The following is a 72,089-nucleotide window of genomic DNA, read 5'->3' on the forward strand; positions in this document are numbered from 1 at the left end:
GACCACATATTGAATATGCTGTGCAATTTTGGGCACCTGTTCTAAAGAAGGATATCATGGCACTAGAAAAAGTGCAGAGGCGGGCTACAAAATTAATAAAAGGATTGGAACATATCGGCTATGAAGAAAGGTTAACAAATTTAAACCTATTTAGTTTAGAAAAACGTCGCCTGAGAGGGGATATGATAACATTATACAAATATATTCGGGGCCAATACAAACCATTGTGTGGAAATCTATTCACAAACCGGACTTTACATAGGACACGAGGCCATGCGTTTAGACTGGAAGAAAGAAGATTTCGTCTAAGGCAAAGGAAAGGTTTTTTTACTGTAAGAACAATCAGGATGTGGAATTCTCTGCCTGAAGAAGTGGTTTTATCAGAGTCCATACAGATGTTCAAACAGCTACTAGATGCATACTTGCAAAGACAGAATATTCAAGGATATAATCTTTCAATGTAGGGTAATAACTGCTTGATTCAAGGATAAATCTGACTGCCATTCTGGGGTCAATAAGGAATTTTTTGTCCTAGCTTGTTGCAAAATTGTGCTTCAAACTGGGTTTTTTTTTTTTTCTCTCTTTTGGATCAACAGCAAAAAACAGGTGTGAGGAAGGCTGAACTTGATGGACGCAAGTCTCTTTTCAGCTATCTAACTATGTAACTATGTAACTTGGGAGACTTCACTGAACACAAACATAAGTGTTTCAAAACAGTAAAACATATTACAACAATAACATCATCAGTAAAAGTGACGTTCGTGTGTGAAAAATGCAAAACATTTAACTTTTACTGAAAATACCATCATTGTAATACAATTTATCCTTTTGAAACACTAATATTTGTGTTCGGCGAAGCCTCCTGAGTACAACAGTACCCCCCATATACAGGTTTTATGGTTCTTGGAAAGTTGTTGGGTTATAGTGCTTGTGAATTAAATTCTCTGCACTTTCTCCCTGTGTTGTCAGGCATGTCAATCAAATTTTAATTAATTAAATCACACAATTATGTTAAATGATTACTTAAATATACACCTAGAATTATAATATATATATATACATATATATGTATTTAAATTCTACGTTTATACTTATTTAATCATTTATGTAATTATTTATATTTATCTATATAACTATATTTGCGGTTATTTGTATATTATATATAGATAGATATATATCTATATAGAATGTCATTCTAAGTGTATTTTGTTACATATATATATATATATATATATATATATATATATATATATATTAATAGCAAAATACAGTTAGAATTAAATTACATATGTATATATAATTTATTTAAAAAAATGTAAATACATTTTTATTATTTTATTTATTATTGTAAATATACGTATGTATGTAATTTCATTCTAACTGTAATTTGCTTTGCCAGGGTAAGCTGCCTGGGCTATGAGAGGTAAGTTTCTCCTGGCTTCTGGGGTAGAAAGCCGTCACAGCATTCTATGCCATCGCAACGGCTTTAAAGCCCATTACAATGGGGACGGCATAGAATGCCGTAACTGCGTTAAGGGGTTAATTTGTGATGTTACATCTGGATCAATGTGAGATATAAAAACAGACAACAGCGACAAAATAAGAATCTCAATAGCCATGATGATTTGTTGTGTAAACAGAAAATATACTAGACTGTCTCAAATTTCAGGCTCTGGCACTCAACCCTCATCAAAAAAATACAAAAAATACCCAGATGCCTTTAAGTGAAATATAAACAAAGTGAAGAAAGGAGCAAAGTGTATTGCAACAACATTTCAATACAATTTCTGAAAACCGAGAGAGTGCTCTTTTCTTCACTTTGTATATATATATAGTTGCATATGTTTTGCTACATACCTGTGTCTGGCTTTTTTCTACTATTTTTTTGTACTAAAAAAAAAAAAAAAAACACAAGGAAAGTACAACTGTAAAAAAAGAAGCTTAGAAATGTCTCTAGTGTCTCCAAAATATTATGTTTTGAAAAGCTAGAACGACAAAATACAAATAGTTTCTATGGGTAATTTTAATAGGAAAAAAAGGCACACATGACTTGTCCACATTAAACATCGTTGTGTCTTTTTTTGTAGACTTGGAGACTAAACATTATGTGGGAAAATGAGTCTACTTCACACGAATTCACTGTGAAAGGTTTTTCAGACTTACCAAAACTACAGTTTCTTCTTTTTATAACATTTTTATCAATATACCTCATCATTATCTTCAGTAATCTTATCATTTTTGTATCTATAGTTTTGTACTCTAATTTACACACACCCATGTACATCCTTTTGTGTAACCTAGCAGTCATTGATATCTCATACACCTCAACCATTCTACCCAAACTGTTGGCCATGCTCCTCACTCAGTGTAAGACCATATCCTTTCTAGAATGCTTTATTCAGCTGCATTTTTTCATATCTTTTGCTGGCATAGAAATCTTATTATTGGCTGCCATGGCTTATGATCGCTATGTAGCAATCTGTCGCCCTCTTCATTACTCAATACTTATGAGTCCCAAGCACTGTGCTCAAATAGTACTTGCAGTGTGGGTCATAGGTTTATTCGATCCTGTTGCCCATACAATTTTAATTGCTAACTTTTCATACTGTCGGTCTCACCACATTGATCACTTTTTCTGTGATGTAACCCCATTGCTTAAACTTACCTGTACTGATACATTTACTGTTGAATTATGGACCTACATTGATGGGACTCTCATGACTGTCAGTGCATTTATACTTACATTGATATCTTATGTGTTTATCATTGCCAATATTCTAAAAATACAATCAACAAGTGGTCGACATAAAGCTTTTTCTACCTGTAGCTCTCACATAACTTGCGTTATTATATTTTATGGAACAATTATCAGTTTGTATATGAGACCAACATCTATGTATTCACCAGAACAAAACAAGTTTTTTTCTCTTTTATATATCATACTTATTCCAATGTTGAATCCTCTTCTTTACACCCTGAAGAATGAGGACTTTAAAGGTGTTTTTAAAAGATTAGTAAAAAAAATTTTTTAAATCCGAGCTCTGCATTAATGTAGTCCTATAATTTATACCGGAACGAATTATGAAGTACAATATAACAGATCTATGTGTGGACTCAAGGATTGGATTGAGAAACTAACTGGATTTTGAAAAATCAACATTTGGACACATGATTTGTGATGTAATTCCACATTGTTGAATGCATAATTCATAAATCTACAGATGTTTAATGTCTCTAGTCTTGAAAGAGTACCTGTTGTGTAAACATGTCATTGTGATATTGTATAGACTTCTACTTTACACTTTAGAAATGTCTTTAAAAGGTTGAATAGAGAAGTTGTTCAAATATTCTTTTAACACTCAACTGAAGGCATGTTGAAGTACAAAAAAATACAAAACAGGAAGGATATTTAAGCACCAGTCAATACATAATTGCATACATATCGAGAGGGCATTGCCTAAGAGGGTCTCAGAAGTGTGCCAAATATGAACTGAGATCAAACACATGTCATGGAACTCCATACATTAATATTGGCTATTTATTAGTAAACTTTGTTATAGCTCTTATGTCAGAAACGTTTTACAAGATTGTATTTTTTTTTACTTTACTATTTTCAAAGTGCATCTATAATGTAACTATGTCATGGAAGTACTTTGCCAAATCTAATATTTCTTATAAACATTCTGCAGGCCAATATATGTATTTTACACTAATTCACCTGAATTATACACTTTATTTTCTTTGTCCCAATTTTTTCATCCATCTTGCTTTTTCTGAGCTACTTAAGTCCACCTGTTTAAATTCATCAGTACAAACAGTGCAATTTTATCACCACTTGGTCTCCCTCTTCTTTTCTTTGACCATGTTGCTGCCTTGCTACCTCAGTAGCCTCAGTGTGCTAATTCTCCCAAGCAATAGCCTCTATCTTTTTTTTTTCCCATTTCCTCTCTCAGGTCACCACCTCTTATTTTTTTGTTCTTGAAGGCCCCCTCAACCAACATTCTTCTGAGCCTAACCGCCCCCTCAACTCATAATGATTCTGAATTATCTTGACCTCCAGCTGATGTCCATTCCCAACTCTCATCCATACCTACTTTCTCCTGTACCTTTCTGGCTATCTCTACGTATAACGCTACCCTCACCTCTGCACTGGATGCCGAAGCCCCACTCGAAACATTTACCTCAAGAAGGATGCAACTCCAAATTTGAGACACTAACTTGACCCACTACCTGCAGAGATGCTGCTGAAGGAAGTCATGTACCTTTCTCCATACATTAATCTTTCATTTGTGCAGTGCAGCCCTCATCCTTGCAAAACAATCATACTTTTCCTCTCTCATTCGTTCATGCTCCCACGAGGCCAAGTGTCACTTTGATACATTTTGTCTTCACCCTGTTGAAGCCCCCTTCCCGAACTAACCTGTCAGCAAACAATTTTGCATGCTACTATACTGACAAGATTAAACATTTAAGAAAATAATCACCCCCCCCCCCCCTTTGTTCTTCTCTCTCTCAACCAGACTTGGACAATTCCTTCCCTAACCCTTCTCCCTGGCTACTGAACATGAGATGTCTTTCCTTTTTTTTTCTGCTTGCCCTACCACTTGTTTACTTAATTCTGTCCCATTTCCCCTGATCAGATTTCTTTCCCTTTGTCCTCTGCCATCCTTAATGCATATTTTCAACTGCTCATTTTCTTCTGGCAAACTCACTGCCTTCCTTGAATATGCTACTGTTATACCAATCCAAAAAAAGCCATATTTTGACCCGTCTTCCCTTTTCAACTATCATCTCATATTCCTGCTCCCTTTTTCCTCAAAATGTTAAGAAACACTCGTCTTTACCATTTACCTTGTTTCCTTAATTCAAACTCTCTCCTTGATCCTCTTCAAACTAACTTCCACCTCCTCTACTCTATTGAGACCGCTCTGATTAGTAACAAATTATCTAACCAACGCTAAATCGAAAGGCCACTACCCTATACTTTTGCTTCTTGACCTCTTTTCTACCTTTTACACTGGTTTACACTCCTTCCTGAAACTCTTCAAACCCTTAGTCTCTGTGGGTTTACTAAATGGCAGTAGGCATGTTAGAGGAAAAAAGAAAAGCCTAATTTTTACTGCGATAATGAGTTTATGGGCCACACATCAGTAGATTATTAAGTACCATGATAAGTAATTAGTTCCACTGGTCCTATAAAACATAGCAAAAAGAGCCCAACATATTGAATTTCAGTTACTGCATGGCTGTGGAGAATGCAACTTAAAATAAAACAGATAATACATTGAGATTTCTCTCGTTTTCAAATATGTACTGGGTCCACAAAACATTGCATTGACACAAGAGGGTACAATAAAATATAAAAACAATATTACATAATATATACAAATATTACACAAACTATACAACATTTAACATAGAGCAGGTAAGAAATATATAATCAACCATGACAGGTGCATTCTGTTTTGAGATAAGTAGAGAGGGAAATCTTAAAGTATTTTAGGCATGGGGAAGATTTGAAAGTGTGCGGGAGGTCGTTCCATAATTGCAGTGCTCTGTAAAAAAAAGAGGATTGAGCCATTTTCTTTTTGTAGTGAGGTAGACTAAATAAAGTGTTGATACTGGATCACAGGTTATAGGAGGTGGGAACAGCCGAGGAGAGCATTCTGCTCAGGTAGGGTGGGAGCTTCCCAGAAAAGCTCTTAAACACAAAGCTGGAAAGATGAAGGGTGCATCTGGATTCCAGCAACAGCCAGTTTAGTTATTTTAGCATGTCACAATGAATGGTGGGTCCTGTAATTACATTGTAGCACAAAGCAGCAGAACGAGTTATACAATGTATTAAGTTTATTAAGGTGGGTTTGAGGTACAGGTGCATATACTACATCCACATAATCAATGATTAGCATCAGCATTTGCTGTACAATCCTTTCCTTTACTGTAGGGCTTAGGCAGGATTTTTTTCTGTACAGGGCACCTTTTTTGTTGATAAAGTTTAGATGCACGTTTTTCTATGTGGAGGCCAAAAGATAGATTGGGGTCTAACAACATACTCAGGTATTTGAAAGATTGGACTGCGGTCAGTGTGCTATTTGATTTCGATTTGATGCATAGATGGGAATTTAGTAATTTGTGTAAATGTTCCAAAGATCATTGTGACAGTGTTGTCATTGTTTAGGAAGAGGTTGTTTTTTGCGATCCACTTTTCTACTTCTGTGAACTGGTCTTGGAGCACAGCCTCAAGCTGCGGTAGATCGGATTTGCTTGCATAGATTACTGTGTCATCTGCATACATGTGTACATTTGAGGATTTGCAAACATTAGGCAGATCATTTATAAATAATGTGAATAGTAGGGGGCCGAGAATGGAACCTTCAGGAACACCACATGTGACTGAGAGAGGGAGGGAGTCACTGTCAGAAATGGACACATATTGCAAGCGATCTGATACATACGATCAAAACCAGGTTAGCGGACGATCACCAATACCTGAGTTTTTTAGTTTGTGCAGTAGAATGTTGTGGTCTACTGTGTCAAAGGCAAAATAATAGAAGGAACGTAGAGAGAAAGGACAGGAAAAATAGGTAGAAATAATCCTGATAGAGTGGGTTTCCCTCAATCTGGAGGGAAACTAAAGTGGGAAAAAGTGGGTAGTTAATTCCCAACAATAAAACTTAGCTTTTAATTATAACTAAAAATAAAAGTAGCGGTTGGTATAGTGACCCACCAAAACACAAATATAAATATATATATATATATATATAAAAAATGTGGCAACACCAGGAGACAGTGGAACAAAACAGTGAGCCACTGTGACTTACAAAGTCGAAGGGGTTATACTGTTAATGATACAAAGCCACCAAAGTGTATACAGCGGTGTAAGCTGCTAACTAAATTCCTGCTACTGAGTATATATAGCAGAGCATCTGTTCAAGCGGTATGCTCATTAAATAGATGAGCTTGCCGTTTTCAAAACACTATTTAGAGACATTATAGCGGTAAAGTAGCTGTATGGGTATAATTGACAGTTTAACCAAAACACTTTTGTCAGATATTTTGTAGAGCGTCGTGCAAGCGGTCTGTAATGAAATAAGCTTGCCGTTTATAATGCGCATATATACAGACGTTTAGGTAGTAAGTAGCTGAGTCGGTATATTAGCCAAATTGACCAAACAACTTTTGGCAGATTCTCAGACTGCTAAACCAAGGTTCTGAGAGAGACCGGTAAATTTGCAGTATTTAAATCGCTAATACTGGTAAAGCGTGAAAGGAAGACTGAGCTCCTGAAAAGCTCAAATACAAAACTGATACTCAAAAGGGGAGGGGGAGAGAAAACTGCAGATAATATGGTGTATAGTAAAGGAGACTGCCTGTCACTAGTGACCTTAGCAAGTCGTGCCTTCGAGGGCACCCCTTAGCAAAAAGCCTGATTTCTCCTGATCGCTAGTGCAGTGGTATAAAGTCCCAACCTCCCAGCAGAAAGCCAAAACAGGCTAGAGAGAAATTTAGCTGAACTTGCTTCTAGATAGAGCAGATGAGTCAGTGTTGCCGTGTGTCTAACCCTGTTAGAAAATCTTGGCAGGGATAGAATGTGACACTGATGATGCAGTGTGCTGGATAACGCCAGGTGAGATCCCCTGACGTACGTTTCGCCACCCTGGCTCTTCAGACTGTGTCAAAGGCCTTTGCAGAATCAAGGAAAACAACTCCAGTTAGGTCTCCTTGTTCCATGCCAGTTTGGATGTCATTGCTGACAGCTTTAGTGGAGTGATTTGGGCGAAAACCTGATTGATCAGGGGTCAGATACTTAGATTTGTTGTAATACTCACATAGTTGCGTATGGATGGATTTTTCTAATATTTTTGACATAACTAGGAGCAATGATATTGGACGATAATTAGAAACCAAAGTAATGTCACCACTTTTATGGATAGGCACTACTCGCACAGTCTTCCAAAGTTTGGGTATGTACCCAGACACCAAGGATTTGTTAATTAGGTTTGTGACATGTTTAGCAATTGCTGGCGCAATAAGTTTCAACAGCATTGCTGGGATTGGATCAGGTCCAGACTGTTTTTTCATTTTTAGATTATTAAAGTGTTTCTTAATAGGCACAGGTCTAATATTGAACTTGTCTATATTGGTTCTTTGCAAATTTAGTGGCTTGATTGACACTTGTAATTTCAGGATGAGTTTAATTTATTAGCTTGGCAATCAAGGTGGTGGAGCATCCAACAAAATATTTTTTAAAGGCATATGCTACATCTAAGGGAAGGTGCAGGGTTTGATTGACCACTTTGACAGTGGAAGGTTGGGAGTGGATTAGATAGTTTGTAAGTTATTTATGACTTTCCAAAAGACTATATATCATATGACTCTCGTTTCATTAGCCAATGATTTTTCCATATTTTGAAATATTTTTCCTTATTATTTTCTGCTCCCCAGTGTAGTTCCTCCATTACTCTGGTATTTTCTACCCGGTCCACCCAATTTTCTACTGTCGGTATAGTAGTTTCTTTCCAAAAAATTGGGATTAATGCATTATCCTTGTTAACTAGAAACCACAATAGTTTTTGTTGATTTACATCAGTAAAGACATTATGCCACCCAAGTAAAATCTGCGAGGGAGTTAGACTATAAAATAAAGGTAAAGTTTGTTTACCTTAAAGTGAGATATTGTTCTAAACTTTTCTATTTCAATATTTACTTGCGTCACAGTTTGTATAGGATCTCTTAACGAGAGCAGAATGTCATCTGCAAAGGCAGAGACCTTCAGTTCTCCTCCTTGTAATAAATAATAGATTTTTCCTAATAGCTTGTAAAAAAGGGTTCCATGGCTAAAACAAAAAGAAGGAGGGATAGATGGCATCTCTGCCTTGATCCATTTCCAATAGAGAAAAAAATGAAAACTGTCCATTTACTTTTACACTGCAAGTAGTACCATTATTAAGAGCCTCAACCCACTGTCTGAATCTGCACCCAAACCCCTGTACCTCTAATACAGTGAATAGATAAGACCAGTCCACCCTGTCAAAGGCTTTATCTGCATCTATGGCCAGAAGCACTACAGATTTCTTGGAAGATTTTGCACCATGTATGACACTTAATATTTTAGTAGTATTATCGTGTGCTTCTCTTCATGGCACAAAGCCTGCCTGATCAGGGTGGACCAGTCCATGCAAAAGGGGTTTAAGACGGAGCACCAATATTTTCACATAGTTTTAAATCCATATTTATCAGAGAAATTGGTCTATAACTCGCACACAAGAGAGGGTCTTTTCCTGGTTTTGGAATAAGTGTCATCTAGGTTTGTAACATTGGTGGAGGAAGTGTTATCCCAGGAGTAATTGACTTAAAGGTCTTTAAAAATATTTCACTAAATAAGTCTGTAACAACTTATAATAACAAATCGTAAGAACATCTGGGCCTGGGCTCTTTCCTAATTTCCCTTTCAAACTTTATACCAGTAATAGGGGCATCTAAAGATTCCAACGATTTAGACGATATTTTCTCTATTATATTTGAGCTAATAAATGTAAGTATAGAACCCAATGGTCTAGGAAGGTTGTACAACGCCTTATAGTATAAATAAAATGCCTGCACAATTGATTCTGTTGTTGAATGTTGATTCCCCATTTCATCTTAGATTTTTGCTATATATGAAGGCTGGAGCCTATTTTTCAGGGCCCTTGCTAAAGACTTTCCACACTTATTACCATGTGATTAAAAAGATTTACGTGTGAGCTGAATCGTGTGAGCTGAATCGCTGTACCTGTAAATTAAGCAAACTTTTCAGCTCCATTCTATATGCTACTAAGCGTTCATAAATCTCAAAAGATGGGTTTAACTTTTAGGCCAACTTTTCCGTTTCTATTTTATGAGTTAATGCCACTATATTAACCATGGGCTCCTTTTTTTTTTTATACGCGTTCCCCACTTAATTAAAGTCCTTCTAAGTACACACTTATGTACTTCCCAGATCCAAAAATCCTGAATATCAGTTGATTTATTATCATCAAAGTAAGAAACTATATTTTTTTTAATTCATCCTGTACTCTTTGATCTTCTAATAATGACTCATTCAGGCGTCATCTTGATTTTGGGAAATTATTACCTGGGAGTCTTAGAGTTAAATAAATGAAGGCATGGTCCGACCATGAAATGCTCACAATGGACACATTTTGAGTCAAATAAAGATGGTTATAAAGTATAATCTCTCTCAGTCGGGTTGACAGTTCGCCAACTATCTACCAACTGGTGGGCATGTAAGGTCTTTGTAGTAGGGCTCTCTGATGCTTAAGAGAATCCTTCCCCTTAAATGTACTATCTAGTGATTGATCTAATACTATATTCCAATCCCCTCCTATCACCAAAATACCTTCTATAAAATATTCTAATTTATTCAGAGTGCGCCTAATAAATGTTACTTCTCCATTGGGAGCATAAACATTGGCAAACGTAAATTTTGCATTATTAATTGTGCCCTTAACAAAAACAAACCTACCCTGAGGGTCTGTGACTGAACCAATCAAATTAAAAACAATCTTATTTGAAAAAAGAAATGCCAGTCCTCTTGATATCCCTCCGTAATAATTGCTATAAAATCTCCCCTGAAGTGTGTTTCTTGGATAAAGCACACCTCAGCAGAGCTTTTGTGTATCTCATTCGCAAAAAAATATATATGTTTTTCTGGGGTATTCAGCCCTTAAACATTCAATGTCATAATTTTAAATTGTGTCATTTATATAACGAAATAAAAGAAATCGAAAAAACTAAAAACTGATAATCTCCACCAACATGCTGCAACCTCATCATATCCAAACCTAGTGGAAACTCATTTAGTTGAGTTTCAAGAAAAACATTATTACTGTATGCAATACACTTACTAAACAACAAGAAAAAAACACAAAAAAACAAAAAGGATGGGAAAAATTTGATTTGAGATGGTGCAAGACTTGTCAGGAGCAAAAAAGGGCCTGCAAGAAAATCTGAGCACCTCTCGAGGGTTTAGTGGCATTTAGTAGAGATTAGATAACCAACTGAGCCTTGTAATAATAATACAAAAATAAAAGATAACAGCTAAACAGAAAGCAATGCTACATAGATACAATGAATGCTTTGCTAATCCATGGTGTATTCTCCAATATCAAGGTCTCAAAGTAAAAAAAAATAAAAATAGGCAATTAACTATTCTACACTCGATCCTCCTCTCCCTACCCCTCCACTTAAAATGTGTGGGGAAAAAAGTGAGGGAAGGAGGACCCGAGAATCAAAATGAGAAAAACTCAACAAAAAGGCATTGAGGAAGATCATACAAGCAAGCTGAAAGAGAAAAAGAAATATAAGCACAATCCTTCTTTTAGAATTAACATTTAAGATTAATATCAATAACTGGTTTCCCCTCTTCCTATTAACTCTTTGCTCTTCTGTGATACTGTTATTCAATTTCCAGAATGACCTAAGCCTGTTCAGTCATCAATTTCTGTTATTGGTAATTCTAGAGTCCGTTGGAAGAGATGGACATCTGAAGGTGATACAATTGTCGCTGAAATGCTTTGATGGGCCACAGTTAGACTAAAGGGAAAGGTCCCCCTATATCGTATATTTCTTTCGTTGAGCATTGTAGGGATTGGTCTTAATGCTCTACGTGCTCGTAAAGTTGTTTAAGAAATAACTTGGACATTTTTTACAGAAAAGTCCTCAAATACCCAATCTTTTTGTGATCTTGTCAATCGAAAAATATTTTCTTTCTGGGAAAAATTATGAAAACAACATATAACATCACGTGGATTTGCTAGAGATAAATTTCTGTGTCAAGATAATCTACCCTATCAAATTTAATTGAATTCTCAGTCGGGCACTTTAAAATCTGATTGAATAAGCGTTGCAGTATCTTTTTTTCTCTCCCAGATGGTTCAGGGATTCCTCTTACTCTAAGATTATTTCTCATTCCCTTGTTCTCTAGATCATCTATTTTCTTATGTAAGTACATAAGAGCTTCATTACGAGACTTCAGTGTGATGCTCCATATCTTGTGGCCATTTCTTCACCCTCCTCTTCCAGGGTCTGAACTCTGTATTATTATTATTATTATTATTATTATTATTATTATTATTATATTTATTTAGCGCCAACAGATTCCATAGTGCTTTACAATGGGTGGACTAACAAACATGTAATTGTAACCAGACAAGTTTGACGCACAGAAACAGTGTGGTTGAGGGCCCTGCTCAATGAGCTTACATGCTAGAGGGAGTAGGGTAAAGTGACACAAAAGGTAAGATCATTATGGAGGGATTGTATCTTATCAGGGAAGCTTGCCTCTAGTTTCCCCATCATATTTTCCCTATATGTTCTAGATGGTAATTGAAGCAACAGGGCACAGACTCCTGCCTCCTCCAGGGGTATATCTGCTATTGTGGGGTTCTCAGGGGGACTTTCTTGACTGCCCTGTGAGCTCTCCAGGGGAGTATTATTATTATTGTGAGATCCCCTTACCCCCCTGTTCTGCACAATATTGACCTACCCCAGTTCTCCCACACGTGTTCCCACATATGAACCTCATAATAGGGGACTTCAAATGAGGATTTGAAGCTGTCAGAAAGTTTTCAGCACCAACCTGAGGTGCAATGGCAGCAGCAATGTGTGCAGTGGAGGGGACATAAGTACCTCCAGGTAAATTTGTTCCTTGGACTACAGCCGTGGCCACAGCTGCACGGGAATTCTTCCCTGGCATATCAGATTTCCATTGTGTTTCTTGCAGCCTTTCCGGGGTCAAGGGTCCTTCCAAGGTCCTCTGTTATTTTAGGTGTCCTGGCACCCCCTGTTGCACATCTGTGTCGGCTTGATCGGCTTCTGGCGGCTCGAACAGCGTGTGCGCCTCACATGGCCATCACATCTCTACAATTATTTTTCCTTCTCATAGTATTGAATCTCTTTTTTTGCTCTCTGTGCAAGTTCTGCATCAACCAGCCCTTGCAAGCTGGCTGTCTTAGTATTATCTTTGATTCTGTACGCTCTTTGCACCTCACGTCCAGTCTGTTGTTAAAAACCCTTTCTTAAGATGCTGCTAAGGAGCTTGTTCATGGTCTAGTAATTTCTCTCATTGATTACTGTAACTCTCTCCTAATAGGTCTCCCCAGAAACCATACTGCCATGCTGCAGTTTGCAATGAATGCTGCCGTCAGGCTGATTTCTCTCTCATGTCGCTCCTCTTACTCCTCAACATTCTGTAAATAATTACATTAGCGTCCTGTATCTCAAATGAGTCAATTCAAAATACTAACTCTTACCCATAAAGCTCTAAACAACTCTAGCTTCTGTTATATTTCTTCCCTAATTCATAGGTACTTGGTCTCTCCACTCTGCCAGTGGCCTTCTCCTGTCCACTGTTCGTACCCTTACTGCTAACTCACTCCTGCAGGACTTAGAGTGGATGGCTCCTTACCTTTGGAACAGCCTGTCTACCCCCTTCAGACTCTACTCTAGTCTTCAATCATCTCTTGGTCTCTCCTAATAAGCCACACTCCACTCTTACCTCTAGTTCTGCTTTCTGCTTCTACCCCATCTTATTGTTTGGTTGCTATCTCCCTTTGTGGCATTCTTATTTTGTTTTTATAATCCACATCCTCTTGATTGTAAGCTTGTTTGAGCAGAATACTCATCAACCTATTGTTCTATTTTGCAATTGTCTTATTTACTTGTAAATCCCCCCACCCTCCTTTTATAATATTGCAATGCACTGCTCAATAGATTGGCACTATATAAATGCTAATAATAATAATAATGAATAAATGACAAAAATGTGCTAATCATGTACTTTATTTAACCTGTTTTACTGTTTATTGACTGGCCTTGGGATAATTGACTCTGTCAATGTGTGATTCTCACAGGAGTGTGAGTCTTCAGTAAGTATTGGAAATCAGGATATTTACCTTTTTATTTCTTCAACAATCAATGCTTCTGCTCAGTGACTTTATTTTTTTTCAGGAATCTATGCCACTGAGCTCTATTTAACTATATAACAACATAGGTAAGGTGCAACTTACTGTATTAGATAAGAAAACAATTCTGGAAAGTTATTATAGCTTTGGATTTTTTATTGTAACTTTATGAATATATCAGCTAAATACATGTACCTTGGGGTAGAGAGTGTTGGAAGCAGACAGTCTCTATAATCTTCCCTGCTTCTGTTCAGGGAGGGAAACAAAACTTGACAAAAAGCAGAGATTCTGTCATCAGGTTTTTTTTTTTCAATTCCAGTGATGGGTGCTTAGAAAAGGCTTATTAATGCTAATCACAAAGTAAATTTGATGAAGGCTCCAGAGTAAAGTAAATAAGTACATTTACTTACCTTTACTCCATTGTCACGGTGCTCTCTCAATAGCCAGCCTCGTTTCCATTGCTGAAATCAGCAATCTTGATGATCTCAGCCAATCCAATGCTTCCCCACAGGAAAGAATTGGAAGGCTAGCGTGAATGTATAGCAAAATGTTTTACTGTGCTAATCCTTATCCCTTCATAGAGATGCACTACATCAACACATCTATAAGAGGAATGTCCAGCATCACCATGTAGAGTATGCAGGACCTAACTCAGATTATAGCAACAAACTAGATTCTGGTACTTGTTCCTTGTATGTTCAGCAGCCAGGGCCGGCGCGTCCATAAGGTGGCACAGGCGGCCGCCTTAGGGCGCACCGGCTCTGGGGGCGCAAAATTCCAGTGACCGGCAGGAGGGAAGCTCTCCCTCCTGTCAGGTCACCTTATGGAGGCTTAGAGAGGCTGGGTGGGAAATTTAAATTACATTTAGATTATTAATTACTGTGAGTGTGTGTGTGTGCATGTGAGTGTGTCTGTCAGTGTGTGTGTGTGAGTATGTGTGTCTCTGTGTGTGTGTGTGTGTGTGTGTGCATGTGAGTATGTGTGTCTGTCAGTGTGTGTGTGGGTGAGTCTGTCAGTGTGTGTGTGAGTATATGTGTCTGTGAGTTTGTGTGTGTGTATGTGAGTATGTGTGTCTGTCAGTGTGTGTGTGTGAGTGAGTGTCTGTCAGTGTGTGTGTGTGTGTGTGTGTGTGTGTGTGTGCATGTGAGTATGTGTGTCTGTCAGTGCATGTGAGTATGTGTGTCTGTGAGTTTGTGTGTGTGTGTGTGGATGTGTGGGCATGTGAGTGTGTGTGTGTCTGTCAGTGTGTGTTTGTCAATGAGTCTGTCAGTGTTTGTGTGTCTGTCAGTGTGCGTGTGAGTGTCTGTCAATGAATGAGTGTGTCAGACAAGTGAGTCTGTGTGTTTGTCATTGAGTGTGTGTGACTGTCAGTGTTTATACACCCCTGACTGTAGCGTGGCCAAGTGGAGTGTACCGTGGTACAGGAACTTCTGTTTCCTGTACCTGGCAGGACTGATAGGAAAAGCTCCCTGTACCGGGATTCGCTCCGCTCAGCCACGCTACAAGAAAGGTAGGAGGCACACCAGGAATGACGTCTTCCTCAGCTCTACTTTCTCATTGCCCGCATTTTACCTATAAGTCCACCCTGTTTGGGCAGATACTAGTTCAGTCCGTATTTTATTAGTATTATTCATAATCATTTTATGAATAAACTCTTAAACTTGTACCCACTATTTTAACTCTTATAGACCTTTTAACCCCTTAAGGACACATGACATGTGTGACATGTCATGATTCCCTTTTATTACAGAAGTTTGGTCCTTAAGGGGTTAATAATATTCTTAATGTGTGTCCCTTTAAATATGTAATGTGTTTTATAGCATTTGGTTTTTATTATTTATTTTACATTTTTTTAATTTATAGTTATCTTTCATAGGAATCTGGTCTTTATTTACTATTTATTTTTGGTCAATTATAATTTTTTTTCTTTTGTTTGTGTTTTACTAATACTTTTAGTTCCTGCCTGGGGAACTTCATTTCCCTGCATGCTTTTATATCTTATTCTTATTGCTGTGGGCATCTAATAGATGAAACCTGGATAGATGAAACCTTCTGTGTGTGTGTGTGTGGATGTGTGGGCATGTGAGTGTGTGTGTGTCTGTCAGTGTGTGTTTGTCAATGAGTCTGTCAGTGTTTGTGTGTCTGTCAGTGTGCGTGTGAGTGTCTGTCAATGAATGAGTGTGTCAGACAAGTGAGTCTGTGTGTTTGTCATTGAGTGTGTGTGACTGTCAGTGTTTATACACCCCTGACTGTAGCGTGGCCAAGTGGAGTGTACCGTGGTACAGGAACTTCTGTTTCCTGTACCTGGCAGGACTGATAGGAAAAGCTCCCTGTACCGGGATTCGCTCCGCTCAGCCACGCTACAAGAAAGGTAGGAGGCACACCAGGAAGGGGAGGGGACCACTATGAGGGTGGGTGGTGCACCAAAGGACAGGGAGAGGAGGGGAGAGATACCCTAAGGTACAGGAAAAGGAGGGAGGGGGGAGAGGAACACTAAGCGACAGGGAACAGGGGGGGAGGGGAGAGGAACACTAAGGGACAGGGAAAAGAGGGGGGTAGAGAAAGGAACACTGAGGGACAGGGAAAGGAGGAGAGAGGGGAGAGGAACAGTAAGGGTCAGAGAAGGGAGGGGACCATTAAGGGACGGGGAGAGGGGCTGGATGTGAAAGAAACACACAGCGGGGCTTGAGAAAGAAAGAGCCACACACAAAGGAGCTGGGAAGAGTAAAAGACATAAAGGGACTGGGACAAAAGGAGTCACACAAAGGGGCTGGGAGGAGTAAGACACACAAAATGTGGGAGGATGTAAGAGTCATACAAAGAGGAGAGATAGGAGACACACAAAGGCAAAAATAGGAGATAAAATACACTAAAGGGAGTCAGATATTTAAAAGACGGGATAAGAAACACAAAAGGGAGGTTAAGAGGCACACAGGTGAAGATGTTTTTGGGGGGGCGGAAAAATGCATCTTCGCCTATGTACCCAAAATTATTTGCACCGGCCCTGTCAGCAGCTAAACCTTCCCAAACTAGAGTCTCTTCTTTCTGGTTGTTGATGCAAATAGGGCGGAGAATGTAGGTGTTAAAGTTGTGACTTAAATATGAATATTAATTTAATAATTAATATATAATAATTAAGCAACAAATAACAACATTAATATTTTTTAGAGTTCGGTATTATGGTTGAATATATAATAGGAAATACACAAAACATTGTAGTATTAAATGTATATTTAATATAATTATAATAACAATTAAACACATGCTAGCAGAATGTCAATTTACCATAATAACAATTAAACACATGCTAGCAGAATGTCAATTTACCATAATAATTACACAATACAAAACTACAAAAGGTTGCCACACGTTTTACAAAAGGCTATTACAATTGCTAATTTATATTACTTACAAGGCCCCAGCCCTTTGGCTGGGGTTGTCAGAGCTGGTACTACATCTTAGGTCCAGTCAGGTACAGGCAAAAAGAGACAGAGTTTCTCCTACATCTGGTTTTTATTCAGTGTAAGTAGGCTGGCCTGTGATGTCACTGCCAGAAGCACATGTCTTCCTACACACTGCCCCTAGTGGTGCCTCCAAAGCATTACACTAAATATGCTTTATTTATGATGTAAAGTCATTAATTAATTGATACCATTACAGTAGGGAAACAGCACTTTACAGATAAAATCCTTGTGTAGAATCCAATGGAGCAATATAAAAGAAAACAACTAAATGGGACAGGAATGCAAAAATAGTGTAGTATGTCTAGAAAGAGTAGAGGCAAAAAATAAAGAAGTATTGCACTCACACTTTTCTGGAGCTATTGATCAGCTCCAGATCATAGCGTATGGATGGTATAATCCCCATCTGTGGATGTATAGATGGTCCTGTTCCCCTCTGGTATCGTGTCTTTATGCCAATAAGCCACATTGTATATCCAGGATGATGCTCCACTGATATGTGAAGAGTATAAAAAACACAAATCGTGCTCTCGGTTTTTATAAAACAAATAAAATAAGAAAGGAGATTTACTCACAATGGATGAGCAGATATGAATTGCTCAATCCTTAACAGCATAGGTGGTTTGTCCCCCACCCAGGAATGTGAGATGCAGCTTCTCCAATATGTTCAATAAAGGTCCAAATGTAAAATACAAACTAATTTTATTGTAAAATGAAATAAAAAGTATATAAGTAACACACTAACACGTTTCACCTTTACAGAAGGCTTTTTCAAAGTGTTACAGGAAGGGACCTTCACTCTTTAAATAGCTGTAAAATTCAAATAAAATGGTCAGATGATGTCACTGATCATGTGACCTGGACATTAACCTTAAAACATGAAATAAGAACAATATAGAAATAAAACATGAAAATAAATGTCCAAATACTATTAATATATTTAAAATAATGAATATTGGCAAAAGAGTATATTGAAAGAGAAAATCTCTCTTTAAAGGGGTTCCAAGATGGCCGCTGCGGTGTACCAAGATGGCGGCCGTCGGACAGCTAGAGGAGAAACCTGAAAAAAACCTATGTACCTGGGTCTACCCAGGACAGGGAAGGGGGAGGCTAAAAATGAATCTAAAATGAGGGATTTATTAGACACATGGGTGCCCGAAAGAAGGTACACCTGTTAGGTGTGTAAATATGGTGCCGCAGTCCGCACCACGTGTCGCCACGAACCGCGATGCCTAAGCAACCCAAAACAGTAATTAAGAAGAGACACAGTGCAGTGCTCCTGGTGGAAAAGAGGTGGTGATTATTAATCAGAGGACAGGCAAACCATCCAGGTTTCATCTATTAGATGCCCACAGCAATAAGAATAAGATATAAAAGCATGCAGGGAAATGAAGTTCCCCAGGCAGGAACTAAAAGTATTAGTAAAACACAAACAAAAGAAAAAAAATTATAATTGACCAAAAATAAATAGTAAATAAAGACCAGATTCCTATGAAAGATAACTATAAATTAAAAAAATGTAAAATAAATAATAAAAACCAAATGCTATAAAACACATTACATATTTAAAGGGACACACATTAAGAATATTATTAACCCCTTAAGGACCAAACTTCTGTAATAAAAGGGAATCATGACATGTCACACATGTCATGTGTCCTTAAGGGGTTAAAAGGTCTATAAGAGTTAAAATAGTGGGTACAAGTTTAAGAGTTTATTCATAAAATGATTATGAATAATACTAATAAAATACGGACTGAACTAGTATCTGCCCAAACAGGGTGGACTTATAGGTAAAATGCGGGCAATGAGAAAGTAGAGCTGAGGAAGACGTCATTACGCATCATTACGCTACCGACGTCACTATGCACGCAAGTGGTCATTAACCCCGCCTCCTGGAAGCATCAAGCAGAATCTGAAGCCCACCTGCGAGATTTTGGCCAAATTGAAAGGATCAAACAAGGGCCTTTTTCTCTTCCCTTTCCTCTTTGTTTTATGCAAATGTATGGACACCTAAATACATTATATGAAACCTTTTTTGAATGGTCTGAGGAAAACATCATTTTGTAAGTTGTGAAGGTTTTTAAAGTGTATTTTTGCACCTTTTCTTCTACTGCATTTTGCACTTTACTCCTTTATATATTTTGGCACAAACACTTAGAGAGTGTTGTAAACAAGAGTATTTTGCACTTTATTAACTCCTTCCCGACCGGTGATGGAAATTTTCCGTCAACCTTGTCCTTCAGTTAAGGACCGTTGACGGAAAATGTCCGTCATTTACTAAAGTTAACCCCAGATCGCCGCAATTGCGGCGATCGCGGGGTTAACGGTGCTCTGGTCTGCCAGGAGCACCCGATCGGGCTGCCCCAGCACCGGTGCTCGCTCTGACAGCATGTCAGAGCGAGCACATGTGCTCCAAATACTGACCTTCCGCCTCCCTGCACGTCCGGGTTCTGTGTGAAGTGCAGGGAGACGGATCTTCACTGATCCTGCCCCCTGTGTAAAAAAAAAAAATTAAAGTTAAATGCCATCCCCCCTTTCCCCTGTTTTAATAAAATTAACCCCTTCCCTGTCAATTGATCACTGACTACAGTGATCAATCGGCAGGGTATACATTTTAATGTCATCTGATTTTTTTTTTTAACCCCTGCGGGTTAATTATTATTTTTTTTAACCCTCAGGGGTTATATATATATTTAGCTAGCTGAGATGGGTGGAAGTTAGTGGGGAATAGGGGAATTTGGTGTTAGGCTAACTAGGGGTTAACGTTAAATTTTTTTTAAAATAAGCTTTAAAAAGGTAAAAAAAAATGTTTTAACTGTTTTAGTAACGTTTAAGTAAAAAAAAAAAATACCACCCCCCTTTACCCAGTCTAAATAAAAATTAACCCCTTTCCTGCCAGTTGATCACTGCCTACAGTGATCAACATACAGATCGCAGTATTATACTGTGATCTAATTTTTTTTAACCCCTGAGGATTAACTTTTACTTATTTTTTTAACCCTCAGGGGTTCAATTTATTTAATTAATTCATTTAAATATTTTATAATTATATATTTTGCTAGCTGGGGTGGGTGGGAGTTATGGGAAAATGGGGAATTTACTGTTAGTGCTGCTTACTGCTAGTTAGGGGTTAACGGTAAAAGAAAAGTTTAGAAAAAAATGTAAAAGTGTAAAAAAGTTAAGAAAATGTAAAACATTTAAGCAAGAAAATGCAAAAATTGCTTGTGTCATTAAGCGTAAGACAAGCTTCTGCGTAAGACAAGCTTCTGAAGCTGTGTCCTTAAGGGGTTAAGTAATTGCAATTTTTGCACAAATAGGGGTTTGCATTTTCACTTTACATTAAGGTGGTAAAGGCACAGCGCAGCTTTTTTCATTTTTTGACACATATAGATTTTTACATTAAGTGCTCCCTATTCCCAGCAGAAAACATGCACACAGGGACACATGCACACAGTGGAGCAGGTTGCCTCATGTTACAGTATTAATGTTATTATACCCTAAATGCTCCCTATATAAAGTGCAAACTATTACCCATGTGCACACACTATGCTTAAAAGTGCAGAATAAAAGCTCTCAGAATCATCTGCAGAACCTTTATACCGAGAGTTTAAACAACATACTTTATTAAGCATTATGGAGATACATTCACTATATGTAAGTACTGACTGAGTACATTTTACTTATTGTAACTAATATAGGAATTATTGTAACTACTATAGGAATAGATATGCAGGGATCCTCTAACAAGTTGCATAATCAGATTTGGTTGGCAACCCAGATCCAGAAGCCACATAGTTGTTTACTGTGACAATGCAATTGTAAAATCTTGGCCAGATTTACTAAATTGCAAAATGTCTACAATTAGGTTAAAAATAGGCTATTACACAGAGCCCTATGGAGTCTCTTCAGTATTGTGATTTGAAACATGGCTCGCAGAATTAAGGCTGTAATAGTAATAAGATTTAAAAAAATATTAATCTAGTAATCAGAAATCTCATTCAGACTTTTAAGCTGCCTCGCTGCCTGATGAGGAAAAGGAAGGTGAATGTGTTAAGTTCCCTGCTGTGAGCATATTACTGTGTGAATCTAACCAGGAGATTCCCAACAAAACATCATAAATTAGAGTAAAATGAACACATTAAATGACTCAAAACACCAGAAACGTACAGTCAAATTAAATAAATGTAGAAAGGTTCAAAAATATCAATATTCTAACAAAATAAAATATTGTAACTTACTGTAAGCAATAAAATAGGTGTGGAAGCAACAGTATATTAAATTATATAGTACATATTATATATAATATTTAACTTTTTTTGTTTGGATTATTTATAATGTAGAAGTCTCCTGGATCAAGAGAAGATAGTATTCATTATATAGCATTTCTGTAGGAAATTGGACAAAATTCAAGCATCAGGTCTTAAATCTTAAATTAAATATACTAACAGTAGACAATATAGCACATAAAAATGAAATCAATAAACCTGCCTCTCATAGTCACTTAAACCTCACACCCAGGGTTGACTTACGATGTACGTACTCTGTTCTGTGTGCAAAGTAGTATTGGTAGTTTGTTTTTGTTTTTTTAAAATAACATGTAGATGTGGCATTCTTGCAGGAGACCCACTGGACCAAAGAAAGTATAAAAAAATACCTCATTAAAGGGTTACTCTAATATTATAAATTCTTCTTTAGTGAAAGAGAAAAAAAAAAAGGAGCGGCAATTCTAATCTCTGATCATATAAATTTTGAAAATATCTATCAAGAGATAGATTATGAAGCCAGATATATTTTATTGATCTGTAAAATAAATTAGATATAATATACATTATTTAACGTATATGCACCTAATAAAGGCCCAGTTGGTCTCCTCAAGAAGGTATGTGTTAAACTGGAGAAATTTACACAAGGTTTGCTGATAATAGCTGGAGATCTTAATATGATATTGGACAAAAAAAAAAAGCTAAGAAATATTTAGGGGTAAAGAAAAAGTCTATTGAACTTAAATCAAACAAAAAATGTTCAGTCACTTTTGGGAGAATATAATTTATATGATCTATGGAAAACTATGCACCCAGATTAGGAAGATTTTACACACTTCTCATGGGTCCATTATTCATATTCACAAACAGATTTTTTTTCTAGGAAGATCATCTCTTATACAGCAAATTGAAAAAAAAATATATCAAATAATTAACATGGACAGATCATAATGGAGTCTTAATGGAAAACAGGGATAGACAACAAATATTTGTTAGACCAGATTGGAAAATTGACAATAGTTTATTAATATCAGAAAAGGGTAAGGATTATGTAAATAGGATGACCAATTGTTTCTTTGAAGAAAACAAAACTGAAGACATCTCCACTAGAGTTGAGCAGACACCTTGATGTTCGGGTTCACCGAGTTCGGCCGAACTTCAGCAAAAAGTTTGAGTTTGGGCTTGAACTTGACCTGAGCTTGACCCCGAACCTGAACCCCATTGAAGTCAATGGTGGCCCGAACATTTGGGCACTAAAATGCCTCTAAAAATGTCCTAGAAATGGCTAGAGGGCTGCAAAAGGAAGTAAATGTTAGAAAGAGTAGGGCAAGTGCCCTGCAAACAAATGTGGATAGAGTAAACACTTAAAATAACATAAAATACATAGAAATTAAAAATACAGTTGAGCCCTAAAATAGCACTAGATGGAATCTTTGATTTTAGCTTTGGAAGAACATAAATCAAAAGCATGGCTGTCAGGAGGATCACCAGAATTATCAATTTGAGAGAGGGTTGGAGTGCAGGGTAATCTCTTTCATTGTTCAAACTGAGCTCAACTGCTGATACATGGAGAAAAGGCCTTCACAAGCCTCTGCTATTGTGTACATAGTTTATACTAAGTGACCCATAGGTTGAGGAGGTGGTGACTGCGGCGATGTAGGTGGAAGCGGCGGTGGAGGAGGTAGCCAACACTGTTTATATATATATATATATATATATATATATATATATATATATATATATATATATATATATATATATATATATATATATTATTTTAATTGGGATAGCCCCCAAAATATTGGGACATATAAAAAAAAGAAAACAAAGAATAAGTGCACTTAAGTAAAACAATAGCTGAGTGAGGCCAGTACAGGGTGCACAAGGTACAGGGTGGCTTGACAATTGTGTACCTGGCCTATGCTGGTGCAGGAGCCCACCCTCCAAGCCACTTGTGAATGACTGGCCTGATAACCATGGAAATTACCCCTCTTTCTCCTCCTCTTCCTCCTGTGCCACCTATCCACCTATCCACCTATCACCTGTACTTGTTCTGGCCTCACCATTTGTAGAGCGGCATTCAGGCCAACCAAATAACGCTGAAGGTTCTTTCACCTACTCTTACCTGAGGAAGGTGTTTCACTTGTGCGTGTAGCTGGCACAGATCGACCACGTCCTCTCCTTGCAACAGGAGCTCCACCAACACCAGCAGCACCACGACCAGCGCCATGTCCCTTATTTGATGCTCTCCTCATTCTTTGCATTCACCGACCAAACTAACAGATGGTTTATGTCAGGCGACAATGTAACCGCCAATAGTCAACAATTTTTTATTTTAATGGACTGCAAGAAATGCACCGCAGGCCGCAAATGTACTATTTCACAGTTTAGCACCAAAACAATTAGAATGTTTACAATTGCACTGTAACCGCAGTATTTGAAGCTTCTATTTGACTCTTAGATATGAAGTGCAAGCCGCAAATGTACTATTTAGCAGTTTAGCAGCAAAATAATTGGAATGTTTACAACTGCGCAGTAAGTGCACTATTTGACGCTTCGATTTGACTCTCAGATATGAAGTGCACCCCCAAAATGTACTATTTGGCACCAAAACAATAAGAATGTTTACAACTGCGCTGTAAGCGCACTATTAGACGCTTCTATTTGACTCTTCGATATGAAGAGTAGGCCCCAAAATGTACTATTTATCAGTTTAGCACCAAAATAATTGGAATGTTTACAACTGCGCAGTAAGTGCACTATTTGACGCTTCTATTTGACTCTCAGATATGAAGTGCACCCCATTAATGTACTAGTTTGCAGAATTCTTTCCTAAGCGGTCCCTCACAGAGGCAGCATCCTCTCCCTACACTAATAAGACTTCAGAGACTGTGATGGCTTCTGAGGGCACACAAGTCAAACACTTGTTGATTGGCTGCCCTTCAGCCTTTCAAAACGCGCCATTAAATCGCCGAACACCGAACTCCAACCCGAACATACAGTGTTATGTCCGTGTTCGGGTCCGGGGTCCAAAAAACTTAATGTGTGGTGTGAACCCGAACTTTACAGTCTGGGTTCGCTCAACTCTAGTTAAAGGATCTTAACATGTATAGCTTGGAGGAAAGACTAGACAGGGAGGATATGATAGAAACATTTAAATACATAAAGGGAATCAACACGGTAAAGGAGGAGACTATATTTAAAAGAAGAAAAACTACCACAAGAGGACATAGTCTTAAATTAGAGGGGCAAAGGTTTAAAAATAATATCCGGAAGTATTACTTTACTGAGAGGGTAGTGGATGCAAGGAATAGCCTTCCAGTTGAAGTGGTAGAGGTTAACACAGTAAAAGAGTTTAAAGGGACTCTCCAGTGCCAGGAAAACAAACAGTTTTCCTGGCACTGCAGGTATCCTCTCCCTCCCACCTCCCATCCCAAGTTAAAACCCCTTCAGTGACTTACCTGTATCCAGCGCCGATGTCCCTCGACGCTGGGTCAGGCTCCGCCTACACTCCTCCATCAGCCGGAGGGGGAGACCGATTGCGCATGTGCGGCCGGCGGTGGGGGGAGACCTATTGTGCATGTGCGGCCGGCGGTGGGGGGAGACCTAATGTGCATTCCCGGCAATTAGACCTCCTCATAGGAAAGCATTGAATAATGCTTTCAATGCTTTCCTATGGGGATTTCGGCGACGCTGGAGGTCCTCACATAGCGTAAGGACGTCCAGCGTTTTTATAACACGGAAGTGTCCTCTAGTGGCTGTCTAGTAGACAGCCACTAGACAGCCACTAGAGGGGGACTTAACCCTGCAAGGTAAATATTGCAGTTCATAAAAACTGCAATAATTACACTTGCAGGGTTTAGGGTAGTGGGAGTTGGCACCCAGATCACTCCAATGGGCAGAAGTGGTCTGGGTGCCTGGAGTGTCCCTTTAAGCATGCATGGGATATGCAAAAGGCTATCCTAACTATAAGATAAGGCCAGGGACTAATGAAAGTATTTACAAAATTGGTCAGATTAGATGGGCCGAATGGTTCTTATCTGCCGTCACATTTTCTGTTTCTATATATTTGTTTGCTAGCAAAACAAAATTCACATTGCAAAGAAATTCAGAAATTGCAAACAAAATTTGCTGTGGGGGCAATATATTATATACATAGTTCCACCATGGCAAATCTTTAAATATATATATTTAAATATGTGCTGTGGTGGAAATATTGAAGCATTTAATGTCAGGTAATTTTGAACTTCTATTTAGTGATTGCTGCATGTGTTTTGCTATATATATTTTGTGTCTGGCTTTTTTTTTTTACAAAAAAATTTGCACTTTAAAAAACACAAGGAAAAAGTAGAACTGTAAAACAAAACAAAAAAAAAAACCTCTAGTGACTCCAAAAATATTATGTTTTGAAAACTAGAACCACAAAATACAGAGAGTTCTATACATACATTTAATAGGAAAACGAGACAGAAATGACTTGTTCGTTTAAACATCTTTGTGTTTTGCTTTGTAGACTTGGAGACTAAACATTATGTCAAATGAGTCCACATCAAATGAATTCACTGTGAAAGGTTTTTCAGACTCACCACAACTTCAATTTCCTCTCTTTATAACATTTGTATTGGTGTATGTCATCATTGTCTTCAGTAATCTTATAATTGTTGTATCTATAGTTTTGTACTCTTGTTTACACACACCCATGTACATCTTCTTGTGTAACCTATCAGCCATTGATATCTCATACACCTCGACCATTCTACCCAAACTGTTGGCCATGCTCTTCACTCAATGTAAGACCATCTCCTTTCAAGAGTGCTTTACTCAAGTGTATTTTTTCATATCTTTTGCTGGTATAGAAATCTTATTATTGGCAGCCATGGCTTATGATCGCTATGTAGCAATCTGTCACCCTCTTCATTACTCAATATTTATGAGTTCAAAGCACTGTGCTCGACTAGTGCTTTCAGTGTGGGTCATGGGTTTATTAGTGCCTGTAGCACATACTATTTTGTTTGCTAACTTTTCATATTGTCGATCACACCACATTGACCACTTTTTCTGTGATGTAACTCCATTGCTTAAACTTACCTGTAGTGATACATTTACTGTTGAGATATGGACCTACATTGATGGGGCTCTCATCACTGCCAGTGCATTTATTCTTACATTGATATCGTATGTGTTTATTATTTCTACTATCCTGAACATACAGTCAGCAAGTGGTCGACATAAAGCTTTTTCTACCTGCAGCTCTCACATAACTTGCGTTATTATATTTTATGGAACAATTATCAGTTTGTATATGAGACCAACATCTATGTATTCTCCAGGGCAGGACAAGTTTTTTGCTCTTTTATATGTTATACTTATTCCCATGTTGAATCCTCTTCTTTACACCCTGAAGAATAAAGACTTTCAAGATGTTTTTCAAAGATTAATAAAACAATGTTTTCTTCTAAACTATATGTTAAATTAGTCCTATAATCCATATCTGCAAGAATGATCAAGTACAATATTACAACAGATCCAGGAGTGGACTCAAGGATTGCAGAAATTACTGGATTTTCAGGAGTCAACTTTTGTACACAGTTTTAATGCATGATGTGTGGTGTAAAAACATTTGTTAAAAATGCTTTTCATATTCACATTATTGAATGTATAGTTCATAAATCTACAGGAGATGTTATATGTCTCGTTTTGCAAGAGTATCTGTCATATAATTATGTCATTGTGATATTTTATAGACTTTAAATTTAGACTTTCGAAGTGTTTTAAAAAGGTTGAACAGTGGGGGCAGGGTCCGACAGCTAACATGGCCGGATGGGTTTCTCTAGAGCTCCCAATGAACTGAACAAAAGTTTGTCAAATTTAACTATTGAACCCACTACCAGAAGGCTGGAACCACAGGACGACTGATATCCACAGTTTGTGAAGCTTATCACGTCTGGATGGTGGAGCTTTGCCGAGCAGCAACCTGTTTTGTCCTGGAGGCCTATTGGAACTGCTGTACTGGTGGAAGGGAGAAGCGGATGATTTCCCGATGCTGCACACGCACCTCAAAGTTTACCACTTGCAGCCTCCTGGTGGCCCACTTGGAGCCACCTCTACACCGCCAATTGCCTTCTGGAAAGAAGTTCAAGAAGAGATTGTATCCGTGTTAGTCCAGTGATGTAGATGTAAAATACTGTTAAAATGTGTATCTTGTAATACCTTTTTTATTGGACTAACAGAAGTTTTTAATGACAAGCTTTCGGGAGAACCTCCCTTTCTCAAGTCTGAAGCATTTCTGAGCAAGATGACACATAGAATTCAAAGTTGAGTTTGATACAGGGGTTAAAGCAACATGAGTGTAGATAAGACACAGGTTTGTTAGAAAATAGACACCTCTCTTCCCCCTCACTCTGCTCTTCAGAAAGATTTTTATGACCCTCTGCAAAAATAGTGTCTATTTTCTAACAAACCTGTGTCTTATCTACACTCATGTCGCTTTAACCCCTGTATCACAACTCAACTTTGAATTCTATGTGTCGTCTTGCTCAGAAATGCTTCAGACTTGAGAAAGGGAAGTTCTCCCGAAAGCTTGTCATTAAAAAATGATGGTAGTCCAATAAAAAGGTATTACAAGATACACATTTTAACTGTTTTTTACATGGAAAGAAGTCCAAAGTCTGGAAACCCCAAGGGTTTGAAAACCAGACAAACAACCTGGAGGAACTAGTGGACACTGGGCAATACCTCCCAATGAGAACAGGGGCTGAGGTCATGTAGAGCTGAGGCAGCGCAGACCATGGATCCCTCTGCAGAACCTAGATGGTTTGCTGACAGGGAGAGGAGAGAATACGGCTAGCAGAAATGTGGACTCCTGGATCTGACCAGCCTGAGTGGGATGAATGAGATTGGCAATAGCATTTCACATTTATGGCACTTCCAAGTCTATCTAGCAAAGATGAGCTTTCAGGTCTTGTTTTTCTTTTCTTTTTTCTACTACTAATTTATACCCAGTTGTCTAGTGTATTAGGCTCAGACACAGTTTGTCAATGACTACATAACCATAGACAGTTTGTATTAACCTACCCAATTGCTCTGACTAGAAGATAGTCCATGCCTCTACATTGACTAAATGCCTGCTTACTATCCTTGACTTTAAAATGTGCTGTTAACTCAAATGTCACATCTATAACCATGTTGGATTATGCTTCCTACTGCTAATGTGGCACTTCAGGATTGTTTGTTATTATGTGCACAGTAAAAAAAAAGGAATAACAAAAAAAAAGGTTGAATAGAAAAGTTGTTAAATTAATTCTATAACCAATACCTGAATGCATTTTGAAGTGCAAAATAAAAAAACAGGGACTATAATCCCCCATACCACTTCAACTCATTGAAGTAGTCTCAATGCAGTGTCCCAATCCCATTTAGTTCTGCAATGTAAATAATTTTTGAAATTGCAATAATATAATTCCAAGACTGCCTCTAGTGGCTTTTAATCAGACACCTGAAATGCCTTGTGGGCTGTGATGGCCATGGGCCAAGGCCAGCAGGGGAGATCCTCTGATCTCTCCTGCCAGCAAATGCACGGCCGGCACTATCCAAGCGCCAGGTCTTCTGTGTACCATTAAGGGCTGGTCAGCAAATCACTGAGGCACTGAGATGAGGAGAGGAAGACCCAGGAGATCTAGCCTGTAGCTCTGCCGGGTGCGGAAGGTCCCTCTCACAAGGCCTAACTCAGAGTGTTGCAAGGGTGAATTCCAGCCGGAGAAGCTGCTCAGTTAAGTTAATTTACCACTGGACCACCAGGGATTGGAAGCAATATCCCCTTCCCGGGAAAAAAGGTAAAAATAGAGGGGGTTATTGTGACAAATCCATCTGTATAGACTTATATTGCTGGTTCACTATATACATAAACAATATGCAACAGTGCCAGTGCGTAGCGCTTAATAATAGTCACTTACTCCCCAGCTGTTTTCTTTTAGGGGTATGTAAGGTATTCGGGTATTCTTTACTTTGAATGCAGTATGCTCCTCAAAAAAAGCAAAGAGAAAACAGGGAAAACTCGCCCTGGTGTTGAAATCCTTATGATAATTGTGTATAAAATCAAATAAAGGTGAAGATTGCTTCTCACCTGGATCAGAGCCTGTAACCTGGCTCTGAGTGTAATAGCCTGTGAGTCCTTTTAATGGGATGACTCCTTCCCTCTTTAGCAGGATAGAAGATGTACCAGGTGTATGTTAAACATTAAAACTTTTATTCTACAAATTGTTAAAATCTTAAAATACATACATAACACTGGTATCAGTCCAAAACGCGTTTCGCCGATTCCTCTCGGCTTTATCAATTGGTAACCTCTTCCTGCTTCCCTCTTGTTTAAATTGCCCACCTTTTGTCCGGATTGGAGGAAACCAACTCTATTCCAACCAATCCCGGACGTTTCTGTGGGGGAGTGTAGGGACCTCCGGCTGAAATAATTTATCCCTTATCAGTGACGTCAGCGCGCATGTGCGTGCGTCCATGCGTGTGACGTCACTTCCGGGAATCTGAAAGTTCCGTATTCACCTCACTATTCAATGGTATCTTTCTTCCGGGTCACGTGGGATTCGATGTCGTTTCCTGTGATGCGCAGTCTTTGTCCGATTTTCTTAATCCTTCAAACTTCAAGCCCCCATTTTGTTAAAGGGCATAGTATTGGCAATGTTCATGTCCATATTATTGTCCATATTCTTTTCTATTATTGACACAATATGCTCACATTTGAGCATTATAAACAAAAAGAGAGCAAACTATTAGTAACTGATAAATACATATAAAAAGAGATCGTTGGTATTAGCCCCATTCAAGAACAGACCATAGAACATATATTAAATGGTTCTCATCATGATGATTTCTCACCACTAAGTATATTATGTCTATAATATTGGAAATAACATCAATATTAGACATATCTAAAAAAGGCAGAAAGTATACCTATTCTTTTCAAAGGATAAAATCCGTAAATCTATACAAAATATTTATTTTAAAATTATATTGAAAGATATTCTACAAAAATTTTTTTTACAAAAAACTTTCAAAAGTACCTTCTTTAAAAAAATGCTCTAAAAAATGTCTCCAAAAAATCTTATAAAAAGTGGCATATCTCGAAATCATCATTAAGACCATAAGGTAACATAGTGTTTAAATTAAAAATCCACTTCATCTCTGCTTGTCCAATTAATTTAATGGGATCACCGCCTCTCCAATTTCCGATTACTTTTTGAATTCCCATGAATTCCATTAGATGTGGATTACTGTTATGATAATTTTTAAAATGTAAAGATACACTATGTTGCAGAAACCCATTTCGGATGTTCCTAACATGTTCCTGAATTCTAGTATTGAGGCTTCTGGTCGTCCTTCCTATATATGCTAGCCCGCAGGGGCATGTAATCATATAGATTACCTTAGTTGAGTGACAAGTGATGACCTCTTTAATTTTAAACTTAGTGTTCTTCTCTTGTGGATGGCAAAAATTTCTCACTACTCTTCTGCCATTTTTAGAATTCTTACAGGCTCCACACATGCCACATCCATAAAAACCAGACTTTTCTTTAAAAAAATGATTTGTCAGTTTTCTTGACAGTATGTGGTTTTTGACTAAAGTGCTTTTAAGATTCGGTACACCTCTATATACTATATCTGGTGTGTCAGGGAGTATTTGATTTAGAGCTGGATCGTTCTTTAAAATTGGCCAATATTTATGTATGATCTTTTTGAGGCGTCTGCTGTTATGGTTAAAATCACAGATAAATTTTAATTCCTGTGGTTTTATGTTGTCTTTAGTGCCCTTATACTCTATTAATTTTAATCTATCCTTATTTTCTACTTCGTCGAGGGCTTTATTCAACAGGTCATCTGCGTACCCCTTTTCTTTAAAATCGTTAATTATTTTCTCTGATTGTTCGTAAAATTTGTGTTGGTCTGTACAGTTCCTTTTGACTCTAAGCAATTGTGCCTTGGGAGCGTTTAGTAGCCAAGGGGAGAAGTGACAACTATTCTCCCCTATATAACTGTTGACATCAACCTTCTTGAAATGGGTGCAAGTCTTTAGTACATTCTGTTCCACATAAATATTCAAGTCTAAAAATTCTACACTATTGTTGCTAAAATTACTTGTAAGTTTAATGCCCCATTCGTTTGTATTCAAATGTCCTAAAAATGATGTCAGTGATGTCTCGTCTCCCTCCCAGATAAAAAATATGTCATCGATGTATCGGCGATAGGTCACGAGATTCGCATCCCATCTATGATCATTGTAGATAAATTCCTGTTCCCAATGCGACATGAATAGGTTTGCATAGCTTGGTGCGAATCTCGTGCCCATCGCCGTGCCACAAGTCTGTAGATAAAATTCTTCCCTGTACCAAAAATAGTTATTAGTTAAAATCCAGTTGATCCCTTCTATAATGAAGTCTATTTGTGTTTGTGGAAATTTTTTAGAATACTCCAAAAAGTGTCTTGTTGCATTGCATCCTCTCGTGTGGGAAATTATTGTATACAGAGAATTAACGTCTGCAGTAACAAGGTAATAATTATCCTTCCATTTTATGTCTTTAATTATTTGAAGTATATTGATGGTGTCTTTTAGATAACTCGGACAGGTGCAGACTATGGACTGTAGACATCTGTCAATGTACTGGGACAGTTTGCTGGAAATCGACCCTATCCCGGAGACTATTGGTCTACCGGGAGGTCTATCTTTGTTTTTATGTATCTTAGGTAGATAATAGAATACTGGAACTTTAGGGTACTGTACATTTAAAAATTTATATTCTTTCTGATTTAAAATATTTAGAGATTTTCCTTTTTCAATCAAATTGTTATAACTTAATTTAATATCCTTCGTGGGGTTACTTTTTAAGATACGGTATGTATGTTGGTCACTCAACAATCTCTCTGCCTCTTTGTTATAATCATCTGAACTTAAAATCACAATTCCCCCCCCCTTGTCTGCTGGTTTAATTACTAGGGATTCATCTTTTTGTAATTCTTTTAGGGCTTGTCTCTCATGAATATTTAAGTTGTAATTGCCTGTTTTGGGTTTTTTAATTGTATTTATATCATTCATCACCATTTTCTCAAATGTCGTCATTTCTTCAGAAATTAGATGGCGTGGAAAAAAAGTGGAATTCTCTTTTAAATCTGTATGAATGATATCGGTCTCAGACTCCTCTATAGAGTTACGAATAGCTGGTTGTTTCAGAAAAAATTTCTTTAGACAAAGTTTACGTTTGAATCGGTTCAGGTCTAGATACACACTGAATTTGTCTATTGGTTTGGTCGGGGCAAATTTTAAACCCTTGGTTAATAGACTAATTTGGGGTTTAGTTAGTTCTTTTTGTGAGAGATTAAAGATTCCAGTCTGTTTGGGTATCTTTCTCTCTTTTCTTTTCTGAAAAAATGCTCCTCCTCTACCTCCCCTTCTTCTATGCTGCGTCTCCTTTTCCCTGGGGATGATCTGAGTGTTGGGGATTCCTTGCGTCGTCCCCTCACTTGTCTGTGCCAAAAATCCTCTTCCCCTAAGGGTGTGGAGAGCGCCTGAAATCTGTTTCGTGTGGTAACCTCATTGCTATTCTGGTGGAGTCTGTTTATACTCTCAGGTTTATCTTTCACAGTAACCTCGCTGTGTCTGGGTAGTTGAGTTCTTGCTTTCACTGGAGATGTGGGCCGTTTCTTCCTAACCACTGGTTCCCACCCTCTGTTCTCACGTATTGGTGACCTATTTGCCCTCCATGTTGGTCTCTCTCTTTGATTATGCTCCCTACTCCTTCTACGTGTAGGTGTCTTTCTTATTTGATCTCTATTTCTCCTCCATTCATTCCTGTGGAAGTCAGTTCTAGTATTTCTATACTCTTCACCTGTATTTGTATGTCCCATATTTCTGTGCGATTGTTCCCTCCCCTTAGCATATGTTCTAACCTGATTATGAGCATAGTCTTCCTTATCTCGAATATATTTTCTTTTTTTAATTTCAATTACACTTTTTTCTGTTCTTTCCAAATTTTTCTGAATGTCAATTAATGCGATAGTGAATTGTTCTGGTGTCATATTCTCGCTCAAAAAATTCTTTGTTTCAATTATTTCCGAATCTATCTTTGGTAGGGTATAATTTCGCCTTTTGACAATCAGATTCATCATGCCAAAGGAGAAACTCTCCAAGAGTTCCGTCCATTCCTGTATAAAGTCCTCCTCCTCTTGATCAAATGAGGGACTTTTTGAAAACCTCAGTCCTCTCGGAGTGATTTTCTCCCTGGCATATTTATCCAGTGTGGCGATCTCCCATTTTATCTTAATTTCCCTGATTAATAATTTTTCCAATTTATAACATGCATTCCGCAATTTTACTTTCAGTTCTTGTTCATTCTCTACCCTTGGTGTTGATGAATCATTAAATAGAGCATCAATATTTTGGCCATATTTAGATCTGTTCTCAAACAAAGACATATTGGATTGTAGCAGCACACACAGAGATGAAGAGTTTAGAGCAGTAGTAAACAAATTCACAAAGTGATCTGTGCTAAATAGGCGCTTAAAACAATTTCCAAAAAAGTGCTCTTGGTGTAGCAGCTCACACACACAAATAGGAACCCTCCAATCCTATTGAAACATAATCAAACAGGTGCACTATATACATAAACAATATGCAACAGTGCCAGTGCGTAGCGCTTAATAATAGTCACTTACTCCCCAGCTGTTTTCTTTTAGGGGTATGTAAGGTATTCGGGTATTCTTTACTTTGAATGCAGTATGCTCCTCAAAAAAAGCAAAGAGAAAACAGGGAAAACTCGCCCTGGTGTTGAAATCCTTATGATAATTGTGTATAAAATCAAATAAAGGTGAAGATTGCTTCTCACCTGGATCAGAGCCTGTAACCTGGCTCTGAGTGTAATAGCCTGTGAGTCCTTTTAATGGGATGACTCCTTCCCTCTTTAGCAGGATAGAAGATGTACCAGGTGTATGTTAAACATTAAAACTTTTATTCTACAAATTGTTAAAATCTTAAAATACATACATAACACTGGTATCAGTCCAAAACGCGTTTCGCCGATTCCTCTCGGCTTTATCAATTGGTAACCTCTTCCTGCTTCCCTCTTGTTTAAATTGCCCACCTTTTGTCCGGATTGGAGGAAACCAACTCTATTCCAACCAATCCCGGACGTTTCTGTGGGGGAGTGTAGGGACCTCCGGCTGAAATAATTTATCCCTTATCAGTGACGTCAGCGCGCATGTGCGTGCGTCCATGCGTGTGACGTCACTTCCGGGAATCTGAAAGTTCCGTATTCACCTCACTATTCAATGGTATCTTTCTTCCGGGTCACGTGGGATTCGATGTCGTTTCCTGTGATGCGCAGTCTTTGTCCGATTTTCTTAATCCTTCAAACTTCAAGCCCCCATTTTGTTAAAGGGCATAGTATTGGCAATGTTCATGTCCATATTATTGTCCATATTCTTTTCTATTATTGACACAATATGCTCACATTTGAGCATTATAAACAAAAAGAGAGCAAACTATTAGTAACTGATAAATACATATAAAAAGAGATCGTTGGTATTAGCCCCATTCAAGAACAGACCATAGAACATATATTAAATGGTTCTCATCATGATGATTTCTCACCACTAAGTATATTATGTCTATAATATTGGAAATAACATCAATATTAGACATATCTAAAAAAGGCAGAAAGTATACCTATTCTTTTCAAAGGATAAAATCCGTAAATCTATACAAAATATTTATTTTAAAATTATATTGAAAGATATTCTACAAAAAATTTTTTTACAAAAAACTTTCAAAAGTACCTTCTTTAAAAAAATGCTCTAAAAAATGTCTCCAAAAAATCTTATAAAAAGTGGCATATCTCGAAATCATCATTAAGACCATAAGGTAACATAGTGTTTAAATTAAAAATCCACTTCATCTCTGCTTGTCCAATTAATTTAATGGGATCACCGCCTCTCCAATTTCCGATTACTTTTTGAATTCCCATGAATTCCATTAGATGTGGATTACTGTTATGATAATTTTTAAAATGTAAAGATACACTATGTTGCAGAAACCCATTTCGGATGTTCCTAACATGTTCCTGAATTCTAGTATTGAGGCTTCTGGTCGTCCTTCCTATATATGCTAGCCCGCAGGGGCATGTAATCATATAGATTACCTTAGTTGAGTGACAAGTGATGACCTCTTTAATTTTAAACTTAGTGTTCTTCTCTTGTGGATGGCAAAAATTTCTCACTACTCTTCTGCCATTTTTAGAATTCTTACAGGCTCCACACATGCCACATCCATAAAAACCAGACTTTTCTTTAAAAAAATGATTTGTCAGTTTTCTTGACAGTATGTGGTTTTTGACTAAAGTGCTTTTAAGATTCGGTACACCTCTATATACTATATCTGGTGTGACCTATCGCCGATACATCGATGACATATTTTTTATCTGGGAGGGAGACGAGACATCACTGACATCATTTTTAGGACATTTGAATACAAACGAATGGGGCATTAAACTTACAAGTAATTTTAGCAACAATAGTGTAGAATTTTTAGACTTGAATATTTATGTGGAACAGAATGTACTAAAGACTTGCACCCATTTCAAGAAGGTTGATGTCAACAGTTATATAGGGGAGAATAGTTGTCACTTCTCCCCTTGGCTACTAAACGCTCCCAAGGCACAATTGCTTAGAGTCAAAAGGAACTGTACAGACCAACACAAATTTTACGAACAATCAGAGAAAATAATTAACGATTTTAAAGAAAAGGGGTACGCAGATGACCTGTTGAATAAAGCCCTCGACGAAGTAGAAAATAAGGATAGATTAAAATTAATAGAGTATAAGGGCACTAAAGACAACATAAAACCACAGGAATTAAAATTTATCTGTGATTTTAACCATAACAGCAGACGCCTCAAAAAGATCATACATAAATATTGGCCAATTTTAAAGAACGATCCAGCTCTAAATCAAATACTCCCTGACACACCAGATATAGTATATAGAGGTGTACCGAATCTTAAAAGCACTTTAGTCAAAAACCACATACTGTCAAGAAAACTGACAAATCATTTTTTTAAAGAAAAGTCTGGTTTTTATGGATGTGGCATGTGTGGAGCCTGTAAGAATTCTAAAAATGGCAGAAGAGTAGTGAGAAATTTTTGCCATCCACAAGAGAAGAACACTAAGTTTAAAATTAAAGAGGTCATCACTTGTCACTCAACTAAGGTAATCTATATGATTACATGCCCCTGCGGGCTAGCATATATAGGAAGGACGACCAGAAGCCTCAATACTAGAATTCAGGAACATGTTAGGAACATCCGAAATGGGTTTCTGCAACATAGTGTATCTTTACATTTTAAAAATTATCATAACAGTAATCCACATCTAATGGAATTCATGGGAATTCAAAAAGTAATCGGAAATTGGAGAGGCGGTGATCCCATTAAATTAATTGGACAAGCAGAGATGAAGTGGATTTTTAATTTAAACACTATGTTACCTTATGGTCTTAATGATGATTTCGAGATATGCCACTTTTTATAAGATTTTTTGGAGACATTTTTTAGAGCATTTTTTTAAAGAAGGTACTTTTGAAAGTTTTTTGTAAAAAAAAAAATTTTTTGTAGAATATCTTTCAATATAATTTTAAAATAAATATTTTGTATAGATTTACGGATTTTATCCTTTGAAAAGAATAGGTATACTTTCTGCCTTTTTTAGATATGTCTAATATTGATGTTATTTCCAATATTATAGACATAATATACTTAGTGGTGAGAAATCATCATGATGAGAACCATTTAATATATGTTCTATGGTCTGTTCTTGAATGGGGCTAATACCAACGATCTCTTTTTATATGTATTTATCAGTTACTAATAGTTTGCTCTCTTTTTGTTTATAATGCTCAAATGTGAGCATATTGTGTCAATAATAGAAAAGAATATGGACAATAATATGGACATGAACATTGCCAATACTATGCCCTTTAACAAAATGGGGGCTTGAAGTTTGAAGGATTAAGAAAATCGGACAAAGACTGCGCATCACAGGAAACGACATCGAATCCCACGTGACCCGGAAGAAAGATACCATTGAATAGTGAGGTGAATACGGAACTTTCAGATTCCCGGAAGTGACGTCACACGCATGGACGCACGCACATGCGCGCTGACGTCACTGATAAGGGATAAATTATTTCAGCCGGAGGTCCCTACACTCCCCCACAGAAACGTCCGGGATTGGTTGGAATAGAGTTGGTTTCCTCCAATCCGGACAAAAGGTGGGCAATTTAAACAAGAGGGAAGCAGGAAGAGGTTACCAATTGATAAAGCCGAGAGGAATCGGCGAAACGCGTTTTGGACTGATACCAGTGTTATGTATGTATTTTAAGATTTTAACAATTTGTAGAATAAAAGTTTTAATGTTTAACATACACCTGGTACATCTTCTATCCTGCTAAAGAGGGAAGGAGTCATCCCATTAAAAGGACTCACAGGCTATTACACTCAGAGCCAGGTTACAGGCTCTGATCCAGGTGAGAAGCAATCTTCACCTTTATTTGATTTTATACACAATTATCATAAGGATTTCAACACCAGGGCGAGTTTTCCCTGTTTTCTCTTTGCTTTTTTTGAGGAGCATACTGCATTCAAAGTAAAGAATACCCGAATACCTTACATACCCCTAAAAGAAAACAGCTGGGGAGTAAGTGACTATTATTAAGCGCTACGCACTGGCACTGTTGCATATTGTTTATGTATATAGTGCACCTGTTTGATTATGTTTCAATAGGATTGGAGGGTTCCTATTTGTGTGTGTGAGCTGCTACACCAAGAGCACTTTTTTGGAAATTGTTTTAAGCGCCTATTTAGCACAGATCACTTTGTGAATTTGTTTACTACTGCTCTAAACTCTTCATCTCTGTGTGTGCTGCTACAATCCAATATGTCTTTGTTTGAGAACAGATCTAAATATGGCCAAAATATTGATGCTCTATTTAATGATTCATCAACACCAAGGGTAGAGAATGAACAAGAACTGAAAGTAAAATTGCGGAATGCATGTTATAAATTGGAAAAATTATTAATCAGGGAAATTAAGATAAAATGGGAGATCGCCACACTGGATAAATATGCCAGGGAGAAAATCACTCCGAGAGGACTGAGGTTTTCAAAAAGTCCCTCATTTGATCAAGAGGAGGAGGACTTTATACAGGAATGGACGGAACTCTTGGAGAGTTTCTCCTTTGGCATGATGAATCTGATTGTCAAAAGGCGAAATTATACCCTACCAAAGATAGATTCGGAAATAATTGAAACAAAGAATTTTTTGAGCGAGAATATGACACCAGAACAATTCACTATCGCATTAATTGACATTCAGAAAAATTTGGAAAGAACAGAAAAAAGTGTAATTGAAATTAAAAAAAGAAAATATATTCGAGATAAGGAAGACTATGCTCATAATCAGGTTAGAACATATGCTAAGGGGAGGGAACAATCGCACAGAAATATGGGACATACAAATACAGGTGAAGAGTATAGAAATACTAGAACTGACTTCCACAGGAATGAATGGAGGAGAAATAGAGATCAAATAAGAAAGACACCTACACGTAGAAGGAGTAGGGAGCATAATCAAAGAGAGAGACCAACATGGAGGGCAAATAGGTCACCAATACGTGAGAACAGAGGGTGGGAACCAGTGGTTAGGAAGAAACGGCCCACATCTCCAGTGAAAGCAAGAACTCAACTACCCAGACACAGCGAGGTTACTGTGAAAGATAAACCTGAGAGTATAAACAGACTCCACCAGAATAGCAATGAGGTTACCACACGAAACAGATTTCAGGCGCTCTCCACACCCTTAGGGGAAGAGGATTTTTGGCACAGACAAGTGAGGGGACGACGCAAGGAATCCCCAACACTCAGATCATCCCCAGGGAAAAGGAGACGCAGCATAGAAGAAGGGGAGGTAGAGGAGGAGCATTTTTTCAGAAAAGAAAAGAGAGAAAGATACCCAAACAGACTGGAATCTTTAATCTCTCACAAAAAGAACTAACTAAACCCCAAATTAGTCTATTAACCAAGGGTTTAAAATTTGCCCCGACCAAACCAATAGACAAATTCAGTGTGTATCTAGACCTGAACCGATTCAAACGTAAACTTTGTCTAAAGAAATTTTTTCTGAAACAACCAGCTATTCGTAACTCTATAGAGGAGTCTGAGACCGATATCATTCATACAGATTTAAAAGAGAATTCCACTTTTTTTCCACGCCATCTAATTTCTGAAGAAATGACGACATTTGAGAAAATGGTGATGAATGATATAAATACAATTAAAAAACCCAAAACAGGCAATTACAACTTAAATATTCATGAGAGACAAGCCCTAAAAGAATTACAAAAAGATGAATCCCTAGTAATTAAACCAGCAGACAAGGGGGGGGGAATTGTGATTTTAAGTTCAGATGATTATAACAAAGAGGCAGAGAGATTGTTGAGTGACCAACATACATACCGTATCTTAAAAAGTAACCCCACGAAGGATATTAAATTAAGTTATAACAATTTGATTGAAAAAGGAAAATCTCTAAATATTTTAAATCAGAAAGAATATAAATTTTTAAATGTACAGTACCCTAAAGTTCCAGTATTCTATTATCTACCTAAGATACATAAAAACAAAGATAGACCTCCCGGTAGACCAATAGTCTCCGGGATAGGGTCGATTTCCAGCAAACTGTCCCAGTACATTGACAGATGTCTACAGTCCATAGTCTGCACCTGTCCGAGTTATCTAAAAGACACCATCAATATACTTCAAATAATTAAAGACATAAAATGGAAGGATAATTATTACCTTGTTACTGCAGACGTTAATTCTCTGTATACAATAATTTCCCACACGAGAGGATGCAATGCAACAAGACACTTTTTGGAGTATTCTAAAAAATTTCCACAAACACAAATAGACTTCATTATAGAAGGGATCAACTGGATTTTAACTAATAACTATTTTTGGTACAGGGAAGAATTTTATCTACAGACTTGTGGCACGGCGATGGGCACGAGATTCGCACCAAGCTATGCAAACCTATTCATGTCGCATTGGGAACAGGAATTTATCTACAATGATCATAGATGGGATGCGAATCTCGTGACCTATCGCCGATACATCGATGACATATTTTTTATCTGGGAGGGAGACGAGACATCACTGACATCATTTTTAGGACATTTGAATACAAACGAATGGGGCATTAAACTTACAAGTAATTTTAGCAACAATAGTGTAGAATTTTTAGACTTGAATATTTATGTGGAACAGAATGTACTAAAGACTTGCACCCATTTCAAGAAGGTTGATGTCAACAGTTATATAGGGGAGAATAGTTGTCACTTCTCCCCTTGGCTACTAAACGCTCCCAAGGCACAATTGCTTAGAGTCAAAAGGAACTGTACAGACCAACACAAATTTTACGAACAATCAGAGAAAATAATTAACGATTTTAAAGAAAAGGGGTACGCAGATGACCTGTTGAATAAAGCCCTCGACGAAGTAGAAAATAAGGATAGATTAAAATTAATAGAGTATAAGGGCACTAAAGACAACATAAAACCACAGGAATTAAAATTTATCTGTGATTTTAACCATAACAGCAGACGCCTCAAAAAGATCATACATAAATATTGGCCAATTTTAAAGAACGATCCAGCTCTAAATCAAATACTCCCTGACACACCAGATATAGTATATAGAGGTGTACCGAATCTTAAAAGCACTTTAGTCAAAAACCACATACTGTCAAGAAAACTGACAAATCATTTTTTTAAAGAAAAGTCTGGTTTTTATGGATGTGGCATGTGTGGAGCCTGTAAGAATTCTAAAAATGGCAGAAGAGTAGTGAGAAATTTTTGCCATCCACAAGAGAAGAACACTAAGTTTAAAATTAAAGAGGTCATCACTTGTCACTCAACTAAGGTAATCTATATGATTACATGCCCCTGCGGGCTAGCATATATAGGAAGGACGACCAGAAGCCTCAATACTAGAATTCAGGAACATGTTAGGAACATCCGAAATGGGTTTCTGCAACATAGTGTATCTTTACATTTTAAAAATTATCATAACAGTAATCCACATCTAATGGAATTCATGGGAATTCAAAAAGTAATCGGAAATTGGAGAGGCGGTGATCCCATTAAATTAATTGGACAAGCAGAGATGAAGTGGATTTTTAATTTAAACACTATGTTACCTTATGGTCTTAATGATGATTTCGAGATATGCCACTTTTTATAAGATTTTTTGGAGACATTTTTTAGAGCATTTTTTTAAAGAAGGTACTTTTGAAAGTTTTTTGTAAAAAAAAAAAAAATTTTTTGTAGAATATCTTTCAATATAATTTTAAAATAAATATTTTGTATAGATTTACGGATTTTATCCTTTGAAAAGAATAGGTATACTTTCTGCCTTTTTTAGATATGTCTAATATTGATGTTATTTCCAATATTATAGACATAATATACTTAGTGGTGAGAAATCATCATGATGAGAACCATTTAATATATGTTCTATGGTCTGTTCTTGAATGGGGCTAATACCAACGATCTCTTTTTATATGTATTTATCAGTTACTAATAGTTTGCTCTCTTTTTGTTTATAATGCTCAAATGTGAGCATATTGTGTCAATAATAGAAAAGAATATGGACAATAATATGGACATGAACATTGCCAATACTATGCCCTTTAACAAAATGGGGGCTTGAAGTTTGAAGGATTAAGAAAATCGGACAAAGACTGCGCATCACAGGAAACGACATCGAATCCCACGTGACCCGGAAGAAAGATACCATTGAATAGTGAGGTGAATACGGAACTTTCAGATTCCCGGAAGTGACGTCACACGCATGGACGCACGCACATGCGCGCTGACGTCACTGATAAGGGATAAATTATTTCAGCCGGAGGTCCCTACACTCCCCCACAGAAACGTCCGGGATTGGTTGGAATAGAGTTGGTTTCCTCCAATCCGGACAAAAGGTGGGCAATTTAAACAAGAGGGAAGCAGGAAGAGGTTACCAATTGATAAAGCCGAGAGGAATCGGCGAAACGCGTTTTGGACTGATACCAGTGTTATGTATGTATTTTAAGATTTTAACAATTTGTAGAATAAAAGTTTTAATGTTTAACATACACCTGGTACATCTTCTATCCTGCTAAAGAGGGAAGGAGTCATCCCATTAAAAGGACTCACAGGCTATTACACTCAGAGCCAGGTTACAGGCTCTGATCCAGGTGAGAAGCAATCTTCACCTTTATTTGATTTTATACACAATTATCATAAGGATTTCAACACCAGGGCGAGTTTTCCCTGTTTTCTCTTTGCTTTTTTTGAGGAGCATACTGCATTCAAAGTAAAGAATACCCGAATACCTTACATACCCCTAAAAGAAAACAGCTGGGGAGTAAGTGACTATTATTAAGCGCTACGCACTGGCACTGTTGCATATTGTTTATGTATATAGTGCACCTGTTTGATTATGTTTCAATAGGATTGGAGGGTTCCTATTTGTGTGTGTGAGCTGCTACACCAAGAGCACTTTTTTGGAAATTGTTTTAAGCGCCTATTTAGCACAGATCACTTTGTGAATTTGTTTATATTGCTGGTTCGTCTGTTTGCCTTGATTTCGTGGATTTCCTGTCCGTATGCCCCTGTTCGTGTGTTTCCCCTAATACCGATTGAAACTACCGAACAAACGGACACCCAGGAGAGGAGTGTGCTGCTTGTTAACTCATTGACCACAATTAGAACGTTGCGGTTAACCGCAGACACCTCTCCATTCCATTCGTACGGGTGGTCGTCGTTCGTATGCCGACCACGAGGCGGCGGCCATTTTGGGACACGAGGAGAATCAGCGGTGTTTGGTGCAAATCCTATGGAACTAAAAACGGATACTTTATCTGCCGAACACCGCTGGAAGCTGCCGCCCGCCTTCTATTTCGTCGAGGTGTACGAACACCGGTCAGTTCGGGAGTTTCTATCATTCGTATGGACTTTACCCAGGTAGCCATCCCATGGAGTCATTCGTATACCAAAGGACTTGTGAAAGACTTTGACTCCATGGCGATTGAACTATGTGCATCGGATCTGAGCGCTATTCGGTAGGAATATGCACTCAGATCCAGGCTATCTGGGGATACGTTACACGAACCATATGCAATAGGTATTTCTGAATTTATGTATTTTAATGTATTTTTCCTATTATGTTTTAAAATGGCGTTTGTCTCTATCCTGGGAGATAATTAGGTTTCTTCCTAATTATCTCCAGGATAGAGAAGAAGGATTTATGGGTAAAATGGGAAGGGCTTATATTGAAGCCACTGCGATTTGCTACTGTCTAATAAATTGTGCAGTCTTCCACAAGGTCCCCTAGGGGAGTGTCCACCTTGTGGAGACCCGCATAAATACCGGGCAGGTAGCCCCCATTAAACACATTCCTGTTTGACCTTCAAGACGGAGCTTGGTCTCATTTGTGGAGGGATTTACTATTGGGACAGCGCTTTCGTTTATTTCTAGCTGTGAAAGGATTTCGGATGGATTGCTGATCGGGAGTTGCCGTGTTCGTATGCTCCGTTCGGGAGTTTGGCGATCGGTTGGACTAAAACTGCATTTCTGGAGAAAGGGGATATCTACTAAGCGGCGGCTTCATTCCCCTGGCGGTGAGTGTTGTAACAGTTATAAAGTTATTTTTTTTTTAGAATTCAAAATAACAAATATTGAATATGTATAGCAATACAATATATATTTAATAATAATAATATTTTGTTAGCTTCCATCTGCCCCCACAAAGTGTCTCCTAAGACCACACTGCACCCCTCACTCACACACTCTGAAACGTCCCACACACACACACACACACACTATACCTCTCTCTCTGTCTCACACACACTTGCTAGATTCCAAGTGGCATGTAGTGGGAAATGAGAGGAGAAATACATGGTGCAGTAGGTCAAATGTTCAAATTAAAAACAAAAGGAAAAACTTAAAGTGTAGGGAGCTATCTCTTAGCTCTAAATCCCCACCCATGGATATAATGATAAATTCTTGGTCCAACCAAATCAGGTATGCAGATGTAAAATAAGCACAAGGACAAAAAATAGTGGAATATTGATATCAATCTGAATAGTAGGGATGAAAACCATGTTTAAACTTATACCACAAATTTAAAACGAGTATCAAATAGCTAGAAAAGATTATAAAAGGAGGATGGAGGTGTACAAGATGGTGGTTAGGTACACCTCCAAACTCCTTTTATAAGTTTATCTAGCTATTTAATACTCATTTTAAATGTGTGGTATAGTTTTAAACATGGTTTTCCTACCTACTTTTAAATATTATGGTTGTTAAGTGAATTTACTCAGATGTACGGTTATTTGAGAAAAGGGGTCAATGTTTTCCCTCATTTACCTTAAGGTATAAATACAGTGAAGGTCCCATATCCCTGTAATGGACTTGAGAAAGCATACCCATTACATACAAACATATTGTGCTTTGTATACTTGCTCCCATATTTGCTTTTGTTTATGTGAGTAATAATAAAATGTAATCTATATTATACTCCTGGACATTCCCGATTTTCCTGACGATAATATATAATTTTCCTTGGTGAGGAATATATCACCCAAGCGTTTTGGATTGAGCAAACCTTTTCGCTCTCAAAAAAAGATTGTACCCACCCATAGAAAGAAACAAGTCTGCACCTATATCCCAAGAGTGGGGATTATTCCACTCCAGGTCATATGCAAGGAGCCATTAGAGGGCTCTAACAAACGTGAGTGTGCATTTTGATACTATTTATAAAGTTTTGGTCTCCTCACATATTGCACTATTTTTTTGCTCTTTTGTTTATTTTACATATGCATACCTGATTTGTTTGGACCAAGATTTCATCATTATATCCACAGGTGGGGTATTTACTGCCCATGTGCTACATCTAGAGAGATAGCTCCCTACACTGTAAGTGTATTTCCTTCTGTTTTTGTAAATTTGTAAATTTGACATACTGCACCATATGTTGCGCACTTAATGTTTAGGTTGGGATAAGGTAAGTCAAATATAGTCCACATTCTCCTTGGCTTGAACTGTCTGGGTGAGTGCCATGTACTGGTGTCCTAATAAATTAAGAATATTAGGTATAGTACGTCGCCTGGATCTGTCAAAGAGGGAGGGAAATTGCAGGGCTTGTGAAGGTTGCCGCTCCATAGCACACGTGTCAGCGGGGGGGGGGGGGGGGGGGGGGTTTAGCTGTCTCAATGGTGGCTCAGGTGAGGGAATTACTTCTGGTCTTCCAATGGCAGTCCTTTCCCACCACAGCACTGCTTGTGTTTAGTGGGGTTAGTGTTCCATCTGTCTCTTTACGGGTGCAAAGATCTGGGTGGAGGTTGAATATTGCCATGTTTGGGTGGTATGTCTGGCACTTGTAAATTAAGTCTCATGGCCACCTCTGAACAGTGTCTTCAGGGCATGTGATATTGGATGTCAACTCATCATATTGAATCATGAAGCTAAGGAGGAGGCCCCATCTATACCACAATCCCTTTGTGGTCAGTGCCTTTGTGAGGGGGCATATCATTCTGTGGGCTTTGGCAAGGTCCTGGGAAATAGTTATGGTGCAGGTATTGTAGTGCTTGGGTTATGAAGCAAGGACCTTCCTCATTAGCTCTTCTATGAAGGTGAAATAGTGTAGTCTACAGACTAGGTCTCCGGAGTCTCAGCTATTGGTGTGCGATCAATCAATGTGGTTTGTGGTTTCTTCCGGTCTGCCAAGTATTCTGTTAAAGATCCCCATTATTATGTGCATAATATTTTCAGGTCCGGTCGATTTAAGGACTGTGCAAATTGTTCATTCGCCCTCTATTGTTGAGGTCCTCTATTGTCGAGGTCCTCTAAATATCTGTGGAGGTGCGCCATTTTTTATTGCTGTTGTATAACCTGCTGGTGCAGCTGAATCATCTTGGATAGGGTAACATCACTTTCTTCCTCCAGGCCCATGACTCTCACCTCTAATGGAGGTGATATTGTTATGCATGGCCGCATCTGGTCCGTAAGATAGCGTTTCATATAAGCTGTATTTCCATTATCCAGGCAGATTGATTTTGGCAGTGGAGTATTAGAAGGCTTCTGCACCTGTTTTGTGGCCATAGTTTGCAGCTACTCTGGTTGTGGCATTAGGTTAGTGCCTTGTGTCTTCGGGGGTCAGGTCTCAAGCAGCCATCTTGGTGCTAGAGTAGACATCTTTAATCAACTATTATGGTGTATAGAGTAACCCTCTTGCAGGGCCCCTTAAACCCTCTGATCCTGTGCGTCCAATTTATCTGGTTACAATTATATAACATGCACAGTCCTTTGTAATAACTTAAATCCAGTCACTTTATTGGTAATTCCACAGCAACACACCTACAGAAACAATAATATAACAGGTTTCCCTTTAAACAAAAACCTAACTCGTCTGAGCACTGACTGACTTGCAATGACCCTCTCTATCAAGGGTTAAACTAACAAAAATGTATCATATGTTTCACCAACCTTAGAAGATACCAACACTCTGCCCTCCAGTGATCAGTCAACTTGACTGCTCTTCTTTCTGCACTCCCAATGCTCCAAGTCAGCCTTGACTGCTTTCCTTCTGCACTCCCAGTGCTCCAAGCCAGCCTTGACTTTTGTCTTTCTCACAGGAGAGAACAGAGTCTCTTCTACCTGCTTCCAGGGAGGAAGTCAGCAATCCCCCTTTATCTGCTTAGCAGGGAGGGGTTTATTCCCACTGCTGCAACTGATTATCTGCAGCTGAGCAGTGGGTTGGAGACAGTTCAAAACTCTGGCCTGGACCTTATTTCTCCCAGTTGTATGTAAACTGCGGAGTGGAGCATTGGACCACCCTGCTCTCCAAATGCTCCAACCCAGGGGCCCATAACTAAACATAGGTTTGTGTTGCACACCACACATACAACACGTACTCCCCCTGGGGTTAAATGTTATAGGCCTCTCTGCCTTCACTTTATCACAGCATTAAGACCATTTACTAGCGAATATGGAACATTTACTAAATATAGCCATGCACATAGTTTCTTTAACCCCTTAAGGACCAAACTTCTGGAATAAAAGGGAATCATGACATGTCACACATGTCATGTGTCCTTAAGGGGTTAAGAAGCAACATATAGAATTATACTTTAACCCCTTAAGGACCAAACCTCTGGAATAAAAGGGAATCATGACATGTCACACATGTCATGTGTCCTTAAGGGGTTAAGTGCTCCCTATTACAAATAGAAAGTGTGCACACAGTGACACATGCACACACTGGAGCATGTTTTCCCATGGTACAGTATTAATGTAATTATACCCTTAATGCTGGATACTCCCTATAGAAAGTGTAAACTATTAGCCACAGGCACACAGTATGACTCAAAGTGCAGAATAAAAACTCTGACAATCATCTGCAGAACCTTTATACCGAGAGTTTAAACTACATATTTTATTAAGTATTATGGAGATACATTCACTCTATGTAAGTACTGAGTACATTTTACTTATTGTAACTAATTTATAGGAATAGATAAGCAGGGCATCTCTAACAACTTGAATAATTGGCTTTTGTTGGCAACCCAGATCCAGGATTCACAACGTTGTCTGCTGTGACAATACTGTAGCGGAACCCCTGTTTGGCTGTCCCATCTCTTGTTTAAGGTTGGCACTGCATAGGTTTTTCATGCCTGGAATACACAAATTTATATTGCACCAATCTATGGACCTACTTTGTTCGGTATACGAACAAAGTACCGAACAACCGGACCACCCTGATCTATATTATACATGTAATTTACCTCCCTGATCGCTTCTCCTATACCCTTTGTTCATACGTTCATACATATTTCCTGGGTGGCCGCCATTTCGGTAGCCGAACACATGGCGGCGGCCATCTTACGCATGAACCTCAGCGGTGTTTGATCGTTGAGTGTCTGGAACTCAAAATGGACACTCTGCTAGCCGAACACCACTAAGACCTCCAGGACGGCAGAAACTGCCGAAAGAAAACCACGAACGGCCCATCATTCGGTAGGATGAATCCCACAAACTAGGGGATTCATCCGGTTACTGACTCCATTATGTGTGGTATAGCCTTTCAGGAGTTTTGGGGCACGAATTGAGACCGACCGCAGGGCCAGATTTCATGGAACTGTTTTCGGCATCTTTATCCATGCAGTCGGTCCAAACTTTACCTTCCTTTAACTCCCGAACCCCTGATCTGATCTGGGTGATTTTTGGATATCTTCCTCACCCAGATCAGGGCTACCAGGGGGTACCATATTTAAAGGTATATCATACATATTTGGGGTACATCTAGAAAGTGGGGAAAACTATGTGTATTATAATTGTATTATCTGTTAAGCTAAGGGGAGGAGATGTATGGGAGGTAACGTCGATATGATTGGTGCAATGTATAATTAATGTGAATCCCTCCCTTGCATGGGAGGATTTCATAAAAGCAGGAATGTTGCCAGTAAAGCTCAGTTCTACTCATGATACTGTGTGTCGTCCAGTTATTGGGAAAAGTGATGGGATATCCTTGGATTATATTACTGATCGTGCTGGTTACCCTGTTGGATTTATTACTTGTTCCAGTTACCAGTGGAGTTAAGCTGTGGGAAACCAGCTCTCCGCTACAAATACAATTGTAAAAGTTACAAAATGTCAGCGATTGGTTTAATCGTAGGCTATTTCACACAGGTGTCTCTCTGATATTGTGATTCGAAAAATGACTTGCACAATTAAGGCTGAAATAGAGATAAGATGAGAAAAATATCAGTCTAGGTGTAATTAAAGAGTAAATCTCATTCAGACTTTCAAACTGATTTTTTTTTTTGGCTTTGCTGCATCATAAGGGAAAGAAAGATGAAAGTGTTATGTTTTCTACTGTGAGCAAATTACTATGTGAACCTAACCAGGAGATTCCCTACAAAATGATCTGCTTCCTGTGCCCCTCAACAGCTCTTCCTCATTGCAAACCTTGTAAAAACAAGAGGAAACAGCTTACTCTTGTTATTCATTTAATAAGTAGCTGTAGCAATTTCCCCAAATGTCTATTGTTATTAGTATCAGACTGCAGGAAGTGCAGGGGCACTTACCGTGAGCCCGATTAGGATAGGGTTACTTTAATTATGATTCCACCTTTACTTGTTTTTTTTTTTTTAAATGTATTGCTATTATGCACCAAATAGAGATGTTCCGAACAGTTCGAAATAGTTCGCCAGGAACTGTTCGCCGGCGAACATAGCTTGTTTGCGTTCGCAAACATATGCGATTTCCGGTCCGCCCCCTATTTGTCATCATTGAGTAAACTTTGACCCTGTACCTCACAGTCATCTGACACATTCCAGCCAATCAGCAGCAGACCCTCCCTTGCCAGAATGTGTCAGCTGACTGTGAGGTACAGGGTCAAAGTTTACTCAATGATGACGAATGGGGGCGGACCGGAAATCGCATATGTTCGCGAACGCGAACAAGCTATGTTCGCCAGCGAACAGTTCCTGGCGAACTATTTCGAACTGTTCGGGACATCTCTAGCACCAAACATTTGAAACTGAACACAGTAAAACATCTGCAAGATAAAAAACATAGGAGACAAGGAAATGTATTAAAGGCATTTTAAAGACACAAGAGGTCACCAGCAACCTCTAAATAAAACAGTTTGTTATATTTATCTAGAGAAGCTAGGATTCATAGTACAGAATTTCTGGAGAAAATAAACACAACATTTAAATGATACAAGATTGCAAAGGAGATCTGTTGACACACATTACCAGAAAAGTACAGTAAAATTGAATGTAGAAAAGTAAAAAAAAAATAATTGATATTCTAACAAAATAGCATATTGTAAATTATTATAAGCAGTAAAATAGGTGTTGAAGGAAAAGTATATTAAATTATATATTATATGTTTTATATAATACTTCACAGTTATGTTTCTATTTTTTATAATAAAAAAGCCTCCTCAATCAATTAGACAAAAGAAGATAGTAATCATTATACAGCATTTCTGTAGAAAATTACGCAAAATTAAAATAATAGATCTTAAATCTTGACTGAAATCAATCAGCAGCAGACAACTTGGTACATAAATATGAAATTATGAAATCAATGTAGAACGGTTATAAAGAAAAGATGTAAAAAAAAAAAAGTGCTGGTCTTTAATGGATCTATATCTTAAACAGGAGCATCAGGTAAAGCATTTTTTTCAGTTTGAGTGCAGGATAATTTTGCAATTTATATATATATATATATATATATATATATATATGTAGTGTAAATTGGATTAGCCGCAGTAGACCATTAGACAAGTTGCCAAAATACCAAAGTATTTCAGTATGCAATGATACCTTTCTTATTGGACTAACATAATATTTGAACGTTAAGCTACCTGTCAGAATGAACCTACACAGACACCCAAACAAGAACCACAAGGAAAACAAATATCATACCTCTGTTGGTCATCACTTCACCTAGGCTGATCACTCCATCCAAGATCTCAGGATTAAAGTTCTTAAAGGGAATTTCAAAGACTCTCATGAACGAAAGACATTTGAGATAAAGGAGTTAATGCAGCCTCTAGCTTTCTCACACACTACCAAAACTTTGTATAAACACACATATTATATACTTCTTTTTTAATACTCACCTTTATTTGATCAATTTATATAAACACATTCAGCTACATATTTGCATGCCCTGCTCTGATGTTTTTTTTTTTTGTTTGTTTTTTTAAACTAGCGTATTGACTCTCCTCTGTTTATTTACTTTTTCTGGCTATTCTCAACTAATCTGCACCTTTCACTTTCAGGCATATGTTCTGCTATTTATGACGTCTCACTAACACCCCCCCCCCCCCTTCCTCCTGTCCCTCCCCTTCCAGTCCCTCCCCTTCGCTAACATCAGTTGCTTTAAGTGTTAAACTCTACCAGATTTATTGTTTGATTGAAAACTCTCAAAAGCTTGTCTTTGAAATTATATGTTAGTCCAATAAAAAGGTATCATTGCATGCTTCAATACTATGGTATTTGGCCTCTTATTTATATATTGTTGGGAAAATAACCTCGCCACTGGGTTTTGGAGAGGCTTGCTTGCTAGCCTCTTGCCCTGTGACTATGGCCCCTGGGGTGTATTGCCATTTAAAATGTCTATTTGGGCTTATTGTATTTTAGAACACTTTTTCTGCCCCCTTTAAATCCATGGGAAAATGTGCCTCTTCCCCTCCCCCTTTTCCCTGTCCTATTGTTCTCCAGCAGGGCGTTGTCCCAGGGACACTGCCAGACTAGTCGAAACTGGCTGATTTGTCCCTCCTCAATCTCTCATCAGCCCTTGCTATTTTTTAACCACATGGCGATTCAACTGTATTCGTGAGATCTGAGCACTTCTCGGACATATTGAGATCCAAGCTATCTGGGGATATGTTGGACATACAGGTTAAACATTGTATTATATGAGTTATGTATTTTTATGTGGTTTTTGTAACGTTTTTTGACGAGATATTTCCTGTACCTGGAGATAATTAAGTTACCAAAGCCACTTAAGTCAATTATTTCCAGGATAGAGGAGAAGATAGACCGGCTGCACAGCCTAAATCTGTGGAACTATTTTGGACATGAAAACCATGCTTGTGGTTGGTCAAATTTGTGGGGAAATGTGGTGTTTTGGGGTGTTTTCTGGGTTTTGGGAAAAATGTGTGTTTTCTGCCTGTGAGTAATTAAGTTAGCCCATTGTGTTTGTTAATTGTATCACAGGCAGAGGGGAGGGTTTGTGTGCATTATCGGGGAGTGTCTAATTGTACAAGTCTGTCCTGGTTGGTTTTTGCAACTTTGTATCCTGTGTTCCATAAGGTCCACATGGGTGGGAACCTTGTGGGAAAACTTGTATATAAGAGAGAATAAACCCTCAGACTGACGAGTTCCTGTTTTATCCTCAATATAGAGCCTTGTCTCATGATTTAGGTAAACTAGAAAAATGGTCAGAGTTTTGGCAATTGACATTTAATGTGGATAAGTGCAAGATAATGCATCTTGTACATAAAAACCCAAGGGCAGAGTACAGAATATTTGATAGAGTCCTAACCTCAACATCTGAGGAAAGGGATTTAGGGGTGATTATTTCTGATGACTTAAAGGTAGGCAGACAATGTAATAAAGAAGCAGGAAATGCTAGCAGAATGATTGGTTGTATAGGGAGAGGTATTAGCAGTAGAAAGAGGGAAGTGCTCATGCCATTATTCAGAACACTGGTGAGAACTCACTTGGAGTATTGTACGCAATACTGGAGACTGTATCTTCAGAAGGATATTGATACCTTAGAGAGAGTTCAGAGAAGGGCTACTAAACTGGTTCATGGATTGCAGGATAAAACTTACCAGGAAAGGTTAAAGGATCTTAACATGTATAGCTTGGAGGAAAGACGAGACAGGGGGGATATGATAGAAACATTTAAATACATAAAGGGAATCAACACAGTAAAGGAGGAGACTATATTTAAAAGAATAAAAACTACCACAACAAGAGGACATAGTCTTAAATTAGAGGGACAAATGTTTAAAAATAATATCAGGAAGTATTACTTTACTGAGAGGGTAGTGGATGCATGGAATAGCCTTCGCGCTGATGTGGTAGAGGTTAACACAGTAAAGGAGTTTAACCCCTTAAGGACACATGACATGTGTGACATGTCATGATTCCCTTTTATTCCAGAAGTTTGGTCCTTAAGGGGTTAAGCATGCGTGGGATAGGCATAAGGCTATCCTAACTATAAGATAAGTACAGAGATTAATGAAAGTATTTAGAAAATTGGGCAGACTAGATGGGCCGATTGGTTCTTATCTGCCGACACATTCTATGTTTCTATGTTTCTATTGTATCTTCGTTAATTATGTTGTGTTGCGGGTGGCCGCCATTCGTGTACCGAACATGAGGGGGCTGCCATCTTTGTTCGTGGAAAGCCAGCGGGGTTTTGTCGTCGAGCGCCTGGACCTAAAATCGGCTACTCGACGACACAAGCCCCGCTGGACTTCCGAGCCATTCGGGAGTTTGCCGTTTTCGGTACTTCTATTCCCTTTACTCAGGCAATCGTTTAACCGAAATGGTCCTGATAAGGGAAACTGAACGGCATTCGCTTAATTGTGCTGGAATCTGGGTGCAAGTTCCCTTAACTGTGCGTCCAGGTCCCAGCTATGTAATAAGGGGTTAATTACCTGTCTGGCTGTAATATTATGGGAGTTATGAATTTTAACATGAAAATTGTGTTTCTCTGTACCATGCTGGGATGGGTATCTCCTTGGTACAGCAATGTATGATGGGTATTTTATGTGTAAAACCCAGTCCCTCATGTAGTCCCCTACAGGATGAACCCTGCATGGGGACTTGGGAAACCCTGTATATTTGTAATCCCATAAATACTGTGCCAGTAATAAACCAAGTCAGTTGACCTCCAAGCTATGTGTCGTCTAGTTCTTGGAGGGAAGGGATTGTAACTACACTACCTGCATTTTGCCTGTTTTGGATCTGCTTATCCTGTCTACCAGCGGAGATACCGTGGATAATACTACTACTCCGCTACAGTGTGCCTGTATTTGACTCGGGATCTGGAATAGAAGAAAACACCTGTGCATGGATTTTGGTCAAAGCATGAGAGAGAGGAGTTAGATAATCTACCATAGCGTCTGATTGTAATTAAGGCTGTTGGGGGAAATAGCAGCCTAACCTGGGTGCTGTTCCAAATAAAATTTTGTGGGGGGATAATCTAAACCTCCCTCTTGGGGTGTATCTTACACTACATAATGCAATGGGGAGACTTTCTGGCCTGGAAAAGGTTAGTTTCTTGGGACATTTTATGCACTCTGGCCTTCAGAGTGCCATTCATGCAATCTACCTTACCACTACTCTGTGGGTAATAGGGTGTGTGGAATGCAAGGGTCACCCCCAGTGCTGCCCAGATTTCCCTGGTTAACAATGCAGTGAAGGACGTTCCTCTGTCACTCTCGATCACTTCAGGAACTCCGTATCTACAGATAATTTCAGTGAGCAGGTGCTTTGCCGTGGTCTTGGCAGTGAGGTTGGCAACTGGGAAAGCTTCTGGCCATCCTGAGAACACATCCACTATGACCAGTGCGTATTCATACCGGCCACTCTTTTGCATCTGGATATGATCAATCTGGATTCTCTGAAAAGGGTACTGTGGTCGGGCCAAATGGTTCAGTGCTGCTTTGATGATCCTTCCTAGGTTGCATTTGGCACGGATGGTACAGGACCTGCAGTAATTATGTGTCATGGTGGTGATCCCAGGCGCTTCAAAATATTTATCAATCAAAGAGTACATGAGATGTTTGGATAAATGAGCTGGTCCATGCACCCACTGCACAACAGCTGGGTTGACAGTGTATACATCATTCTGGAGGGTTGCCCCCTTGTCTTTCCAACTCTGTTTTTCTTGAGGGGTGGCGGCGGCCTGGTGTTCCCTCAGGAGCTTGAGATCAGTAGGTAGTGTTTGCATAGTATAAAAAGGAGTAGTTCCGTTGGACACTCTTCTGTCCGCTTCCCGACACTGGCGTGCTGCTTCCTTCGCGGTTGCCACGTACTTCTTCTGAATTCAGCCTCCCATGGGCCTTTACCTTCAGAATGGCCACTTCTTCGGGAAGCAGCAGAGCATCCATCAATTCTGTAATGGTTGTACCATTTTTCACAGGGGTGCCTGTTGCCGTAAGGAAACCCCTTGTTTTCCAAATTAAACCAAAGTCATGTGCCACGCCCAGGGCATACCTTGAATCCGTGTAGATATTAACACGCTTTCCTCCAGAGATTCTGCATGCTACTGTGAGGGCTGTTAGTTCGGCTTCTTGTGCTGATTTGGACGGAGGGAACACAGATGCTTGGCGTATTTGGTCTTCTGTGGTAACCGCGTACCCAGTGTGCTATTGTCCTTGTTCATCTGCAAATCTGGAACCATCCACAAACAAGGTATGGTCAGGGTTAAGTAAAGCAGTCTCTTGCACTGTTGGGAGATGGGTGGTTTCCATTTGCATCTGTTCAAAACAATCATGAGGGGCATCCGGGTCTTGTTCCGCAGGAGGGGTGTCTTCACATATGTCTGTATGATATCGGGGACAGCCAACTGTATTGCAATTTATGATTTTTCTTGTGATCCCCATCAATGTCAGTTGTTCTTGAGGTGTAGTGCTCCATGTTTTAGCCATTTGGCCAAGTGCTTGCCATGGGAGGTCTGGAGATTTGGTGAAAGAGATATGAGGAACAGCCACCTCCCAATGATGGTGATACCTCCATAGGCAGGTAGACCAAGACAACAGTGTTTCCTTTAGAATCATAGAACAGGTCTGTCAGTGTAATGTGTATTTCCACCATGCTGAATAATTCTTCTTCATAATATGTGTCAGGACCTGGTGTTGATATAGATTCATTTAAGCAAACAAAGAAAAAAAAAGAAACATTTAAAGGAATCCAGGAGACTGGGAATTCCGGGAATGGAATAAAAGAATGAACCAGAAAACCGAGCATAAAGAAAACCAGACATAGAATAGAAAACCAGAAAAAAACAATAAAAACTAAACAAGAATTATAAAAAGAGTACTGGATACCAGAAGCCAAAGTCAGACATCTGAAAAGAACAGAACAGGTCCTGACAGCAACAGACAGACACAAAGGGTAGATCACCATGTAGTCAACCTGTTCCATGTGAACTGGGTACCCATGAATGTAAAGGCAAACAATGGCCTGGTATTAGGGTGAACTGGAATGCTAAAGAAGGCACTGAACAAATCGATGACGCTATAGTGTGTGGAGCTTGCAGGTATAGCAGAAATAATTTAATTTACATCTGGGACTAGTGGGGGTAATGGCTGGACTCTTGTGTTTACTTGTCATAAGTCTTGTGTGAATCTGTACTCTTATCTGCCAGGCTTGAGGACTGGGTTTATCAGTGTGTTCTATGGTGGCAGGGTTGGAGATATACTGCCTTTGGCTAGTAACTCCTCAATGACAGGTGCAATGCCCTTCTCCTTTTATAAATAGAGAGGGTATTGTCTGACAAAACAATGGTTTAATTCCTGGTTTAATGGTCGCCTCATAAGGAGTGCAGTCCACAAAATGTGGGTCATTGGCAGATGTGGCCCATAATCTTGTGGTTAATTTGTCAAAAGGGGGCTGGAGAGTTTGAAGGTTGTTAGTGTGAAAGGAAAAAGTAATGGGGTCATTGGGGAAGAAGCAGTTATCATAGTGATTTAACTGTCCGCCATTTTCAGTCCAACGAACCAAACCATTGTTGCTTATAATGAAAACCCCACCTTGAGTTCATAGGCCGTATGCAGTCAGCATGTCATTGTCTGTCTCCCACTGCCTCTCCTTACCAAAGTCCTCAAAAGGAAATATTTCAGTAGTTACATTCCACACAATTACTGGAGGATCAATATGTGATGAGGTCACATAGAGCAGAAGTGCCATGAGCAAGTTCTGGGGGAAGTGATAGGGTGCATCTGCCACTCTTGAGTGAGAGGAAGTTCCCTTCCTTATCACTGCAGTCAGTGGTAATATCAAAAGCGGACGTTACTGTGAAGCTACCCGTTTCACTAATGGACAATGAAATCTGTAATTTTGACATAAGATCTCATCCTAACAGGTTCACTGGGCATGCTTGCAGGATATAAAAAATCTGAGTATCAGAGAAATCCCCACTAGCTGAAAATACTTGTAGTGGGAGTGTCTGAGGGGGAAGAATTGGGACTCCATTAATTCCTACTGAGGTTCTTCACATGTGTCTCTGCGGACCCTTGTACTGAGCCATCTTTACTATAGGCACCCAAACCACTTCAGCTTAATGAAGTGGTCTGGGTGCCAGGTCCAGCTAGGTTTAACCCTTTTTTTCTATAAACATAGCAGTTTCAGAGAAACTGCTATGTTTATATTAGGGTTAATCCAGCCTCTAGTGGCTGTCTCATTGACAGCCGGTAGAGGCGGTTCTGCGCTTCTCACTGTGATTTTCACAGTGAGAAGACGCCAGCATCCATAGGAAAGCATTGTAAATGGTTTCTATTAAACTGGCTGAATGCGCGCGCGGCTCCTGCCGTGCATGCACATTCAGCTGAGGAGGCGGAGAGGAGGCGGAGAGGAGGCGGAGAGGAGGCGGAGAGCAGAAGGAGAGCTCCCTGCCCGGCGCTGGAAAAAGAGGTAAGTTTAACCCCTTCCACTCCATCCAGCCCGGCGGGAGGGGGACCCTGAGGGTGGCGGCACCCTCAGGGCACTATAGTGCCAGGAAAACGAGTATGTTTTCCTGGCACTATAGTGGTCCTTTAAAGAGGAAGTGGCTGCTCCAGTGTCACACAAAAGATTGGTTTGACTTCCATCAATATGGAAAGTGACCATAAGGAGTTGAAGCCAATTTACAGTGGTTTGTAGAGAAAGGCAGAAAAGGGAGTCCAACCACAGGCCACCTCATGGTCTCGAGTGTTGTGTCCATGGAGTCCCAGATGTAAATTCAATTCTTTCTGCTATACCTGCAAGTTTCACACACTATAGCATCAATAATTTGTGCAGTGCCTTCTTTAGCATTCCAGTTCACCCTAATAGGAGGCCATTGTTTGCCTTTACATTTATGGGTACCCAGTTCACATGGAACAGGTTGCCACAAGGCTACTGTGACTCGCCCAAGGTATTCTCTACTGTGGTGCGCAAAGGTTTGGACCCATGACATCCAAGCTGCGATTCTACCTTGTTCCAGTACGTAGATAATTTGCTTCTATGCAGCCCTGATGCCGAATCATGCATGGCTAAAACTTTAAGCCTGCTAAGACACCTCTATGACACTGGACACAAAGTATCTCCAGACAAAATACAACTATGGCAGCCAAAAGTAAAATACCTTGGTGTGGCGGAACCAACCTCGCCACTGTCCACTGGAGAGGCCTGGTTGCTTGCCTGCTCCCTTTAGACTATGGTCCTGCATTTTAAACTTTTATTTTACCTGCAGAAAGGTTTATCAGTGCCTTTCTGTGGACTGTTAAAGCCATGCTACCCCAGATAGCTATGCCATGGAGCCCAGCCGTATACTGAAAGACTGTATGAAAGACTTTGACTCCATGGCAATTGAACTGTATGTATGTGATCTGAGCACCATCCAGTAATAATGTGCGCTCAGATGTAAGCTATCTGGGGATAGGTAGAATGTGTATGGTCTATGTGATAAATGTAACAGTATGTATTTTTATGTCTTTTATTGTCCTTTGTCTGCCATGTGGTTTATGGAGTTTTTCCTCTGTCCTTGGAGATAACTGGATTACTTCTCAATTATCTCCAGGATAGAAGACTCTGTGGAACTTGTTTTGGGCAGAAAAGCCATCCTTCATTTGGTCACAAAGGACTTCGATCTATCTTTTGAACCAATGGACCAATTTGGATGATTTTGATATATGTTTGTGTTTGGAGTATGCTGAAAATTTAAGTTTTATGTGAATGTGATGCATAATTTTAAAGTTATAAATAATGTGGAAAAACTGTATTTCTCTGCCTGTGATAATTATATTAACCATTGTGTTCAGTAATCATATCACAGGCAGAGGGGAGGATTTTGTGTGGGAGTGTCTGAGTGTATTGTACATGTTTATTGGTTGTTTTCCAAAACCCTGTGGGTGGTAGTAATGTGTATATAAGAACAATAAACCCACAGCTCTGTCTGATCCTGCTTGACCATCAAAACGGAGCCTTGTCTCGTTCTTGGAGGGATCTATTGTATGCTGTTCCAGTTTGACTGCTAGGAGTGTAAACCTATTCATATGGTTTTCCTATTCAGCTGTTTACAGCATTCGTATGGTTCCAGTTTAGCTGTTTACAGCATTAATATACTTCTCCGATTCGGTGGATTGGTGTCTACAGTAGCTGTGCCTGTGTCTCTGGAAGGGGAAGATCTAGTAAATGGTTTTTAACCTCTTGTGTGCAAAACGGTCAGTTACACTTGGTTTTCACCTCAGCCAAGGAGAGAGAGTATTAGCTCCAGACCAGATAAAGGCTATTTCATCTCTACCACTGCCACACACACAGACAGCTTTACTGTCATTCTTAGGAATAGTGAACTTTTGTAGGTAATGGATACCTGACTGCTCACATTGGAACATTATTTTAGGGGACATACTACCAAAGAAATGCCAGAAACATGGAACTTAAGTAGGCCCTGTGCATTGCTCTAGCACTCAGCTTACCAGACTACAATAAAACTTTCCATCTACACTGTACAGAAAATGGTGATACTGAAGCTGGTGTCTTGGCCCAAAGCCACAGTTCTGGATAGCACCCAGTATCTTTTTATTCTAAAATCCTACTGATGTAGAATTATTAAAAACCTTTATTGATCCTGTATTGAATTTTTGTACTAACTCCATTTTAACCACATTACATGACAGATTTTCCTAACAGCATTTAGAATATTGAATAGAGAATGTATTTTCTAGAAGGACATGACTAACACCGGAATTATCAAGTTCCTGTAATATGCAACAAAGTATACTATAGCTAGGCCATGAGAAAGCTGCTCTAATGAAATGTTCTTTCATAAAAAAGACCCTGAACCTGACCCAGAGTCTGACATCACTAACTACCCAAAATGACGCCCAAGCCCCCCTTCCCACCGAGTAAACCTCGTGCTGGGTAAGATGGCGCTTGAGCCATCTGTCCACACCCGTGTCCAGAATAACGCCACCTCCCGGTGGGAGGACACCAAGCTAACCACTTAGTGCTGGAGCCAATTAATAATATTGATGGGTGGACATTGACATAACCACTTAACACCTAATCCAATTAATGATGTTTATTTGTTGTTATCTTGATATTCAATGATGATGCAATTTCGCTCTTATAAGGGTCTGCAAGCCCGCTTTTTAACCAGATGCCATTAAATTTTCTCGAAGTGCTTTTAACCTGAACTCAGTGTGTCAGTGTGAATTTACTTCTGCGTATACGCAATTTAATCATCTCAGATTTGGACAGGAACAGATAGACATTTAAACATATTTGTTTATTTAAAATAATCTATATCAATTTGGCGCCCATACGTGGGGCATCGGGCTATGGCCTCTGGCCGGTAAGCCGTCCTAAGGAAGACGCTGTTGGACGGAGGAATCCTGGGGGAAGGAAAGGAGACTGATCACCTCTGAATACACGGTAGAGACTACTGCAGAGCCTTTTAGGAGCCATGTGGCTGTGGCTGTAGGGAAAAAGGGGGGTGGACCTGTGGAAGTTTTCCTGGGGGTCTTCTTTGCCTGTTTACCTCTTTTAGGTGCTGGGTAGCTGCAGCAGTAAGGAAAAAGAGGTGGGGGGAGTCTGTGGAAGGGTGTAGACTCATTGCTTCCTGGGGATTACCCATGGTGTCACTTTGATAGCCTAGCTAGCCTCATTGTGCACATAGCTCTGCTTGCAGAGAGGTGGTACCCTCCAGCTTCGAGCGCTGAGGCTGGTGGCATTCCAATTTTATTTGTGGTGCGTGGATTCGGGCAGGCATTGCTGTCTCCATCACCACGGGGTAGTGAGACTTACGGGTGAGTCCGTAGGGGCGCTACGAGGGTGAGGATAGTGGTGGCCACACTTAGTGGACTGCTGTGACGTGGGAGGCATATGGATCTCGGGCCGGTGTTAGCAGTTATCCTTGGCCGCTGGTAGTGAGACTTGAGGAAGTCATTCTCCGAGCGGGGACACTACGAGGTTGAGGGAGGTGGCTTTGGTCACATGAGTAAAGGAAAGGGATTACTGTTGAATTTATTTGAACTGTGATGTATGCACTGTATTTCAATTGAATTGTTGTTTTAATTGGGAGTCATTCAAACTCCTGTGTCTGTCTCTACTTTCACTTTACTTTTACTTTTTACTCTACTTCCTGAGTTATTTACACTTTCCACTCCTATTTCTCTTGTGAGAGAAGTGATTGGTCACACACTTCTCACCTCGCTCCAATCCGTGGCTACCTCGGGTAGGCGGAATTAGTGACTAGTCTACGTTTTGGGAAGACGAGCATTGTAGACACTCTGTTTCATTTTCCTTCCTCTATATCTGGGATGTCTTTTATAGGGGGGAATGGGACAGGGATTGGGAAAGCCCGATAAGGGCTGGCTAGCGTGTGATCTAGTTGAAGATAGAGAGGGTGAAGAGATGGTTAAGGGAGTTGAAAAGATTGCTAAAGTGTGTAAAATTGCTGTGCCTTCATGTGGTAGATTGCAGCCAGAAAGCTGGCGTAGATTACTGACAGAGAAGAAAGGCAAGCTTACAGATAATGATTTGCTACGTACTGCAGAAGCCTGGTATAGAGTAGCAAAAGCTATTCAGCAGGAAGGTTGGGTTGAGGAAGAAATAGATCACAAAGGTGTAAAATTGTATGTATATCATAATAATTATGTTGCTGGGGCATTCCCTCAGCCAGCGCCCCAAAATGGCGCCATGGGGATGTCCATCCCCAAGGTTCAGTCAGCAATGAGTGACAGCCAGCTGACCATGTTCCCCACTCCCAATCCTCCCATCACCCATCCCGTCATTTCCCCTGTTTGTCCGGTCCTGAATTCTGATGGATCTTTATTTCCCCCCCATCATCCCTATCATCCCCATCATCCTCATCCATCCCTACACTACCTTCTCTGTCTAAACCAAACATTTCATCCGCCATTCCTTCTCTACGCTCTCTCTCCGTCAATAATCCTACCCTCCCACTTGCATCCACCCAGTTCCCTAACCCCTCCTCACCCGCTACTGTCAATCCCACTATACCCACTCCGGCTCCTCCTACTACACCCGCCTCTGCTAATCTCTCTCCGTCCTCTCTCCTGCCTATTCCTCCCACAGCCCAAGTTCCCACCCCTTCTGCTTCACTTTCATACCCCGGATATTCCTCCTCCTTTCCTAGTCTCTGCCCAACTAACCCGCCCTCCCCAGGTTCCACCTCAGCCCCTGCCCAGATGGCCTGGCCATACCCCTTCCCTTACCACATGGCCCTGCCCTATCCAAACCAAGCCTACTTCCTTTCCCAAGCCACTCCCCAGACCCCAGTCACGCCCAATCCGGCACAGTCTACCCCGGATGTGCCCACATCCAACATGGCCGCCACTACCTCCCTTAACCCTAACGCAGCTTCCTTTCATGCCTCCAATATGGCGGCCCCCAGTTATCCAGCACCCCTAATGCCGGTACTTCCCGGTGACTACTTATCCCAAGCTCATAATCCACTGGCCACCCCAGCATCCGGAATTCCCGCATTTCCCCCGGTTCTGACACCTCAAGTCGCCCCACTATCCAGAGGGGTCTTGTTCACAGACGAAGATGAGTATGAGGAGACCGGCTCTCATGGATACCGGGGCTCACCGGATGCCACGGGGCCTCCGCCTCGCTGTTCCCTCGATGATCCTTTCGGACATACGGGCCGAGGGGATCAGGCCCCTCCTAAATATGTTTCTTTTAATCCTACTCAGGCTAGTGCTCTGATGAAATCACTCCCTGACCCAGAAAAGCAACCTATGCCTTTTTACCGAGGGATAGTTCAAATTCAAAAGACTTATTCCGCCACATGGCGTGATTTACTGAGCATTTGTGCAATCAAAGCCGGAGATGCATACTGGCCCAGCATTGCCCGCCACCTCAGCACAGATTTGCTTATAAGTGACATTGATTACCCCTCCGGAGTAGCATTCTGCAACCAGCTAAAAGAATGGGCTAAGGACAAACTTGCAGATCAGGCTGCTGGCCTTACTGATATTGTACAGGAAAAAGGAGAATCAGTGGAAAAGTTTCATGCAAGACTGTTTCAACTGTTTACAGATTTGGGATTTGATCTCACAGACAAGATCCATTCTCAAATGCTGTCTGGTTCATTTGTCCAAGGTGTCAAAGACTCCATACGCAAGGGAATCATTGCTGCACGCCCTGAATATAAGGTAGTCCCTCTGGATACCTTACTCTTAGTTGCTAGGGGTCTGGAATCTGCCCAGACTCCTAGAAGGCCCAATTCAGCTCCTCTCATGGTGTCCCGCCCCGGACCTGTCCCAAAAGGCACCAAACCCGAGGATGGATTTTGCTTTAATTGCAAAGCTAAAGGACACTTCAAAAATGATTGCCCACAACCCAAGAAGGTGTTCAAGCCTGCTCCTGGCCCCAAGGCCACAAAAACAGTTCCAATAGTTGAGGAACCTGATGATTAGGAAATTGGCAAGCCTGTGTCATCAACCCCTGTCATGGCAGTGTCTTCAGGGGATAAGGGGGGGGGGCCACTTGCCACTGTGACTCTACCCATTGAAGGACAACCTACTACATTTCTTGTTGACACAGGTGCAGCCCGAAGTGTTCTACGTGAATAAGATCTGCCAGACCCATCATTTCTGTCAAATATTGATGTCTCTTGTGTAGGAGTGGATGGCCTACCAAGACACAGTCCTTTAACAACTCCATTACGAGTTGGCAACTACCCTAGCTTGCTTGCTCGTTTTGTGGTATCCTCCACATGCCCCATTGACCTGTTAGGCGCTGATGTCCTCTCACGCCTGCAGGCATCTATCATCTTCACTCCAGATGGACAAGTAGAGTTATCTACCCCTCTATCTGTGTCAGACACCTCAGCCTTGTGCTCCCTGCCTTTGATGCTCCATTTAGAAGAACCCCATGGGGAAGCAAAGGAACTGAGGTCCAATTTCCCTGATTCACTAAAGACACAAATACCTGCAAAACTGTGTTCCTCAGGCCCAGAGGACATAGGTCACCTAAAAGTTCCACCTGTGGTGGTAAAACTCATTCCAGGAGCAAAGCTACCAAGGAAACCACAATACCCGTTAAAACCAGCTCAAGCTGCAGCTATCTCAATTCAAATCAAAGCACTCTTGGAGAAGGGTGCTCTCGTGAAATGTGAATCGAAATGCAACACCCCATTGTTTCCTGTGAAGAAGAAGACTCCAAAAGGTGAACCAGAGAAGTACAGAATGGTCCAGGATATCCGTGCAGTGAATGAAGCAACTGTCCTGGACACCCCTATTGTACCAAACCCACACACTCTGCTCTCTGGGGTCCCACCTTCTGCAAAATACTTCACAGTCATTGATCTGGCCAATGCCTTCTTCAGTGTACCCCTGGATCCAATTTGTCAATACCTGTTCGCCTTCACACATGAAAAGCAACAGTATACATGGACTGTCATGCCCCAAGGGGCACAAAACTCTCCAAGTCAATTTGCAAAGGCCATGTGCTCTATCCTTGATCCATGGCAATCAGACCATCCAAAAGTTGTCCTGCTCCAGTATGTGGATGATTTGCTGCTCTGTGGAGATGACATACCTACAACTGAAGAGTGTCAATTAGTCTCCTTTGCTACTTAGCAGACCAAGGATGCAAAGCTTCACTTCTCAAGCTTCAATTCTGTCAACCTACTGTAATCTTCCTTGGACATTGTCTATCTCAGGGTACCAGACATCTCACTCGTGACCGAGTTAGAGCAGTACTGGATATTCCACCTCCAAGGACTTCAAAATCTCTACATGCCTTCTTAGGCCTCATTTCCTACTGCCGAGCATGTATCCCAGAAGCCTCTCTGCTCATGCAACCACTCTATGATGCACTCAAGTCAGACCCATTCTGCCTGACCAATGAAGCACAAGACAACTTCTGCACACTAAAACGTGCCATTGCATCTGCTCCTGCTCTAGGCCTACCAGACTATACCAAAACCTTCAAGTTGTTTGTCTCTGAAAGACAAGGCCACGCTACAGGAGTCCTTACTCAAACAAATGACTTAAGAGGCCGTCAAAGGCCTATTGGATTTTTCTCCTGCCAGCTGGATATTGTGGCCAGAGGGACCCCCTCTTGCCTTCGGGCCGTTTTTGCAGCAAGAGAACTAATTGAAAGAACTGCGGACCTGGTCCTTGGCCACCCTCTAGTTGTCTTGGCCCCTCATGACATTTCTGCCATCATCAACCAAGTACAACTCAAGCATGTGTCTCCTGCAAGACACCTACGCCTCCAATGTCACCTCCTATTATCTGACAACATCACCATGCAAAGATGTCAAGTTCTCAATCCGTCCACTCTTCTCCCACTACCTGAGGGAGGTATCCACTATGGGTTTATCATGGATGAAACCTACATCTACCTTCTTACTGGTACCATCAAGAGAATGCATCCTGATTTATCTTTTCATGATGGACAAACACCTCTCTGCGAGGGAGCAGGATATGCCTTCTGTACCATGTGGTACAAACCAAACATCACTCCTGAACCTTGCTATGAAGATGAGTTCTATCATCGGGTGGAGGTGGAACTCACTGCACAAGACTTCTACTGTGACACTGAAGGCAACAGCATGGTCTTGATTCAACTACCTTCAGAACTCAAATACTTGTATCGTCATTGGGACACTGCCATTCCACATGTCCCTGTCACCAAGTTGAAAACAAGATCATGGAATGATCTTGGACCCATGGCAAAATTATGGGCCACCATGAATGAATCACAGCTACAGGAAAATGGCATTGTCAAATACCCAGCAAATTACCATCTTGAAGCATGGCCACGCCACTTCGTGGAAAATGAATTTCAAGATCTGGTCATAGTGAATGATTATGACCCAGAGACACCTCATGACTGTTTTGAACAGATGAAAATGGAGACAATACATCTACCAACTGTGCATGAGGATCCATTGGCAGATCCTGACCTCACTCTGTTTGTGGACGGTTCAAGGTATGCTGACGAAGAAGGAAAATACCACACAGGATATGCCGTAACCACAACAGATGAAGTTATAAAGTCATCATCTTTACCACCAGCAATGTCTGCACAAGAAGCTGAATTGCAAGCCCTGACTTCAGCATGCAAGATCTCCGAAGGAAAACGTGCCAACATCTACACAGATTCAAGATACGCTCTGGGTGTGGCACATGACTTCGGACTAATTTGGAAAACAAGAGGATTTCTTACCACTGCCGGTACACCAGTCAAACACAGCTCTGCAATCAAGGAACTAATGGATGCCCTCCTACTCCCTGAAGAAGTGGCCATATTGAAAGTAAAGGCACATGGGAAATTGGATACAGATGAAGCAAAGGGCAACCACTTAGCTGATCAGGCTGCTAAGCAAGCGGCAAGAAAATTGCAGGAAGCGGATGAAGAATTGTCCGGACACGAAGAAATTCCTATTTTTACCTTGCAGACTCTTCCTACTGACCTAAGAATCTTACGGGAACAGCAAGCTACAACTGCCCCCGAAGAAATACAGAAATGGAAGATGAAAGGAGCAGTCCTAAAGGATGGAGTATACTACAACAACTTTAGATTCTGCCTTCCTAAGAATTTATATCCAGCAGTTGTCCAATGGGCACATGGACCTGCACATCTGTCAAAAGACTTAATGGCTGCCCTCATACAAAAGTATTACGAAGCACCTGGAATCACAACATTGATCAACAGCTTCTGTAGGGCCTGTGTCATTTGCGCAAAATGCAACCCAGGAAAACCAATCAAAGTGCCTTTGAAACACCTGGCTAAGCCTATGTACCCATTCCAGAGAATTCAGATTGACCACATACAAATGCCCAAGAGTGGGCCTCATGAATATGCACTAGTAATAGTGGACATGTTTTCAGGCTGGCCTGAAGCCTACCCAGTAACCAATATCACTGCAAAAACCACAGCAAGACATCTACTTACAGATATTGTATGTAGATTTGGACTTCCAGAAGTTATTGAAAGTGACCAGGGCCCAGCCTTTACAGCAACAGTGACTAAAGAAATTTGGACTGCTCTGGGAGTGACCCTAGCCTTTCACACCCCTTACCACCCACAAAGTAGTGGCAAAGTGGAACGCATGAATGGCACCCTAAAAGCCAGAATGTTAAAAATGTCACAAGAAACAAAGATGCCCTGGCCATAAAGGTTGTCAATAGCTTTATTCAGCGTTAGGCACACACCTAGAGGGAAGCACTCACTATCCCCATATGAGATTTTATTTGGGACTGCACCCAGACTAGGTTGTTATTACCCGCAACAGTTACAACTTCAAACTGATGTTTTAGTAGATTATGTAACTGAACTTGCAAGTGCCTTGAACAAAATACATGCCCAAGTTTTCTCTTCAATTCCAGATCCCGAATTTGATACGGGTACCCACAACCTGCTTCCCGGAGATTGGGTTCTGGTCAAGAGATTTGTGCGGAAACACACCCTGGAACCAAGATTTGACGGACCATTCCAAGTTCTCCTGATCACTTCAACCTCCGTCAAGTTGGCCGGCAGGCCACATTGGATCCACGCTTCCCATTGCAAGAAGACTCCTGCCCCAGAGGAAGCAGATACCGCACAACCATGTACCTCTGGTACATCATCTCCTTAATTAGCCTAATCAAGGCCCAACAAGTAGCCATTACCAAAGATGCCAGTGGGTACCTTCTGGTACAATTCTTCATGTACCCGTGTGGCTACATACACTTTTGATTACTGTGACATTGTAGACTGCCCATTCCCTACGTCACAAATTCAAAATATCTATAGAGATATCCCTCATGTAATTGTAGTTGACAAACAATGGGGGCATAACTGTAACCATTGGGGGGCTGCAGGGTGGAATGCTGGGCCTGCCTGGGGTTACAAACCCAAAAGTGCCTTATCTAAGGTAGATGATCACGGTAGATCCCTTCTCCAAAGAATGACTCTAAGGAAACCTGGAGGAGGTATACCCATGAAATTAATCCTAAATATTGAGCATCCCAGTTCAACGGATGCAGACCAATATGTAATGGGAATGTATTGGAAGAAAGGATCCTATAACAAATTAGGGCACTTCTACCTAAAAGATATGTGCCACTCTCCAGAGTGGCAAGGGTCCACCCACATGGTCTCAAATCCATTAAAACCACACATCCAGTCCTTTAAAGACATGATGGCCATTGCTAACCCCACCTTTGAAGACACTATGGCCGCTGAAACAGGTATTAATGATGTTAATTTATGGTTAGAATGGATGAAATATAATGCCAACAAACATAACAGAACCGCATGCTATGTGTGTGGTGCCCGGCCTCACCTCGGCACCGTACCTTTGACTTTGCCAGTAGATATAGAAGAATGTGTTTTGAGTCTTTTTGCCTACCACTACAACTTTAATAGGTCCCTCTGCAAAGCATGGACAGTAGAATACCCTCTCCTAACCAAGGATGTTAAACCCCCAGGTGGTGTTACAGTTTATAAAGGTAACTACACCTGTTATGCCAATTATGATGGAATTGGTAAGTTCTTGGGTAACTTCTCCAAAGGGTATTGTGCCACCTACAGAACTGTCCCTATGTACCTGTTACAATTCCATACTAGGTCATTGGGGGATATTTACTGGTTGTGTGGGGATTTACAGCTAAGATCCAGGATGGACAAGGAATGGTGGGGGGAGTGTACTCTGGCTAAAGCCATCATGCCTATTCATATTATCTCTGACACACACCCTGACATACATGAGTCCATACACACACCAGCCAAGGTTAAGCGTGAAGCCCCAGTAAAGGGCAGTTTTGACCCCCACATCTACATTGATGCCATTGGGGTGCCTAGGGGGGTGCCTAATGAATTTAAAGCAAGAGATGAAGTTGCTGCGGGGTTTGAATCACTTTTTACCATAGTTACTGCAAACAAGAATTTAAATTGGATAAATTACGTTTATTACAACCAACAACGCTTTGTTAACTACACCAGAGATGCCCTCCAGGGTTTAGCCGAACAGTTGCAGGCTACATCTCAAATGTCCTTCCAGAATAGAATGGCCTTACACATGATTCTAGCTGAAAAAGGGGGTGTATGTAAAATATTGCCTGACACCATGACCTGTTGTACTTACATCCCAGAAAACACAGGTCCTAATGGTAAAGTCACCTTGGCCATAGAGAAATTAAATGAGCTCTCTGAAGAGTTAAAAAGGAGTTCTGGGATAAAAGATCCCTGGGAAAGATGGTTTGTTTGGATGACAGGATGGCAAAAAGCTTTAATGCATATTGGTATGGCAATACTAATTTCTCTTTTTATTTTTGCTCTTCTCGTTTGTTGTGTCCTCCCCTGTCTGAGAAAATTCCTACAGAAGACTGTAGACCAAGCGGCACCAACTTTTGCACATCTGACAGTTGATGACCAAGATTTCCAAGATCTCAACTCACCCTGTATACCGCTGCAAACTATCCCTTTTACTGATAAAGTGCAAGAGTTCTAGGTAGGGAACCAGCTTAGGGACAGCGTCCGTCTCTATGGAACTGACTGCCGTGCGGAGAAGTGGTGGACTAGCCACTGCGGGCCACCAGCGGAGTGAAGAGATTTCCTGACCGTATGTCAGGGTTTCTTTGCTGATTCCTGGACTTTGCTTTTGTTTATTATTTGTTATTTATTAATAAAGGTGTGTTGCATCTACTTCTGTCTCTGTCTGGTTCCTGGTCCCTGACATTACGCAAGGGCCATGAATACAGATGGTACAGGCAAGACACCTATACCTAACCTGCTTACCCAGTGGGACCAGCAGAACCACCATTTGGACCAGTATGCCCATCTGGATCCAGTACCCGGCCAGCCTGCGATTGCGGCCGCCTCTGCCTCACTTCCTGTTCTAGCACCGGTTATAACCTCCAAACCTGTAGCGGCTAGAGAAATGACTGGGTCTGTCCCGCTCCCTCAGCATTTTGGGGGCGACCCAGCACACTGCAGAGAATTTATAAATCAGGTTAAAGGATACCTTGAAACCCTGCCCCAGGCATTTCCTACAGACAGTGACAAAGTTCACTTCATGATTTCTTTGCTGTCTGAAAAGGCCCTAGCTTGGGCAAAACCTCTCTGGGAGGCGGAGAAGCCTATTATTTACAATTACCCTGAATTTGTTGCATCCTTCAATAGGGTTTTTGATATTCCAGCTAGCTCCACCCCTACTGCCGAACTACTCATGTCTAATTCTCAGGGCACAAAAACTATTGTCGAGTATGCCAGTGAATTCCGTACCATGGCAGCAGAGGGTGGCTGGAACAACGAGACTCTTGTGGCTGCCTTTGCACAAGGTCTCTCCGATGTGTTTAAAAATGAGATTGCAGCCAGAGAATTACCTAAAGATCTCGAGGAACTGATATCATTTGTCACCCTCATTGACATCAGACTCCGAGAGAGATCCTCATCCAAGGAGCGCCTGCGGAGGCCTCTTGTAAATTTGACACCGAGCTTTTCTTGCCCACCCGAACCTCCCTCACCTCCCTTGCCTCCTGGTCCCGAGTCCTCTGTCTGTGTGGAGCTAAGGCGGTTAGGCTTCTCACGCCTCTCGGCCGAGGAGAGAGCCTTTAGGAGGAGGGAGGGCCTGTGCCTATACTGCGGACACCACGGTCACATGTTAAAGTTTTGCCCGATCCGTCCGGCAAAGGGTCCGTACCCAAGATACTGTCAGGGGCAGATCTTGGGTGGTCTTTCTGCAGACCCAGAGATATGTGTGCACAAACCCTTGGTGCCTGTTATCCTCTCCTGGTCTGATTCATCCATTGAAACCCGGGCGTTACTTGATTCTGGGGCCGCAGGCTTGTTTATAGATTGTGCATTTGCAGAAAAGCACTCTATACCCTTACAGTCTCGCAACTCCCCACTAGCCTTCGAAGCCATCGATGGCAGACCAATACAGCCAACCCACGTGACCCAAGAAACCGTGCCCATATCTCTGGCTGTAGGGGCCCTACATCATGAGACGACCCAATTCCAGGTCATTTCCTCTCCATATTACCAGGTTGTTTTGGGATACCCTTGGTTACAGAAGCATAACCCCACAATTGATTGGCGCAAAGCTGAGATATTATCTTGGTCCCAGCAATGCACATTGTCCTGTCTCCAGAAACCGGTCAAAGTTTTGGGCGCATGTTCTGCCTCTTCCTTACCCGCTGAGTACCAAGAATTCCAAGATGTATTTGACAAGGGTCAAGCCAGCGTTCTGCCACCACACCGTCCGTATGACTGTGGTATCGAACTCCAACCGGGTACCAATCCTCCCCGGGGCCGGATTTACCCACTGTCTGTAGCAGAAAATCGAGCCATGGAGGAGTATGTTACCGATGCACTGTCTAAGGGTTTTATTCGGAAGTCATCTTCTCCTGCCGGGGCCGGCTTTTTCTTTGTAAAGAAAAAAGATGGCGAGTTGAGACCCTGTATCGACTATAGGGGTCTCAATCGCATTACTATTAAGAATGCCTACCCCATTCCATTAATCACGGAATTATTTGACCGCCTCAAGGGAGCAACGGTCTTCACCAAACTTGATCTGAGAG

At 40.1% G+C, this 72,089-nt stretch overlaps 2 protein-coding genes across 2 annotated transcripts; both read left to right on the top strand.

Moving 5' to 3' along the window:
• Positions 1 to 2,453: 2,453 nt before the first annotated feature.
• On the top strand, positions 2,454 to 3,032 carry LOC134574659 (olfactory receptor 5AR1-like). The gene has a single exon (XM_063433787.1). The coding sequence runs from the start codon at positions 2,454 to 2,456 to the stop codon at positions 3,030 to 3,032; it is 579 nt and encodes a 192-aa protein (XP_063289857.1).
• A 23,336-nt stretch (positions 3,033 to 26,368) lies between these two features.
• Positions 26,369 to 27,145, top strand: LOC134574660 (olfactory receptor 5AR1-like). The gene has a single exon (XM_063433788.1). The coding sequence runs from the start codon at positions 26,369 to 26,371 to the stop codon at positions 27,143 to 27,145; it is 777 nt and encodes a 258-aa protein (XP_063289858.1).
• The last annotated feature ends 44,944 nt before the right edge of the window (positions 27,146 to 72,089 follow it).

This window comes from Pelobates fuscus, chromosome 10 (assembly GCF_036172605.1).
Source record: "Pelobates fuscus isolate aPelFus1 chromosome 10, aPelFus1.pri, whole genome shotgun sequence".
NCBI lineage: Eukaryota > Metazoa > Chordata > Amphibia > Anura > Pelobatidae > Pelobates > Pelobates fuscus.

Coding starts and splice junctions, on each gene's coding strand:
- LOC134574660 (XM_063433788.1), top strand. CDS start 26,369: ATGTACATCTTCTTGTGTAACCTATCAGCCATTGATATCTCATACACC.
- LOC134574659 (XM_063433787.1), top strand. CDS start 2,454: ATGGCTTATGATCGCTATGTAGCAATCTGTCGCCCTCTTCATTACTCA.